The sequence below is a fragment of the Gavia stellata genome, unplaced genomic scaffold (genome assembly GCF_030936135.1).
Source record: "Gavia stellata isolate bGavSte3 unplaced genomic scaffold, bGavSte3.hap2 HAP2_SCAFFOLD_42, whole genome shotgun sequence".
NCBI classification, from domain to species: Eukaryota; Metazoa; Chordata; class Aves; order Gaviiformes; family Gaviidae; genus Gavia; species Gavia stellata.
In genome coordinates, this window is record NW_026776913.1 from 1,984,478 (window position 1) to 2,054,530 (window position 70,053).

The 70,053-nt window shown below is 51.7% G+C and overlaps 5 protein-coding genes across 5 annotated transcripts; 3 read left to right on the forward strand and 2 right to left on the reverse strand.

The window, feature by feature from the left end:
- Positions 1-2,149: 2,149 nt before the first annotated feature.
- Positions 2,150-8,456, forward strand: LOC132321489 (olfactory receptor 14C36-like; the record flags this gene model as incomplete). The annotated part of the gene is made up of 2 exons (XM_059834981.1): positions 2,150-2,614; positions 8,073-8,456. Coding segments are annotated over 2 exons (849 nt in total), but the record flags the coding sequence as incomplete, so codon positions are not given.
- Positions 8,457-11,982: 3,526 nt separating this feature from the next.
- On the reverse strand, positions 11,983-14,729 carry LOC132321490 (olfactory receptor 14A16-like). The gene is made up of 2 exons (XM_059834982.1): positions 13,724-14,729; positions 11,983-12,134 (listed from the first exon to the last, which is right to left on the reverse strand). Exons 1-2 carry the CDS (start codon positions 14,721-14,723, stop codon positions 11,983-11,985), a joined length of 1,152 nt encoding a protein of 383 aa, XP_059690965.1. The 5' UTR covers positions 14,724-14,729.
- A 13,358-nt stretch (positions 14,730-28,087) lies between these two features.
- Positions 28,088-29,032, forward strand: LOC132321497 (olfactory receptor 14C36-like). The gene has a single exon (XM_059834990.1). The coding sequence runs from the start codon at positions 28,100-28,102 to the stop codon at positions 29,030-29,032; it is 933 nt and encodes a 310-aa protein (XP_059690973.1). The 5' UTR covers positions 28,088-28,099.
- A 14,934-nt stretch (positions 29,033-43,966) lies between these two features.
- Positions 43,967-44,886, reverse strand: LOC132321491 (olfactory receptor 14J1-like; the record flags this gene model as incomplete). Its single annotated transcript, XM_059834983.1, has 2 exons — positions 43,967-44,110; positions 44,425-44,886. Coding segments are annotated over 2 exons (606 nt in total), but the record flags the coding sequence as incomplete, so codon positions are not given.
- A 16,377-nt stretch (positions 44,887-61,263) lies between these two features.
- Positions 61,264-62,199, forward strand: LOC104252013 (olfactory receptor 14A16). The gene has a single exon (XM_059834984.1). The coding sequence runs from the start codon at positions 61,264-61,266 to the stop codon at positions 62,197-62,199; it is 936 nt and encodes a 311-aa protein (XP_059690967.1).
- The last annotated feature ends 7,854 nt before the right edge of the window (positions 62,200-70,053 follow it).

Sequence of the window (70,053 nt, forward strand, 5' to 3'; positions counted from 1 at the left end):
TTTCACAGAGGTGCCACCAGCTTGGCTGATGGGCTTAGCTTTTGCCAGCAGTAGGTCTATTGCAGAGCTGGCTGGACTTGGCTGTGTCGGGCATGGGGTAACCCATTGCCTCTTCTAACATGGGCTCCTGATGCCCCTCCCCTAGGAAAAAAGCGGACACAGACACCAACAGAGAGCAAAAAACTTGGCCTTGCTAAATGACATCCCCTGCTCTTCCATCATCAAGAAATCCAAACTACGCATTGGAGGGGAAGAGAGAGAAACAGAAAAGGCCTCGACACTGTGCAAGCACTGCTCAGCAATAGCTAAAACAGTTATTAACACTGTTTTGGCCACTGATGCAAAGCACCAGATGAGCTGCTATGAGGAAGGTTAATCCCAACCCAGCGAGACCCGGTATAATCTGCACCCTTATTCCACAGAATTTCCGTCATGGTCAGGTCCCACACTGAGTGATACACCTGAGTGTATACATTCAATACATACAGAATCGCCCCATTCCTATGTTGTTGCATTTCTACACCCTACTCAAACCTTTCCATTCTCTCTTTCTCAGTCCCCAAATCCCCTCTTACCAACACTTACAACTTCTACTGCATACTTAGGAGCAGCTTTGCTTCCAACAGTCAGGTTTATACATCCTCATTTACCACTGCGCTGCTCCTTGACATCACTGATATTATCCACCCATTCCAGCTCCGCTCCCCCCACCCCCCCCAGCGAGTGTCCATATGAGAAGCCAATGACTTGGGCCCCATCTGTCAAGGTGGTCACTTAGGACAGGTGAAGTAACGTGCTGGATCCTTGTGTGCCAAGACCGGATTGGATTGGATCACCATTGCACCCACCCCCTTCCTCATGAGGATTGCCCTCTGTTGGTTTGAGTGGTTCCTGCTGCCTCGCTTCCTAGAACTTATAACTCACACCACGGATGATTTTCCGCCAAGGTCAGACCTCCTTGAGGTACATACCGGATCGCCCATCCTTCTGTATTACCCACCAAGTGCACCCAGGTCCTTGAGCAAAGACAATCTCACAAATGGGCTTGCTTTTTCCCAAGGGAGGAGCAGCCCACACTGCCTTCCCCAGCCACCTCCCTGTGTGCACTCCGGGGACATTATCTCCTCCCACAGTTATGTACAGGCTTTGTTTGGGCAGGACCAGGACAGTTAGCAGATCCCCTGGGGTTTACCAGCTGAGTGAGTTCTGCTAAACCAATGACCTGTCCAATACGACATAGAACAGCATCACTGAAAGTTTGGCCTGTTCTCTCAGCATCCTTGGATGAAGGCCCTCCCGTCTCATGAGCTGGCAAGGGCTGAGTTTGTTCAAGTGACTCCTGACTTGATCCCCACCCACTGCTGCTTGTTCTCCATGGGTTCTGCCTTAGGGTACAAGGGCCGGGGAGACCCTGCTGATGGAGACTGAGCCAAACACAACACAGTATCTCAGAACTATTTACACCTGCTCTTGCTAAATGTTGCTGTGGCCTCACATTGCTTTGTTTCTTCTTTAACTTTAACTTCCGTAGTAACAGCTCATCTTGGTGCCATTGAATTCCCTTGAGAGAGTCAACTGAATATCCCTGTGGGCCATTGCAGCGGGCTGTCCTTACAGCCCAGCTATACTGAGCTCTGCTCAGTGCTCAGTGCTGTGTTCTGTTCTCGGTAAGACCCTGTATCACTGATCCTGAGAAATCCACAGGTTGCTTAAAGAAGACATTGACCACCTCCCTGCCCTGACTGGAATTTCCTTATGTCCGACCACAAAATCCAACAGCAGCTCCATCACCCAGTTCCTCCTCCTGGCATTTGCAGACACGCGTCAGCTGCAGCTCTTGCACTTCTGCCTCTTCCTGGGCATCTACCTGGCTGCCCTCCTGGCCAATGGCCTCATCATCACCGCCATAGCCTGCGACCACCACCTCCACAGCCCCATGTACTTCTTCCTCCTCAACCTCTCCCTCCTCGACCTGGGCTCCATCTCCACCACTCTCCCCAAAGCCATGGCCAATTCCCTCTGGGACACCAGGGCCATCTCCTTTGCAGGATGTGCTGCTCAGTTCTTTCTGTTTGTCCTTTTCATGTCAGCAGAGTTTTATCTTCTCACCATCATGGCCTATGACCGCTACATTGCCATCTGCAAACCCCTGCACTATGGGACCCTCCTGGGCAGCAGAGCTTGTGTCCACATGGCAGCAGCTGCCTGGGGCAGTATTTTTTTCTATGCTGTGCTGCACACAGCCAATACATTTTCAGTACCACTCTGCCAAGGCAATGCTGTGGACCAGTTCTTTTGTGAAATTCCACAGATCCTCAAGCTCTCCTGCTCAGACTTGTACCTCAGGGAGGTTGGGTTTATTGTGGTTAGTGTTTCTTTTGCTTTTGGGTGCTTTGTTTTCATTGTTCTGTCCTATGTGCAGATCTTGAGGGCCGTGCTGAGGATCCCCTCTGAGCAGGGACGGCACAAAGCCTTTTCCACGTGCCTCCCTCACCTGGCCGTGGTCTCCCTGTTCCTCAGCACTGGCATATTTGCCTACCTGAAGCCCCCCTCCATCTCCTCCCCATCCCTGGACCTTGTGATGGCGGTTCTGTACTCGGTGATGCCTCCAGCAGTGAACCCCCTCATCTACAGCATGAGGAACCAGGAGCTGAAGGAGGCCCTAAGGAAACTGATGCAATGGACATTGCTCCATCAACAATAACCTGCCTCCCCTTCTCTGCGGAGTGCCCAGAGATTCTCTTAGCCCAGGACTGTGCTTTTTGTCCCTCTGATTATCATACCTGGCAGTAATTGCTGGGGTTCATACCACTGCTCTTGAGTCTTGGTCCTGTTGTATCTGACCCTTTCACCAATGTGTTGAACACTGTGTCACGTCTGGCCTCTCTAATAGCATCTCTGAAATAAAAGGCAATCTCCTGAGTGCAGTGCCTGACGGCTGAGCTTTCCTTGTAAAGCTCCGGCCAACAACACTCCAAAGGAATTGGACTTTTCAAAGTTTTCTCCTTCTGTTCTCACTGTGTTTGGGGCCATAATCTCAAGTCACACCTGGGACACTAAGAACTTGTCTGAAAACCACCTTCCTGGTGTCCAGAGGCAGTGGAGATGGTGCGTGAGCTCCCAGTCCCCTTCCTCCGGCTGCCAGAGGTATGACAGGGCTGATAGCAGCTGTCAGTGCCTCTGGAAAGGAATGTGGAGGGCTCAGGAGAGGACAGGCACTCTCCATGTGCCCGGGGGTGGGCTGTGAATGGAGACTCAGAAGGTGAAACCCCCTCAGAGGTGCTGGGGAGCAGGGCTGGCAGGGAGCAGAGCGGGGCACTTTTCCATGTCTGCCCACACACCCCAGCCCTGGGGAGGGGCCTTTCTTGCGTGGCCAGCTCCGTCCTCCTGCTGGGCTCAGGGTACTGGGGCATGGCCAGCTCTGCCCAGCCTCTCACCTGGGCCAGACCCCCGGATCCCACAGCAGGGCTGTCTGCTGATGGCCCCATGGGACACAACGGAGGTTGTGCAGGGGCAGGCAGTGGTGGGGGGCTGCACATAGGGGGCTGCTGGGGGAGCAGGCACAGAGGGCTGCTGTGTGGACTGTGTCGGGGGAGTGTTTCCCTGTCCTTTGATGCTCTCTGGTCCATGCAGCGCCTGCACTGTGGGGCTCTGGGACCATGTGGGGACCACTCAGCTGCAAAGGTCTCATCTTCTTGTCCCACAGTCCCCAGCTCGGTGTCAGCCGACGGGCACTGCCACGGGGCCTCTGTGCTGGGTGTAGGGTGTCTCCTCGTGCCCTGCTCTGAGCCCATGCAGGCACCTGCAGTGCATGTCTTTGCTTGTAGCTGACCACCATGGCCCGTCTGCATGCTCCCAGGACATCCTGACCAGGCTGTCCTTGGAGATGGGTTGTGATGGTGGCTGAGGTGAGCAGCTCTGGTGCAGGCATGATCTGCAGAGCAGCACTCTAGCACCATGTACAGGGGCTTTCCTGAACCAGGGACACCTCAGGGGAGTGGAGAGACCCATCAGGAGCCAGCAGCTAACGTGACAGCAGCCAACGAGTCCTGGGTAGGGCCAGGAGCAAAGGTGGCCAAGCCCCCACACGTATAAAATAAAACCCTAGGGAGTGCCACGAGCAGGGCGGACAAATGGGGTGTGGTGCATCAGAAAGGGCATGGCACGGCACTTTGCGGGGCAGTTCACGTGGAAGGGCGTGCAGGAAGGGCGCTGTAACTCCACTGGCTTGACCAGGGAGATATGGTATCTACCCAGCAGAATGCCATGGCCTCTCTAAACTCTGCATCCACTGTGACTGTCGAGTCTTTGCAGACAGAGCTCCACTGGGAACATGCTGGAAACACACCCTACCTTTCCTGGAACAAGCCTGTCAGGCAGACCGGACACATCATATGGAGGATTCCCTATCCTCTCTCCACCTGACTGAACGCGGTCACTCAAGGGATAGGGGGAAACGGTGACAGGTTCCTGCCTGGCACAACAGACGCATCTCCTCCATCACTACCCCACCTTCCCAGGTGTCCTTGCACAACAGGTACGAGAATCTGCAAGTGGAACCCAACAATGATGAGGATGATGGTTCATCTAGGTTGGAGGTGTCCCCAAGGTTAAGTCAGACTACTCCCTGCGTCAAAACCACTTCCATAAAGAGAAAAAGATGGGCCACTGTCATAGGAGACTCTCTCCTGAGGGGAACAGAAGGCCCAATGTGCAGACTGGACCCACTTCTTAGGGAAGTCTGCTGCCTCCCTAGGGTCTGCATTAAAGATATGATGAGAAAAATTCCTACCCTGGTACAGCTCTCACATTATTGTTCATTCTTTGTTTTTCATGTCAGCAGCGATGAATCACAGAATCACAGAATCACTAAGGTTGGAAAAGACCTGTAAGATGATCAGGTCCAACCACCACCCCAACACCACCATGCCCCTTAAACCATGTCCCGCAGTGCCACGTCCACAGGTTCCTTGAACCCCTCCAGTGCTGGTGACTCCATCACCTCCCTGGGCAGCCTGTTCCAATAAGTTGCAATAAGAAGCCCAAGGGCAATCAAGAGAGAATTCAGGGCCTTGGGACGACTAGTTAAGGGATCAGGAGCACAAGCAGTGCTCTCCTCTGTCCTTCCAGTTGCAGGAAATGATGAAGAAAGAAACAGGACGAGCCAGCAGATCAATACCTGGCTCTGAGCCTGGTGTCACCAGCAGAATTTGGGGATTTTTGATCATGAGTCGATCTACACAACACCAGGCCTGCTGGCAACAGATGGGGTACACCTGTCCCAGAAGAGGAAAAGAATCTTTGCCGAAGAGCTAGCAGGGCTCCTTGAAAGAGCTTTAAATTGGATTTGAAGGGGGAAAGGGATAAAACCAGGCTCACCAGAGATAAACCTGGGGGGGCACACCAATGTTGGAGGGACGCTGTGCTAGCGAGGTCCTTCAGTCTGCTCCACGATGTGCTGAGTACAATGGAGCACATTTGAAGTGTGTTTATACTAATGCGTGCAGCATGCAGAATAAACAAGAGGAACTAGAAGCTTTGGCCCAGTACAGCCGAGGGTGCCCCCAACCTTCATGTCCCTCACCAGTCACTCTTTGTTTGTCAGTACTAGGTCCAGTAGAACACCTCTCCTTGTTGGCTCCTCCACCACCTGAGTCAAAAAGTTATCATCAATACACTGGGGGAACCTCCCGGACTGTAAATGCCTGGCTGTGAAGACTTCCCAGCAGGTATCAGGGTGAGTGAAATCTCGCAGGAGAACTGAGACCTGTGATGGTGAGATGACTCTCAGCTGTCTGTAGAAGGCCTCATCATTTTCCCCACCCTGATCAGGTGGCCTGTAATCAACACCCACAACAGCATCTCTCATGTCAGCCTGCCCCTTAATCCTTACCCACAAGCTCTCAACTCGCTCCTCATCTGCCCCCAGGGAGAGCTCGATACATTCCAGTTGCACTCTCCACATAAAGAGCAACTCCACCACCTCCCCTTGCTGGCCTATCTTTCCTAAAAAGAACACAGCCATCCATGACAGCGTTCCAGTCATGTGAGCTATCCCACCATGTCTCAGTCATTGCAATGAGATCATGGCCCTGCGACCACACACAGATCTCCAATTCTTCGTGTTTATTCCCTGTGCTGCTCGTTCTGGGCGTCACCTCAAAGCACCAGGAGGAAAAGAAGGTTATCAGAAGTAGTCAACATGGATTCACCAAGAAAAGTAATGTCTGACCAATCTGATAGCCTCCTACGATGACATGTCTGGATGGATAGATGCGGGGAGGGCAGTGGATGTTGTCTGCCTTGGCTTCAGCAAGGCTTTCGACACCGTCTCCCACATCATCCTCAGAGGCAAGCTTAGGAAGTGTGATGGAATGGGCAGTGGGGTGGATTTGGAACTGGCTGATAGACAGAGCTCCGAGGGTTGTGATTAGTGGCCCAGAGTCTAGTTGGAGGTCTGTAACAAGTGGTGTTCCCCAGGGGTCAGGACTGGGTCCAGTCCTGTTCAATATATTCAGCAATGACCTGGATGAAGGGATAGAGTGTGCCCTCAGCAAGTTTGCTGATGACACAAAACTGGGAGGAGTGGTGGATACGGCGGAAGGCTGCGCTGCCATTCAGCGTGACCTGGACAGGCTGGAGAGTTGGGCAGAGAGGAACCTGATGAAATTCAGCAAAGGCAAGTGTAGGGCACTGCACCGGGGGCGGAATAACCCCCTGCATCAGCACAGGTTAGGGGCTGACCTGCTGGAGAGCAGCTCTGTGGAAAGGGACCTGGGAGTCCTGGGGGACAACAGGATGACCACGAGCCACCAATGTGCCCTTGTAGCCAAGAAGGCCAATGGCATCCTGGGCTGCATCCAGAAGAGTGTGGCTAGCAGGGCGAGGGAGGTTATCCTCCCCCTCTACTCTGCCCTGCTGAGGCCGCATCTGGAGAACTGTGTCCAGTTCTGGGCTCCCCGGTTCAAGAAGGACAGGGAGCTGCTGGAGAGGGTCCAGCAAAGGGCTACGAAGATGATTAGGGGAGTGGAACATCTTTCTTAGGAGGAAAGGCTGAGGGACTTGGGTTATTATAGTTTGGAGAAGAGAAGACTGAGGGGGATCTTATCAATGCTTAGAAATAGTTAAGGGGTGGGTGCCAGGAGGATGGGAACAGTCTTTTTTCAGTGGTGCCCAGTGACAGGACAAGAGGTAATGGGCACAAACATGGTCATAGGAAGTTCCATCTTAACATGAGGAGGAACTTCTTTCCTTTGAGGGTGTCAGAGTACTGGAACAATCTGCCCAGAGAGGTTGTGGAGTCTCCTTCTCTGGAGATATTCAAAACTAGTGTGGAAGCATTCCTGTGCAACCTGCTGTAGGTGAACCTGATCTGGTGGGGGATTGGACTAGATTATCTCTAGAGGTCCCTTCCAACCCCTCTCATTCTGTGATTCTGTGATTCTCTCGGTGGCTCCTTATCCCCTTCTGCAAGAGGGTGGGGACAACTCTAGTCAGGTCCATGTTGAAGCTGTTTCCATGTTGGATGCAATGAATGGATTTCTTTTGTCCCTGTCAAACCAATGCATTGTTGGCTGTGAGTGAGAGTGTTGCAGTGGTCAGGAGGGTATTTTCTCCCTCACAGAGATGACCGTGCCTCCCTTCCATGCAGTCCGCAACTTGCGAATCCCCAGCAGAAGGTTTCTTAAGCAGTGCTATGGCTGCTTTCTCCCAGCTCTGAGCTCCTCGGCCCCTCGGGGAGGCAGGAGGAGGTCAGGGCCTGTGGGAACCAGAGTCAGAGGCCAGTAGAGGACAGAGGCCAGCAAGAGGTCACTTCTTCCTGAGACCCCGTATGCAGTGTGGTGTTGTGTATATTTGTGCTGAGCAGTGCTGAGAAGGGGGGATAATGCCCGCTGTGCTGTGTGTGCATCTGTAATGGTGTTGGTATCTGCATGGGGGTGTGTGATGCTATGGATATCTGCAATGGGATCAGTATCTGCAATGGCCTCTGCATCTGCAATGGGAAAGAATCTGCCACGGCATCTGCAAAGGTATCTGCATCTGGAATGCTGGGTGTGCAACTGTCCTGTCAGCTACAGCTCTCCAATGCAGCCATCATTGCGGATGGAGATACCATTGTGGATAACATTGCCAATGCTGGTGCAGATGCCACTGCAGATGGAAATACACTTTCAGGTGCAATTGCTGATGGAGATGCTATTGAGGATGCAGGTGCCATTGCAGATACCATTGCAGACACAGACACCATTGGAGATGCAGGTGCCTTTGAAGATTCCTTTGAAGGTACTGGCATCGATGCCACTGGAGATGCCATGGCAGATGCAGATACCATTACAGACATCACCGGAGACACAGGTGCTGTGTCAGACACCACTGCAGCTGCAGATACCACAGCAGATGGCATTGAAGATGCAAGTCCAATTTCAGATGCAACTTACCGATGGAGACCCCCTTGAAGATGCTGATGCCATTGCAGATACTACATGGCCAGAAATTTAGCGAGCTTGCGCTTATGAGGCAAAGACACTTGCTAAAGTGGACACATCTTGTTGACTCCACACAGCTAGAGAACATATCATAGTTCACGGTGTGCACGCACAGCCTACCCTCCCTGCTTCCTAGAAAAAACCCTTTGAGACTGACCCCTTACTGAAGCCTCGACCATGGGCAGACACTCGGCTCTGCCTGGTAATCCCCTGCTGCTCCCCTGCCAGGTCCCGGGGCTTCCCCTTACTGGAGGGGTCGTGAGTAGATTCAGCTACTGCAATTGAATGATCATGCTTTTACTCATACTTTTTGTCTTTGTCTTCTTGAAAGTGGAACTGCAAACCCAGTTCCTATTTCACATAATGAAGACTTCCAATGGGATTTCGAGGAAAGGACCGATGGCAGGGAAAGGCAGGACTCAAGTTTGTTTGGGGATGAAATAGGGCTAAAAATAGCTAGTCATGATGAAGGAGGTTGCTGGTAAGTACACTTGTCCGGCCATGCCCTGCAACTGATGGCCCCAGCCTGTCTTGCCTTCTTGTTAAACTCCATTTCACTACTTCCTGGGGTGAGGGGGATCTGTGCCCTTTGTACGTGTGGAGGTGTGAGTGCCAGCCCCTGGAGGGGGGACCACAAGTCATAGGGGCTCACATGCCTGGGGGGCAGCAACTGTAGACACCCGAGTGCCTGCAAAACATGTGGATGTGCGTGTCAGTGTGTGCAACTGCTAGCCAACATCAGGCTGGAGTAGCCAGTGAGTAGGATAAGGGGCCTGGGAGCCAGGTACCAGAGAGACCTTAAGTCTGGACCGCATGTCAGAGAGCGCCGGGGCTCTGGGAGTTGACTCCTGGAGGGAGCAGGAGGTCCAAAGCATCGCCTGGAGGAACTGTGGGGTCTTGGGGCTCTGGTACTGGTAAGGCCATAGGTCTGGGCAAGGAGGTGAAGTCGTCCTTTACATGCCCCGGCAAGTACCTCAGATACAGCTCTCGAGGTGGCACTGGCTGCTTATGGTCAGACCCCGGAGCTCTGCCTGAAAACCTGGGAACTGCTCTCAATACTTTAAAAAAAAAAAAGAAAAAAAAGAAGCAGCACCTTTTTACCAGCTGAAATGTTTCAGTACTTTCAGTAAAACATCACTGTAATTCCAATCCTGCCAAAATGTGCCTTTTGAGACTGTGTATTAATTGCGGGAGAAGAAATCCTGATCTTGCCCGGTGCTTGCATTGCCACTACTCTGTCTATCATGCTGCGTATTTAATCTCCCTAACCTTCCAGGTGTTTCTGCCTGTCCTGATCAAACACCCCACGTCTGAAGTCATCTCTCCAGAAGCCGATCTGGACATACGCACTTTCCACTGTTCTCCAGAGGTTTTCCTCCTCTTACTCTTTGATCATTCAGATCCCTCTCACCTATCACCCATCTTTGAGCCCCAGGGAGGTAAAGCATCATTGTCTTTCAGTCCTCTCCCTCATAGTCCCCATAGGCAACTCTTCAACTGGGGTGGTGAACCTCGTTGGAAGCTGCTAAAAGTAACCATACAGCTGAGAAGTGTGTTTATTGTGGATTAAGCTGTCTTGTGTTTTACTTTTTCTTCTTTTTTCTTTCCCCCAATTAAAAAACCCTCTTTCCATGCAGTTCTCCATGGAGAGCAGGTAGGAATTGCTGCAAAGCAGCTGTAATATTCAGCTGCAGACTTTGGTGGAGAAGTCTGATGTAAACAAAAGTGAAGCAAGTCCCTGGTGGCCAACGGCAGGGTTGGAGAGGTGAGGAGCAAGGCTGTCCATACCGTGTCTGGCCTCAAGGGACTGCTTTTCCTACCTGTCCCCACCTCTTTAGGATACATTCTGCATCCATATCAACTGGAGAATTCTCCTATCACATCTTCAGATTGCTCATTGAAAAGGATGAGCTAGCTATGCTACTTCAGGGTAGGTACCTACCTCTCTAATTGGCTATACAAATGTTGAAGACCTGAAGAAAACTATAGAAGAGGCATAGCTCGTTAGCGCTTTCTGCATTTTAATGAGCCCCATGGTGTATGTAGTGCTGAGTCCAGGAGCCTCAGGTACTGAGAAGAGACTGAACAATCCCCTCAAGGAGACAAAGGCAGAAGACAAACCTAAACTACTCTGAAGCATTACTGGGCCCCACTGAGGGCCATTACTGACAAAGCCTCCCCAGGGACTCGTTAGAGCTGATAACTGGAGGCTGTGATTGCAGGTAGGCAAAGGCACTGTGCAGGTGGCTCTGATGCTGACAAAGCCCTTGGATTGTTACATGGAGCACAAAGGCCAAGCCCTGACCCCCGGCCCATGGGAAGGGGGATCCTGTCCCTCACACGTGGGTCAGGGCCCTTCCTGGGGCAGTGGATGTGGGGTCTGCAATGCCCAGTGCAGGACAATGGAACAACACTCCCAGCTTCCCAATGGGGTTGCAAGGAGGAAATGAGGCTCCAGTACCATGAGGACAACATGTCTTCTCACAGCCCTTGGTGGCACAGACAACTGCCATAGCCCAGAGGACAAAGACCTGGGTTCTGTTCGTGTCTTCCAGCCTGGCCAGCGCCCTTGGCAGTTTCCATCGCAGGCTGTCCCACACCTGCCCCTGTTTTCCTGCAGGCTGTAGACATCCATCTTGCTTCTCCACCTTGCTCTCCCCTGGACATTTCTCTGCCTTCACTGACGTCTCCCCACCCTCACTGGCCGTTCGTTGGAACACAAAGCCACGGTCTGATCACCAACTCTCACTGGGTGACCTCTTGCACCACAGCCCTACCCTTCGAGTGACATTTCTTCTTCCTCATGTCCAGGCTCCACTTTCCAAGCTGCACTTTGTAGCATTTTTTCTCTCTCCTGCTTTTTCCCACCTCCAAGGAAAGCTCAAAATTCTCAGAAAGCACCCTCCAAGCAGGCAAGCTAACTCATCAGCCTTCTTGTGGCCTTTCACCTGAGCTGACAAAAGTAACCTTACCGTGATCTTCTAAACCACGTGCCTTTTCCCTGGCCTTTCAGCTTCTTGGATAGGCACAAACAAGCCCTATGCCTGCTGCTGTCCCATCAGGTACTCAGGCAGAAGGCACATGCCAACCCATATCCATGGCCTCTTCCTGGATGGGGCTCCACCATGTGGGGGGATAATAAGGACATTCAAGAGTGTTGGCCCAAATGCTAATCACTGAGGGATTCTGGGAATGACTGCCTTCTAAAAAGACTTTGTACTGCTGATGACATTTGGGCCTCACCATCCAGCCAACTTCCCACCCACCCTACCATCCACTTCTTCATCCTGGAGAGCATCAATCCGGCTCTAAGGAGACTCTGGGAGATGATGTCAAAGGCCTTGCAAAAGTCCAGGTACACAACGTGCCCTCGTTTCCCCTAACCATTCTGATTCAGCAATGCCTTTCTTGTCCTTCAAGGGCCTTGAGATGGCAGCAGGACAACTTTCCCCATGTCCTCCTAGAGTCTGAGGTAGGCAGGCCACTTGCAATTCTGTCAATCCGCATCCCTGCCCTTCTTGAAGAGGGGTTTGACGTCTGCTTTTTCCAAGGACCACAGAACCTCCATGATTGCTCCGGCACTTTTGAGGTCACAATCCAGAATCACAGGCAAGGGTGACGTAGCAGTCAGGAGCACTTGCAATGAGCCTGTCCAAGGCAGCTGAGATGAATGTAGCTGTGAAAATGGAAATTTGTTCTTGGAGTCACACAGAGAAATGTCGGAGCTCTGCCAGGTGCCCATGTCTCAGCTGGTCTCTTGCAATCCTTGTACACACAAGGGTGATCAGAGAGTGGAGTCCTTGCCTTGCACGTGCAGAGGCAGTGCACTGCAGCAGTCACAGTGTCTCTCTGACCTCCTGCTGCTGCTCCCAGAGGCTGGGAGGCACCTCAGCCCTGCGGTGTATCGCCCTGCTCTGCACTCATCTGAGATGCTCCACGGCATGAGGAATGGACACGGGGACGTCCGTTCAATGAAGCACATCCCAGTGCTGCATCCAGGTGCTTTCCCAGGGGATGTTACTCTCAAAGTGAGAAGTGACCTCGAGAGACTGTCTGTCCCACAGGCCTTCATGGCACCCCCAGGAAGAGCTGATGGCATTTGTGCTCACTCGGGTTCATCTCCCCACACGCACACCATGTGCATGCTTACGTCTCGTCTGTACAATGCAAACCTGGACTTCTGACCTGGTCATTTGGTGTCCCTCTGTGGAGGGACAAGCAACCTCTCCGAGCTGGGGTGAGAGGCCATTGTGGAAATGGTGGTGGTTATTGGCTGGTGTGTGACGACTGCCCTGGGGCAGCTGCCCGGGGTGTCCAGCGAACACGGGCACAGGCCAGACCCTGCTCTGCTGGTCCTCCATGTCTCTCGCAGGAGCCCGGCTGTGCGAGGACGCTGCTGTGTGCCCCCACCCTGCCCACTCCCACACTTGAGCTGCTCACTGGAGTTCTCCTCTCCGGGGCACTTGCCATCCCAGCCATCCCAGCCCCTCTCTGAATCTTGCCACCTCCCTGCCCTCTCCCCAGCCAAGCCCAGCAGAGCAGCCCTGGTGGGACTGGTCCCACAGCAGGAAATGGAGGCCAGTGAGAATGTCCATCCAGCCGGCACCCTGAGGAGATCTCCGCTGCAGGCAGCTTGCAGCCCCAGGTGCCAAACTTGCTCCCCAGGACGGCATGAGAGAATTGGCCCAGGGGATGCTCAGGAAGGGCCTTTTGCCCCAGGGACAGGGCAGCCTGCCCCCAGCTGCCACCTTCAGCAAAAGCTTTCTCTTTCCATGTCTCCCCTGCACACACACAGTGCCCTGCTCTTCTCCTTGCACTGGCCAGCCACCCCTGCTCCCTCTCCACAGGCTCCCCACAGCCTCTGAGCTGGCGGCGTTGCTCTGAAGATCAAGCAGGCTTTGGAGCCCAGGGCCATGGGGTGACTCCACAGGGTCATGCTGGTCATGCTGGGAGGCAGACCCAGCTCCAGGTGCCTCCTGCCCCCTTCACCTCAGCACACAGTCCTGCCCCATGGCTCCAGAGAAGATCTCAGAGAAAGGATCTCAGGGAAACCACCCAGAGCAGGGTCCTTTATTTTGTTTAAACAAACAGCTCCCAATTTACACAAAGTCCCTGGGTCACAAAAGACAGGCAGATACTGAAATAGAAATAGGATGAAGAATGACTTCCTTTTTGTGGACAGCATTAATACAACCAAGAAAAGCTAAAAACCAAAGAAACCAAACCAAACAACCTACCAAAGAGAGTCTGGGCATGTAATGAGTTATGTGACAAGAGACATGCAGAAAACGATGGGCAGTTCATTGCCACTTCTGAAAAGCAACCAGTCATCAGTTTCCTTAGGGCATCCTTGAGCTCCTTATTCCTCATGCTGTAGATGAGGGGGTTCACTGCTGGAGGAACCACCGAGTACAGAACTGCCACCACAAGTTCCAGGGATGGGGAGGAGATGGAGCGGGGCTTCAGGTGGGCAAACATGATAGTGCTGATGAACAGGGAGACCACAACTAGGTGAGGGAGGCATGTGGAAAAGGCTTTGTGCCGTCCCTGCTCAGAGGGGATCCTCAGCACGGCCCTCAAGATCTGCACATAGGACAGCACAATGAAAACAAAGCAGCCAAAAGCAAAAGAAACACTAACCACAATAAGCCCAACTTCCCTGAGGTAGGCGTCTGAGCACGAGAGCTTGAGGATCTGTGGAATTTCACAGAAGAACTGGTCCACAGCATTGCCTTGGCAGAGTGGTAGTGAAAATGTATTGGCTGTGTGCAGCACAGCATAGAAAAAAATACTGCCCCAGGCAGCTGCTGCCATGTGGACACAAGCTCTGCTGCCCAGGAGGGTCCCGTAGTGCAGGGGTTTGCAGATGGCAATGTAGCGGTTGTAGGCCATGATGGTCAGAAGATAAAACTCTGCTGACATGAATAGGACAAACAGAAAGAGCTGAGCAGCACATCCTGCAAAGGAGATGGCCCTGGTGTCCCAGAGGGAATTGGCCATGGCTTTGGGGACAGTGGTGGAGATGGAGCCCAGGTCGATGAAGGAAAGGTTGAGGAGGAAGAAGTACATGGGGCTGTGGAGGTGGTGGTCGCAGACTATGGCGGTGATGATGAGGCCATTGCCCAGGAGGGCAGCCAGGTAGATGCCCAGGAAGAGGCAGAAGTGCAAGAGCTGCAGCTCCCGTGTGTCTGCGAATGCCAGGAGGAGGAACTGGGTGATGGAGCTGCTGTTGGACATTTGCTGTTTCCTGGTCTGGGGCTCTGTCCAAAGAAGGAAAAGACAGGAAAAAATTAGGACAGGTTTCTCTGAGAAACGCCACTCCATTTTTCATAGCACCCCCCCCCCCCCAGTTGGAATGCATTTCCTTTCTCCAGTTTCTGCTGGCTGAGTGTGCTGTGAGGAGCAGGAGCTCTGCCCTTCTGCTGCTGAGGAGTCAGCTTTGCTCTGCTGCAGGGGGTACACGGGAGCTGACTTGTGACATCTCCGATGTTCACAGGCTATGTCAGAAGTAATCCACCTTTCATGGAAAAGTTCAATATCTGCACTCATGACTGGGAAGGACGTGGGCTGCAGCAGGAGGCTCAGCATCTCTTTTTAATAATATTGTCTGTGTTTTTAATTTTCCACAAAGAAATCTGGTAAGTGTTCTATTTAGGAGTAGAAATCCTCATTTTTATGACTGAAAATGTGAAGAGCCTTGAGATGGGACAGGCAAAAGGGCACAGCTCTTTGTAACTTAATGCAGAGTCAGGAGAGCTGTAGTGTCCATCAGTCCTTTTCCCATCTGCCCTGTGCTTTCACTTGTGCTGCCTTGGAGATGACTTCAGACACAAATTACTCATTTAGAAAAAAACCTGGACTCTGATGAGACCAGAGGAGCTCTCATTCAAAGGGCAGCTCTGCAAACACTCCTCTCGCCCAGCCCAGAGGTGGAGGTGTGATGGAGAGGGCAGGACACGACCCCTCCCAGAGAGAAGCAACTGACTCTGCGAGGAGAGTGCCGACCCCCAAGGAAAGGCTCCGCACTCCCGAGGATCCCACAGCAGAGCTGCGCCTTTCTGGGGGGCAGCTTGCAAGCCCTGCAGGACAGGCAAAGCAGAGACTCGGGGGTCCCTCCGATGGGAGGTTCTACAGAGAGAGTCAGCTCATTGCCCCGCAGACAGTGCCCAGCAGACATCTGCAGGGAAACACAGAAAGAGAGCTGCCTGAGCGCACCCTCCCCCTGTGCTTGTTTGCAGTGTCCTCCCAACCCCGTCCCTGTCTCTGCTGCCTGCAGCTGTCCCTGCCAGGAGCTGGTTCTCTGTCCCCTGTGTCTCCTCCCTGGCAGTGCTCACAGAGCCCATCCCACCCGCTGCCTGCTCAGCTCTGCCCTGCAGAGCCCTCCCTGCAGCAGGACACTGCCCAGGGGCATCTCTGGGTGTGCAGGCTCTGAGGGGAACATCAGACCAGCCCTGGCGAGGCTGGAAAAGTGACACTGATGCTGTCTGTAACCACGGCATGGTGATTTCCAACACTCCCCGCTTTATTCACCTCTAAGAGGAACAGACTTGGAATTTCAGCGCCTCCTCCAGAAATGAGAGATTAATTTCTATGTGCCATCGCCCACCCAGACAACCCAGAGGAGAAGAGTGAAAGACCAGGATCCTTCCCTTTCAGGCAGCCCCTGCCTTGCTGTGCTTCCTGAAAAGTCTCCTGGGAAGATCCTGCAGTGATGTGGAGCTGTGAGCAGCCCTGACCCACACAGCACCCTCTCAACAGCAGAAGCACCCTGCCCTTGCACTGGTCTCTCCTTCCACCCCCAGCTTCTCCCCACAGCGCCGTGGGGAGCTCCCCGGGCAGGCTGAGTGCTGACCCTGGCAGGCGGCAGAGTCCCTGCCCCAGCACCCAGCCCCGGGGGTGCAGGGACCCTGCTCGGAAGGACAGCCCTGGGCACCCCTGGCTGCACACCCACCTTCACACCCTGCAGCCGTCCCTGGCAGAAGGCAGCCCTCATGCCCTGTCCCTCTGATGCTGCAGCAGGGAAGCCCTGCTCTGGGGCACCTCCTTCTCCTCTACACTGGAGCACCTGTGGCAGTTCTTCCTGAAAGCTCTCAGAGTTTGTTTGATGTGTCAGCATTAGGAGATCTTTCCGTTAATTATACCTATATTGCCCTGCAGCCAGAGACTTACCGTGTCAAGGGCTGTGAAGATTTCTCCTCCAGTGAGCTCGCCTCTGTCCTCCCACCCCAGACTGCCTTTAACCTCTCTCTGCCTTGATCCTCTCCCCTCGGTGCCTGCAGGCAGTGCCCTCAGCCCTGCTGCGCTCTGCAGAGGAGCTGCTCCTGGGCAGAGCTGTCTCTCCTCAGCGCTGCCCGCTTGCCCTGAGCTCCCTCCATCCCAGGAGCCCGGCACAGCTCAGCAGCAGAGGAGCAGCCCAAGGCGGCACTTTCTCTGCCCCTCGGGGCTCCCCCCAGGGGTCCCTGGGGCTCCAGGGGAACCTGCTGTGAAACAGGCTGGAGCAATCACTGAGGTTCCCTCCCGCAGCTGGGGAGAGACACTTCTTTCCAGCACTGTCATTTCCCTGCTGAGAGACAGACTCACGCCTAAATATCAACTTTTCTTGGCCCATCTTTAGACAGGACAGCCAGACAGGGACAGGCAGGGATCTCCTTTACCCCTGCTGAGGGAAGGGATGCAGCTGAGCCCGACAAGGCATCTCATCCTGGGTTTGGAGTGCTGGGGCTGGAAGGGCACTCAGCTCCCTCCCATGCACACCACAGACCCACAGCAGGTGGGATTCCTCCTGCCCCCCTTCAGGTGGACACACAATAGGCACCTGCATGTGAGCTCCTGCTCTCAGCTCCCATGGTAATTAATGGAGCTGGAGGCCAGGAGTGAGCTGTTCAGGTGCAGTTGTCTGGTGACATCTGAGGTGCCAGAGGTGGTCAAAGATGTGTGCCGGTAATAGAGACAGACTGAAGATACGTGCAGGCTGATGTAGAGACAGGCCAACATCTGGGGCATCTTCTTGGAGGCTCTTGGGAATTTCCTTTGGCCAACTGAAAGGACAGCTGCTGCCAAATTAAGGGCAACTAAACCTGTCCCTACTCATTATGTTCAGGTCAGCCTATAGAGATATTCATAGGATGGAATGGAATCTTATTCCATAGGGAGAGCTCAGTCTCTTTCTTCCTCTCCTCCAGGTGTTGGGTTTACTAGATCTTCACTGACTGTATTGGCAGCTGTCTCGTGTTCATCCCCACATTGGGGTACAGAATTCAAGGCAGCTGCTCAATGTAATGTTGAAATCCAGGCCCACAGAGCTACATGAGATGCCAGGGCTGGCAAGAAAATCACAGGACCAACAGGAAAGCAATTTCCATTCAGGGTGGGTGTGTGACAAGACACCGCAGGCGGCATTACAGACAATGCAATTTGGTGGCTGTGTGCCATTGAATGTTGCCATCACTCAGAGGCATTGGTCATCAGATGTCATAAGAGAGGCAACGTCTGTCCCTTCTCTGCCCAATAGCTGCAGGCATTGCGTGAACACAAAGCATCACACAGGGATCTGTACTCACTCCCTTGATGATACAGTCCCAGAAAAGAACAATCCTTTTCTCACTGTGCCTGCACACATCTTGTCTTCATGGACCGCATCCTCCAAGCACAGCAATGGTCCATATCAAAACTCAGTTGACACTCAAAAGGGAATTCAAGGGCACCAAGATGAGCTGTTGCTACTTCAGGAAACTTAAGGAAGAGACAGAGAGACTGTGGACCACTGCTAAGTTTAGTAAGAGTAGGTGTAGATGGATCTGAGATGCTCTGTGTCCCCTTTGCCTTAGTTTCCACCAGCAAGGTCTCCCAGGCCTTTGTGCTTTGAGGCAGGGCTCTGGAGGAGAACAACCAGCTGTGAATGGGGATGAAGCCAGGGGTTACCTGAGCAAACTGCACACCTACCAGTCCATTGGACCGTAGGGGCTGCATCCAAGTGTGCTGGGAGAGTTCTTCACCAGTAGAACCTGGACCATGATGATCCCAGTAAGGAAGGTACGCAGACACTGTGAAGTATCATTTAAAATGCAGTTAGGTCGAGGATTATAAGGAGAGAATAGTATAGGTAATCTTTGATCCAGTTAGGTGGTGGGATGCCTAGGTGGTGTAGCATCAGATGGGACTCCCAGCCATGCGCAGCACGCCATGCAGACTCCGTCCAGAGAAGACAGTCTCCCATTTTGGTCAATCAAACTCTTACTGTATACTCTTAGGAGGAAACGACTCTATTTCTCTTCTCCACAGTCAGTCAGAAATGATGTTCTCAGGAGACCTTCCTGCTGCATTGTCAGACAGAGACAAGGCCATGCAGGTGCCATGATGGCCGGTACCGAGTGGGAGCTGCCCACAGGCTGCACTGGGACAAGGAGCTGCTGAGGTTGTCCTGTGCCCAAGGGATCTCTGCAGCACAGTACAGGTGTGGAGGCCACGCTGTACACGCAGCACAGCGCAGCACAGCACTAACTCTTCGATTCACAATGGTCTTCTGGTCAGAATCAGTGATCAGGTTTGCCTGTGAGAAGTCTGCGCTCCACCCCGGTGCCACGGCTGAGGTGCTGCAGCCCAAAGGTGCATGGCCAGGGGGAGCTGGAGCACAGGCAGGAGGAGCTGAAGCCCCAGGACTTGTCACTCTACTGTGATGGTTTGGGATTAAATGAGAAGTGGTGGCACAGCTTGCTGAGCTGGGGTGCTGCAGTGCAGGGATACAGGCTCTGATGGAGAAGGTGACAGGGAGGACAAGTATTGGGGGGAAGCACGCTGTGTGAAGGAGCAGCTAGGATATATGGAGCTCCTCTATGAGATGGGCAACAGGTTGGGCCAGCTTCTGTGAGTGAGGATGAGAACAGAAATCAGTAAGGGTGACATGGTCTTGGCACTCATAACCTACATGGTCAGGGAGAGGAAACAGCAATAGTCCTCTCTCAGCAAGCCGAGGAAGTCTCCAGGTTAAGCAGCAGGTTCCTGTGGGGGACTGTAAGTGCCCTGGCATTCCCTGGCCAGGCAAAGCGACAGGATGCTGGCAGCCTGGAGGCTCCTGGGACAAGTTCCGAACAGAGCTGCCAGGTGGGACAACAAGGGGGATGCTCACCTGGAGGTGGTACTGGCAAACAAGGAAATAGTGGGGTCCCAGGTGTCAAAGGAAGGCCAGCAGCAGAGCACAGGCTGGTGGACTCCAGAGGAGAAGACTTTGATGTACGGGGGGACTGATCCAGGTGGTGCCATGGGAAGAAGCTCTGAAGGGGGAAGGAGCTCAGGAAATGTGATAGGCCTTGCAGGACAGCCTCTCCCGAGCACAAGAAGGATCTCTCTGAATACCTATGGAAAAGAAACATTCATATGTTGACCAACATTGCTATGATGGCCAACAGCATCCTGGATTGTATCAGAAACAGTGTGGCTGGCAGGACTAGGGAAGTGATTGTCCCCCTGTAGAGAGGTGGGTGGGGGTCTCATTTCCGAAGTGACAAGTGATAGAACAAGAGGAATCAGCCACAGGTTGTGCCAGGGGAAGTTTAGACTGCATATTTAGAAAAATTTCTTCACTGAAAGGGTTGTCAGAGACTGGAACAGGCTGCCCAGGGAGGTGGTTGAGTCACCATAGCTGGAGGTTTTTAAAAGACCTGTGGATGAGGAGCTGAGGGACATGGTTTAGTGGTGGACTTAGCAGGGTTAGGTTTACAGTTGGACTTGATGATCTTAAAGGTCTTTTCCAACCTAAACCATTCTATGAATCGATGATTCTATGATCCTTGTACAGAGTCCGCACATAAGTGCCACGCATCGATGCCACCATTATAGAGAAGGAGACAAGGCATTTGACCAGGTTGTTGAACCCTGGAATCGGTATGCCATGCCTCCTGAGGTTCCCTCAAGCACCTAAGCTTTTGTGCAGAGGACTGTGAGTCCTCTTTAGGTGTCCTGCCTGTCTCCCGCCCCATGCTGTGCTTTAGGCTGTGAAGAGAATCAAAACCAACTTTATGACTCAGTTAGCTTAATTTTACATGCTGAAATGCAGGGCAGATGAAGGGAGCTCTGAGCTTCCAGGCTCTCTGCCGCCCAGTTAGGGCTTCAGAGAATGGAAATGCAGGTAATCCTCTTGTGTCTGTGTACACCACATCATAATTTTGCCTTCCTTTGTACCTTTTAACTGACCTGGGATCTGCCCGTTGGCTGCCTATGATTAAAAAAGAAACTATTCTTCTCTTCCACCTCCCCCTCCTCAAAAAAGCAGCGAAAAAAGATATGGAGCATGGATTACTTAAGGACAATACTGTAATCTTTAAATTATAGGGGAGAGCAAAGGTAGTACAATGAATTCCAAAACATCCTTGAGAGCTTCCTTATTTTCACTTGTCTCCAAAGCTCAGCCTGATTAGGTCTTGAAAGGACTACTTCAAATCTCTGCAACCCAAATCCCTCCAACCTTCTCTTAGCCAAGGTCTTTTAGCCCAGGACACTTCTTCCCATCACTTCAGCACACTGTCCAATCTCTCTTTTTCAGTTGGGTGACATCAAGGTACTCCATTGCAACTCCATTCCCTACAAAAGTCTTCTCTCCACGCTGATCCCACTTGGATCATGCCATGTTATGTACAGCTCCATCTTCCTCTTGCAGAGCTCCATTGGATGGGCAGTTTTCCATTTCTTTCATGCCCATTCACCTTCACAACATTTTCTCTTGCATGCATACCACATATTGTCTGAAGCAGCACATTTACCACCCACAGCTTCACTCTTTACCCACTGCAGGCTGAGATATTTCTCCTCTTGCAGCAGACATTATGCGAAACTGCTCCATATATGGAAACCCACTTCAATGCTGCATATTCATTTGGGCTAAAAAAAAGATAATGAAAATATCCTGAGCTAGTTTCTCAAAGACACATTTTCAAAGTGGCAAAGCAGTTTCAATATGTAAATGCTGAGAGCCAAGTTACAAAGAGAGAGGGAAAAATAGGTGAAGACTCACAAATTTGTCCAGACTCACAAATTCTCTGTCAGTCAAGAGCAAGTCCCACAGCCTGGGGGATGTTTTCATTACTTGACCCTCTGGGAAGTTTTGTTTCTTGGGCCTCTTGGCTCAAGCCTGTGGCATTGACATTTCCAGGAAGAGGAAGAGTTCCGGTTCAGGTATCAAACTTTTGCCCATCCTGCCTGGAGATCCAGGAGAGTTGTGTCACACAACACCCAGTGTCATAGTGAAGACGGAGGCAGTGTGAATTGTAGTGGTTTGGACGCCAAGGAATTACATTGTTGGAGGGGAGTCAGAATATGAGAAGGAAAGAAGGGGGAAGTAATGATTTCTGTGTTAAAAAATGGGGAAACTGAGACCCAACTTGTGCATCTTTCCTCTGCGCAAGGATCTACTTTTTTTTTTTTCAGAGGGGCTGACCCTATCAGAGTAGCTTTCACAGTTGTCCTCTGCTAGGAAGCCCAGAGAACAGGAGGGATGGGATTCACCGAGTTGGATTTAGACATGTCCAGTGGAAGGGCTTGATCCAGCTGCCCACTTCTCCCTGCCAATACGGAGATGCCGGGAGGAATCCCAGACATGCAGGAATGCCACGCCTCAGCCTGGCTGGGTGACAGAAGAGAAAACAGCATGCTTAGAGTCAGTTTCCTCCCACTCCTGGGCAGGTGTGGCATTTCAACAGCTCCCACTTGCAGGATCACAGCTGGCTTTACTTTAAAGAAGGAAGAAAGCCAGGCAAGTTTTTTACACTCTTCAAGACCAGACCTATATTTCTTTATGACACAAATTCCCTTCTCCCACTTCTCATTCCACAACCAGTCCCAAGATTCTGCACTTCTAAAGATATACCTGGTACACAAAAGAGGCACTTACGAGTGGTCCCCACTTGATCAAAAGAGATCCACCACCTGTTTATTCCTGGTGGATCACAACTAGCATGAGCTCTCAATGCAGGCCACAGTTTTTCTGAGTGCATTTCCAAGAGCCCCCTCGACCTCCCTGTTCCACAGGCTGTAGAGGAGTGGATTGACCAGGGACGTGAGGATGGTGTAGAAAAAGGAGAGGACTTTATGGAGCTGCCTCAGGGAGGCTGTCCTGGTGTCATGTAGACAACGACGAGGGTGCCATAGAATACAGTCACCACGATGAGGTGAGAGGAGCGGGTGGAGAAGGCCTTCTGCCTCCCCATGGTGGTTGGGATCCTCAGGACTGCAGCTCTGATGCAGATGTAGGATACCAGTGTGAGTCCAAATGGGAAGGCTCCACACACATGGGTGTGTCCCAGTGGGTGGCTCCCCAATTTGGCACAAGTCCCTGATGATTCCCTGTCTCAAACTTCCTATCTTTACCGTGAGTTGGAGATGGCCGAGGCAGTCACCTAGACAGCCCAGAGAGCTCCTGGAATGGAGGAGCCCTTTTACTCAGTGATTCACCCCACCTACACTGGGGTGCCTTGGTCCTGAAGGTGCTTCCATGGGGAGGGTGCCTCAGATTCACTGCTCGCTCTAAATCACATCCCATGTAGATGGCTGAGAGACAACTGTGAGAGAGCTGAGGGATTGAGATGGATCCCTAAGATACGAGCAAGATGGAGAAAGAGACAGCGAGAGATTAAGAGAGTTGAGAACATAAGGGACATGTCTTGGCACCCTGGCCCCATACACTCTGCCCCAACCTCTGCCTGTCCACTGAGGTGTGTGAGTGCCCATTAGCTTATGCCCCACAGCTCTGACTGCACTGACCACCACGCTGCCTGTATCTGGGTTCAGCAGTGTCAAGGACACAGAGAGGGTATCTAAGGAAAGAGGAGCTGGAATGAGAAGACAGGCAGGACAGGACTGTACCAAGACACATGGTCTCTCTTCATAGCTGCCACTGTGCCAAGAGCCACTGGCACTAAATGGCAACACTGTGACAGGGATTAGAGAAGAGGAGAGGTTTCCTTTTAATTTTGGAGAGACTTTAAGGTACAGTTGTAACCCTCATGTCTTCAAAGGATGGCCCCGCTGAGCAAGAGTCCATCTCTTCTGCAAACGACCACGCGTTGCCCGGTATGTGGCTCAGGGCACTTGGCATTGCCTATGGGAAAACGAAGCTGCCAAGTCTATGCTAAGTACAGTTCTCCTGAAGACCACTGTAGGAGGAGATGATATCACCTTCTAGAGTGCTGATCCTTCCCCGCTATCAAAGGAGGCCAGAGAATGAACTCATCTTTTTAGACATTAAAGTTACAAAAGTCTATGTCTGAACAAGCTAATTCCACTGAATGTGCTGGATTAGCTGAAGTATTGGCTGTGGGAGCATTGTGTCAAGGACTGGACATTTCTTTCACCAAACGTGAGTGATCTGGAGACAGGTGCACTGTTACTCATAACTACATTCCTGACCAATATTCTAGATTCGGGACCAAATTCGAAGAGAGGTCATTCTCAACAGTTCAACTGGACTGAATTTCAGGCATGTTTTTGTTCTGATCAGGAGGTTAACAGAGATGTAAGTGCCACTTGGTCCAGAAAGCAAGCTGTTATTGTTCTCTTCATTGTGTTCCACCTATTTTCTGTCATTTCCTAAAGACTAAGAGTTTCAGCAAAGATCTGCCACCAAAATAATCGGGAAAACACATTTAGGAGCAAGGCGAAGTTGCATGAGAACTGGAGGAGGGTGAAGCTTGTTGAGAATTGGGTGTGCCATGGAGGGATGAAGTCCTCTGCTTGTTGCTCTCTGTCTTGGTTTGCACGCTTAGAAAATGCCACTGTGGTATTCATCAGGGTTTGTAAAGTGCTTGTAGGTCATTTGAAAGGCATTGCTATGCAGGGTTGTCTTATGATGACGTGTTGCAGAAGAGAGTCTGGTGTGATATTCGATTAAGGAGATCTTACACTACTAAGAAAGAACGGTCTCATTTCTGCAGATGCATCATAACCATGTGTTTGCCCTCCCCACCCCTCTCCCCTTTCAAAATCCACTCACAACACCTCTCCTCAGGTGGAAAAGCAGTTTCTGAAGATTATCCCACTTCTCTTGAAACCTGCCTTGAGAGCATCTTCCATCAGCTGATTCCTGAGGCTGAAAACAAAGGGACTCATCAAAGGAGTTGGCACTGTGTTGAGAAGGGCCACTGCCTTGTTTCAGGAAATGTGGTGACTTGAAGGCTGGACATAGATGAAGATGCAGCCCAGAAGGGAGTAGAAGTAGCACTGAGTTAAGCAGCCTGGGCAGGATATGGCTTTGCTGGCCATGCACAAGTTTCCTATGTCTTTGGGTATGATGGATATGGTGATGAAAACCTCCAAACAGGAGAGGTTACAGAGGGAAAAGTTATGTGGGACTGTGGAGGTCTCCTTCAGCAAGAACGAGGGGATGATCGGCAGGTTTGTCCCTAAGATCACCAGGTACGAAGCCAGGAGAGCGATTGCCATGAGGCGCTCCTGATGGTGGAGGGAGGGGAAGCCCAAGAGAAGGAACTCTGTGACAGTCGTATGGTTCAACATTTCTGCATCCGAGCTGCAGTGGTGGGGGGCGTGGGGAGAATAACCCCATACATCAGGACAGGCTGGGACGTGAGCAGCTGAGGAGAAGGACCTGGGCACTACGAGGGATGCCCTACAACCAGTAGCGTATGGTCTCTATGAACAAGGGCAGCTGCACGTGGGGCTGTGTTAGGAGGAGTGTGGGCCACCCAGACAACTTGAGTGATCATCCCCCTTGACTCAGCACTGGTGTGGCTCCACACACATGGGTATGTCCCAGAGGGCGGCTCCCCAAATTGGAGAAGTCAGGAGGAACTAGAGACTGTCGAGTGCAGGTCTGCCAAGATGGGGTACGGGACCGGGTGAATATGATCTGTGTGGGGTGGCTGAGGGACCTGGGCAGCATTGACCCAGTGACAGAGAGACTCAGAGCAGTATAGGATTAGCCTGAGACTGCTGGAAAGGTGGTTTCAGGGATGATGGAATCTTTTGTTCGTAGGGGGAAGCGGCATGAGGAAGAACTTATAGCACAAAGTGCAGCTGCAGAGGACCAGACTGGACACGAGGAAAGAGAAATGTCACTCGAAGGGCAGTGCTGTGGTGTAAGAAGTCACCCAGAGGGAGACTGGATCAACCCAAGGCTTTGTGTTGCAAGGGACAACGAGGAAGGATGGAGAGATATCAGTAAAGGAAGATGCTCAGGTGAGAGCCAGGTGGGGTAGCAGGGTGGATGTCTACAGCCTGCAGAGAAAGAGGTGCGGGTGTGGGAGACCACAGGACAGCCAATGGTGGAGATGAGAGAGGGATGGAGAAAGTCGGAAAAGCCCCCAAGAGAGATCAGCTCTTTCCCTCCTCGGCTGTGGCTGTTGTCTCTGCCACTGACACCCATGAGGAAGCACCTTGTCCTTACAGCACTCGGGGCTCATTGCCTCCCCTTCCCCAACTGGGAGCCTGGGAGGTATCCTACCGTAGTCCTGCCCTGGGCATTGCCCATCCCCACACCACACCGCCCCAGGAAGAGCCCTGAGCAATGTGTGAGGGATCAGATCTCCTTCCCAGGGGCTGGGGGTCAGAGCTTGGCCCTTTGCCTTTAGGTAACACATCCAGGGTTACTCAGAATCTCTTCCTTCACATTGCCTTTGCCTACCTGTCATCACTGCCTGGAGTTTTCTGCTCTAAGCAGCCCCTGGGGGAGGCTTTGTCAGCAATGTCCCTCCGTGGGACCCATTAACACTGCAAGAAACAGTGGAGATTGCATCAGACACTGACTTCTTGAGAGGTTTCTTCAACTCCCTCTCACTGTCTGAGGTTCATGGACTGGGCACCAAACCCACCTGAGGGGTCATTAATACACCTGGAGCTGGTCCTCTGCTGCTGAGCTGTGCCGGGCTCCTGGGACGGAGGGAGCTCATGGCAAGCGGGCAGCACTGCCGAGAGACAGCTCTGCCCAGGAGCAGCTCCTCTGCAGAGCGCAGCAGGGCTGAGGGCACTGCCTGCAGGCACCGAGGGGAGAGGATCAAGGCAGAGAGAGGTTAAAGGCAGTCTGGAGGGGGAGGATGCTGAGAGCGCATAGTAGGAGTAATCTTCACAGCCCTTGACACGGTAAGTCTCTGGGTGTGGGGAAATTTAGGTATAGTTCACAAGAAGATCTCCTAATGCTGGCACATCAAACAAACTGTGAGACCTTTCAGGAAGAACTGCCACAGGTTCTCCAGTGTAGAGGAGGAGGAGGTGCCCCAGAGCAGGGCTTCCCTGGTGCACCATCAGAGGGACAGGGCATGAGGGCTGCCTTCTGCCAGGGACGGCTGCAGGGTGTGAAGGTGGGTGTGCAGCCAGGGGTGCCCAGGGCTGTCCTTCCGAGCAGGGTCCCTGCACCCCCGGGGCTGGGTGCTGGGGCAGGGACTCTGCCGCCTGCCAGGGTCAGCACTCAGCCTCCCCGGGGAGCTCCCCACGGTGCTGTGGGGAGAAGCTGGGGGTGGAAGGAGAGACCAGTGCAATGGCAGGGTGCTTCTGCTGTTGAGAGGGTGCTGTGTGGGTCAGAGCTGCTCACAGCTCCACATCACTCTCAGGATATTTGCAGAGGTTTTTTCTGAAGAGGGACGTAAAGGCAGCGTTTACCTGAAAGGGCAGGAGTCTGTGCTTTGACATTTCTCCTCTTGGTTGTTGGGTGGGTAGTGGGTGATGAAATTTATTTCTCCCTTCTGGAGAAGTCACAAACAACCCAGTTCTTGTAAGTGCTTCTCTGAGCAGCTCTTTTCTCCACTGCACACACAGAGATGCCCCTGGGCAGTGCTTTGATGCAGGAGGTGTCTGGAGGGCAGAGCTGGGTACACAGCGGGTGGGATGGGCTCTGTGAGCACTGCCAGGGCGGAGAAAAGGGGAGAGAGACTCAGCTCCCAGAAGGGAGAGCTCCAGGCAGGGAGAGCTCCTGGCACCAGAGACATGGTCATTAAGAGACAGGGAGCTGCTACACAAAGTGCCGTATGATGAAGAATTTGAGCACCTCCCTGCCATCCCCTGCAGTTCAGAGAACTTCCCCAGAGCAAGTCCCTGGTCTCCTCTGCCACCCAGCACAGCCTCATCCCCAGGGCCACAGGGTCCAGGGCATGAATCACCTCCTCGGCAGCTGGACCTCCAGTGTAGGACCAGTGCATGTGTCCTACAGTCGATACACAAGAAATATGCTAAAAACAGTGCCCTGCAGTGTTGCTGTCTGTGAGGTAGAGAGCACGGCTGGGTAAGGGGAAGGCTTCACTGCATGCTCATCTGCCTTTCTCTCCTTACTTCAGTTTTTCAGACCACAGACATATTCTGTATTTCTCCACCTGCCTGTGGTGCTCTCGCTCTCAGGACTTGGTCTGAGGGATGTGGGTCAGCTTCTGTTCTGACTCCATCTCCGGGGACGCTGCCCCATATGTGTCTTCATGGCAGCTAGGTGCCTCAGCTGTGTTTTGAACTGTGAGGCACCATGTCGTTCAGTTGGTGGGGTTGGGGAATGAGCTGACTCAGTCCTCATTCAGCTGAGGGAGGGGGATTTCTATGGGAAATGGCATAGGTTTTTCATCAGAGAAGTCCTTCTCAACTTGTCACTGCCTTTTTCTCCTTGCACAGGTCCCCATGCCTGGAGGAAGAAAATGTCCAACAGCAGCTCTATCACCCAGTTCCTCCTCCTGGCATTCACAGACACGTGGGAGCTGCAGCTCTTGCACTTCTGCCTCTTCCTGGGCATCTACCTGGCTGCCCTCCTGGGCAATGGCCTCATCATCACCGCCATAGTCTGCGACCACCACCTCCACAGCCCCATGTACTTCTTCCTCCTCAACCTCTCCCTCCTCGACCTGGGCTCCATCTCCACCACTGTCCCCAAAGCCATGGCCAATTCCCTCTGGGACACCAGGGCCATTTCCTATGCAGCATGTGCTGCCCAAGTGTTTTTGTTTCTCTTCTTCATGTCAGCAGAGTTTTATCTTCTCACCATCATGGCGTATGACCGCTATGTTGCCATCTGCCAACCCCTGCACTACGGGACCCTCCTGGGCAGCAGAGCTTGTGTCCACATGGCAGCAGCTGCCTGGGGCAGTGGGTTGCTCAATGCTGTGCTGCAAACAGCCAATACATTTTCACTACCAATCTGCCAAGGCACTGTTCTAAAGCAGTTTTTCTGTGAAGTTCCCCAGATCCTCAAACTCTCGTGCTCAGACTCCTACCTCAGGGAAGTTGGGCTTATTGTGGTTAGCGCTTGTTTTGCTTTTGGGTGTTTTGTTTTTATTGTGCTGTCCTATGTGCAGATCTTGAGGGCCGTGCTGAGGATCCCCTCTGAGCAGGGACGGCACAAAGCCTTTTCCACGTGCCTCCCTCACCTAGCTGTGGTCTCCCTGTTCCTCAGCACCATCATGTTTTCCTACCTGAAGCCCCCCTCCATCTCCTCCCCATCCCTGGACCTGGTGATGGCAGTTCTCTACTCGGTGGTGCCTCCAGCAGTGAACCCCCTCATCTACAGCATGAGGAACCAGGAGCTCAAGGATGCCATCAAGAAATGGTTTTCATGGACATTTTTCAACAGCTGAGACCTGCTGTCTCTCTTCACACATGATTCCCAGTGCATCCCGTAGCCTGTTAGAGCCTTGTTTATTCACTCTGTTGCTGGTTTTGTTGCTGTTATTTCTCCCTATCATTTTCCTGCATGACTGTTTGGATTTGTCCCACTACACCTGAGGCAGGAACGTGCTCTCTCTCACCTGGACACCTTAGAAAAGTTTCTGTAACATTGTCTCATGACTGACTCCCTCACACTATGTCTGTAATAAAACAGGATCTCCTCTGCACGCTGCCTGCACTGTTGGCTCTTCTTCCGAAGCTGCTGTCAAGCAGAACAAAAGCCAAAAAAGGCCCATTGATCCACGGATTTGGGAGCAAAAACCTCCTTGTCACATCATGCCCTCTTAGAGACCAAGGGATGGATTTTGAACTGATCTCTGTGTGTGTCTAGTGACAGTGGGGATGGTGAGTGTCACTGAGGGACATACCCAGGGCAGAGCCATCAGGGTGAGCATCTCCTGACTCGAGCAGGAGAGACGGACAAGACAATGGTCAAGTCTCTTCCAACCTGAGTTATTCTGTCATGCAGTGAGTCTTTCCTTTGGAGACAGAATAGGCAGAGAAAGGATAAAAGACAGAGAGGCAGAAGTAGAGAGATGAAATGTGCCAATATAAAGACAGTAGTTCTTCTGAGCAATGCTTCTCCAATTGTACAAAAGATAAGAGAATTTATTTTGCTAAGGGGCTGCATAAAACCACTCACAGAGAGCAAGGGAGTGGAATCATCTTGCCAGTACCTGCCCTTGCTGCTGTTAAGAAAAAACTATGGAAAAAATCATGAAACTTCATGAAAAGCCAGCCATGCTGGAAAGGAACACTTTTCCAGCTATTACATTGAGGTCTTTTCTGCAGAGCTGTCAAGTTTCTCCTAAAAATCTACATGCGGGGCTGGATTCAGTTACCCACACAGAGGTGGTCGCTGCCCTGTGGAGCTGAAGCACCCACGTGGGAAATGCATCCCACGACGTCTGGGAGCCCTTCTGGAGCCTGAGCTGGTAGGCAGGCAGAGTACCTCGGGGTGGTGGAAGACATCGCCTGCCTTCAGCGCCGCTGGGCAGCGCTGTGACGAGGCCTCTCCAGCACAGCAGCACGTTGTGTCCCCTTGGGTGCTGGCTGTGAGGTCAGGTCTGAGCAGCCAGCAGTGGGGAGACAGATACTCTGAGGTCTCAAAAGCCATTGCAATGCTGGACCCAACAAGATGACAGATTTGGGGAGGTCAGGGGGAGCTGGGACAAGATTTGGAGGAGGGCAGAGAGGTTTGGCCAACAAAGATGAAAGGTTTTGAAGAGGAAAGATGCGTTTGGGTAATCCTGATGCCACTGTGATACTGACTCAGAAAACATTCACGTGAGGCCTTTACCCTCTTTCTAAGCAGTAACCTGAAGCCCTAACCCTACCCCAAAATGGCACCCTTCACCCTGACAGGAATCCACTGCTCTAATCCCTAACCTCAAACCTTACCTCTAAACCAAAGCCCCAAACCAGAAACTCCTCCTCCTACCCTGTTTCTCACTCCAATTCCCAGCCTTTATCCCTGCCATTAAATGCTAGCCTTGACCCTCACCCTCCCCACAGCCCTACACAAACCCTAATCCACAAAGCGAGCCCCTCCCCGGCACTAACTGGACACCCTCAGCAGAACACCAAACCCTCCCCAAAGCCCAACAGGGCCAAGGTCTTTGTCCTCTGGGCTATGGCAGTTGCCTCTGCTACTGACACCTACCAGGAGAAACCCGGAGGCTCTGGACTTTGGTTCTTCCTCGCCCCTTCTGGGGAGGTTGGGAAGTGTTGCGCTGTTTTTCTGCACTTGGCTTTGCTCATCCTCACATCCCCCTGCCCCCAGGAAGAGCCCTGAGCCACACGTGAGGGACCAGCTCTGCCTGCCCAGGGCCTGGGGCTCAGGGTTTGGCCTTTCTGCTTCATCTAACAATCCAAGGGCTTTCTCAGCATTACAGCCACCTGCACAGTGCCTTTGCCTCCCTGCAATCACAGCCTCCAGTTATCGGCTCTAACGAGTCCCTGGGGAGGCTCTGTCAGTAATGGCCCTCATTTTCTATATGTATATATATTAACGCTTCAAGGTACTTCAGCTTTTGCTTCTGCCTTTGACTTCTTGAGAGGTTTGATTCCTCTCATCATCAGAGATTCATGGACTACAGGCCCAAATACACCGTGGGGCTCATTAAAGTACAGAAAGCCCTAATGAGCTCTTTCCCTGCATGTATGTCACTTTCTTCAAGTCTTCAAGACTTGTAGAGCTAATTGGAATCATTTCATAGTGCAGTTAAAGAGGAAGATTTCAAAGTGCCCCTAATAAAAAATACATTTTTTAAAATGTTACATTTTATTCCTTTAATTTTAAAGAAGAGGTGACAGCAGCATTCTCCAGTTGATATTGACCCAGAGTGTTGGGGAGGAAAAGCAGTCCCTTGAGGCCTGACACTGCACGGACACCCTTGCTCCTCACCTCCCCAGCCCCACCATTTCTGTCCTTGGCCACCTGGGACTTGCCTCACTTTGCCTTCCGTCAGACTTCTCGGGACTCTGGGAGCTGAATGTTACAGCGCCATTGCACCACCTCCCACCTGCTTTCCGTAGAGAACTGCCTGCACACCGGCACAGAGGGAATGTTCCTCTTTGCAAGCAAAGAGAAGGAAAGCAAGGAAAAGTTTCATAAACACTAAAACGCACTCCTCAGCCACACGTAAAGTACAAGCTAGGTCTCATGAGGCTGACTTTCTACAAGGGATAATCTCATGAGAAATGCTTTAGATAGGGAGATACAAAAAAGTAAATATCAACATAATTAAAGAGTTGGCTCTTAAAGAGAGACAATAAGACTACTGAAGGACAGGCCGGCTTTTAGTCCCTGAAGCTCAAAGCAGCAGCGTAGGTGAGAGGTACCTGAATGAACAAAGAGAAAGGGAAGGAGAAAACTGGAGAATAATGGAAAGGGCCTTTGCCCAGGCATTTGTCATCTGACACAACGGCTTTAGAAATGGTCTTTGTATCAGGTCAGGGGAAAATCTATGAAAGATCAGAGAAATGAAATACAGTGTAGGACAGGCAGAAGAGTGGTCCTGAAGTTACAGGGGAAGGTCAACATTTCCTTGGAATATGCCTCTTGAAAGGTCATGGCAATGGTAGAGGTCTCTTGTGAGTGAGGAGAAAGCAATGGTGTGGAGGTTAATCTCAGAGACTTTGACGGAAATGCAAGCAGAGCGACGTGCTGCTGCTGCAGCGTTCATGGCTCCGTCTCCTGAGAAGGAAACCAGCCCTATAGGACTGTCTTGTGGTGCGCCGCCCACGGCACCCGCCAGCCAAACCCAGCTGGACAGATGTGGCCTCCGGCAGCGCGGCGGTGCCGGTGCGGGTGTGGGGCCACCATGCCAGGCGTGCAGCGCGGCGGAGGCGGGAGTCCGGCACGGGCCCCCGCACGCCCCCCGTGCCCCGGCCCTCCCCGCTGGTGCGTGGCCCCACTATCCAGGGATGCACAATCAAACCCGCAGCACATCGATCCGCTGGCGCTCGCTGAACTGAGCGCGGTGGCTCGCCGGTGACCTTGGACTTAAAAAAAAAAGAGAAGAAAAAAAAGAGGAAAAAAATGAAAAAAGAAAAAAAGAAAAGAAAAAAAGGGAAAAAAGAGAAAAAAGAAAAAAAGGAAAAAAAAGAAAAGAAAAGGGAAAAAAGAGAAAAAAGAAAAAAAAAAAAAAAGACTGTCTTTCGGTGAACCTCCAGGAATCGTTGCGCCGCAGCCCCGAGAAAAAACGGTGCCTGTAGCCCGAACAAAAGAAGAACCTGTTCCTTTAGGAGAAGCCGAAGGTTTTCCTCCTCCTCCTGCAACTGAAGGGGGAGAAGAAACTGCGGAAGAGTTACAGCAGAATCCTATGGCTGAGTTAACTCTTAACCTCCTTTACCGCCATCCCCATCGCCATCGAGTACTGAAGGTGGGGGTGGGGGGCTGAAAGATCATCAGTTTTGGGAACTAATTCAAAAGTTAGAAGTGTTGGAAGCTCGCTTAGATGCTCGATCTGTTAACCCTTCACCTGCTTATCGTCCTCCCATGCACGGGACCTCAGGAATAGATGGGCGTGGGGGAGATGAGAGGGGAGGAAACGGTTTTCAAAATAGATGGAAGGGAGTGATTAAGGAAGCAGTGGGATAAAGGGTGTTTTTAGAGGCTGCCGCCTATCCAGTTTTTACCACACCAGCGGGACAAGCAGCGTGGGAACCCTTAGATTGGAAGATATTAAAGGAGACTAAGCAAGCCGTTACCCAGTACGGGTTAACTTCTCCTTATACGAGAGCATTAATAGAACACCTGTTCACAGCAAATTTGTTAACTCCGTATGATAGCAAACAAATTGTTCAAATGTTGCTCGGTCCCTCACAAAGGCTTCAATTCTTTAGTACCTGGCAGCAATGATGTGATCAGGCAGCTGCTGAGCCTCTCCCGCAAGGAGATCCCTTGCAAGGAGTACAAGCGCAAATGTTGATGGGCTCTGGTCCTTTTGTGCGTGCGGATTTCCAGGCTACTTTCACAGTACCTGTTTTACAGTTGAGCCAACAGCTAGTGCAAAAGGCTTTATTAGGCATTCGGGAAGAAAAAATCGGCACCAGCAAGTGGCGCAAAGTGGGGAGCGGGGAGGGGGTGAATATCTGTCTGCCGCAGCCTGGGCCCGGCTGTGCCGCCGCCACCGCCGTGCGTGTGCCTGTGCTGTGTGCGCCCGGCGCCCCCGCCCCCCCGCCCCGATTCTTTGTATGTAGTGGGTACTGTTTAAATGGATTGAGCGATCTATGTTACGTGAGGTGAAAAACACAATATTATATCAGTTGTTGTTACAGATGTTGCATTTGTTAAATCAGCGAACCAATCCTTATTTTATTACGCATATTCGCAGCCATCAGTTTGACTCTGGTCTGGCCATTGGCAATAACAGAGCAGATGACTTAGTTGCTGACGCTTGGGAAAATCGCCAAACTAACCTGTTTGAGCAAGCCCGGAATTCCCATGAATTTTTTCACCAATCGGCTAAAGTTTTAGCAAGACAATTTAATCTTTCTATTTCTGATGCCCGTGGCATTGTGCAATCATGTCCGGACTGCCAAATTACAGGTCTGGGATTGGGTTTAGGAGTCAATCCTCGTGGATTGCATGCTTTACAATTGTGGCGGATGGACGTCACTCATATTCCTGAATTTGGGCGTCAAATATATGTTCATGTAAGCATTGACACATATTCTCTGGCTATGTGGGCAACGGCTCAGACAGGTGAAACAGCAAGACGTGTGATTAGACATATGTGCGCATCCATCGCTGTGTTAGGTGTACCTAATGAAATTAAAACCGATAACGGTCCTGCTTATGTTTCGCAACGCTTTGCACATTTTTGTACCCAGTACCCAGTGGGGTATCCGTAGGTCTACGGGTATTCCACGTTCCCCGACGGGACAGGCCATAGTGGAACGTGCTCACGCTGCGCTGAAATCACTTTTGCAAAAACAAAAAGGGGGAGACTCATCCCTGTGTCCAGCTGAACGGCTTGCAAAAGCGCTGTATGTGTTAAATTTTTTACGCTTAACGGGCAATCGCGAGTCCCCCCCAATAGTGATACATCATTTATCGCTGAAATCTGGCCTGCAGCCCTCGACACCTGTGCGGGTACACTTCAAGGACCCAATTTCCGGAGAATGGAAAGGTCCTGCTGAAGTTAAAATGACTGGGAGAGGTTATGCTTGTATCTTAACAGATCAGGGTCCACGGTGGGTCACAGCACAGTGGATTAGGCCATGGAAAGAACCTCCTCCTTCGATTGACCCCGTCCAGTTGAATGACAACTGAATACGTGCACTGTACCACCTGCGGACGACAAGAATTCCGTCGTCGAGGATTAGCGGGACATTGGTGTCATGACTGTTTAAAAGGACAATACCAAATCGGTTCTCAATGCTTCTCGCATCATGGTAGCAACAGGTCACGAGCCTGAGGCCAACTCTGACAGACTGCTCCAACAGACTCAGTTATGGTATACCCGGATCTGGCAGCAAGTGAATTCCGGGAACTCATCCACATAAGACTGCCCTTTTTAGAATTCTGATGAATATGTATGATTTTTCTGTATACGAACTGAGGTGTTTTGCTAACCCATTGGAGCACTCGTGGTGGACAAATCCCCAGTGCTGCCCAGCGCTGTATTAAAGAATGCCTGCTTGATAACAAACTAGTTGTTATTAAGTTATTCATCTCAGAAAACCGTCCTGATCGCAGGCTCGGTACCGACTTTGTTGTTTCAGTTTTAGATGGGGCAATCTCTGTCTGGCTGCAGGAACCTCTGAATCGGCGACTCCCTAGGCCGGCCCCGGAGATTTCTCTGGAGGGACTCACCGATTCAGCAGATCCTCGCGGGGGCAGACAAGGACCTCTGGTAAGAATAAGGCATTCTTTTTTGTTAGGGACCGGTCATTTCAAGCTGCTCATAAGTTGCGTTCGTTAGAACCCCGCCGGATGGCATACAATTGCATGTATGATTTGTATTAATCACTTGGTTACTACATTGCATGATTTGTATTGATCATTTGGTTAGTACGGTCATTTGGTTGTGAATGAATGGGAACAAACTAAATCAAAGTGTGCTGATTTGTTTGAATATAAAAGGGTAAGCGGAGGAACAGATAAATATGGAGTGGTGGTTGTTATTTATGGGCTTGTTAGCGTTACCTGGCGGAAGCCTTACTGCTTTCTCCGGTAATTCGTTTATCACCTTACTTCAAATGGCTGTAAATATCACCGGGTTGAAGGAATGTTGGGTTTGTGGTATGGCTGATCGATATGAGAACCCCCTAATTGGTATTCCGATAACAAATTGGAGTTCATACAATCCCTGTGAACTACTCAACAGTAGTGGTCAATGTGGAAACTTATCTAGCCCCTTAGAGGATCATCCCTACTCATTACAGCTACTCAATAAGTCTGTTGTTTTTATCAATTATACTTATGATAACGAGGCAGTAACCTCGAATAAAACGTCCTCACCCTATTATGGGGATTTTAATACCTCGAAGGGGAATTGGACGAGAGTGCAGTTGAAATATGGTCCATTTAACGCACTTAGACAAGGTCGACAAAACAACACGTTGGGTATAGATCTCCAACAGTGGACCGACTTTCTCTATGCTCTCACTGGGCAGAATAAAAGCCTCACGATCACGGTCATCTGTGACCTACACCCAGGCCTATGGTGGCTGTGTGGTGATTCGATAGCCAGAAAGCAGTTGCCTGGCAACTGGACTGGGCACTGTACGCTTGGAATGTTAATACCAAACCTCCAAGTGTTTAATCATTCTGACATGCATGGTATCGTACGCGGTGTTTGGACACAGTCACGATATCAGAGAAGCCGAGAGAACCCCTTAACCATTTACAATACCAGTTTTCACAGCTTTGTTAGGGCAATCTTTCCTACATTGGGTATTCAACAGTTAGAGCAAGCCCTGGCAAATATTTCCACAGAAATGGAGCTCATTGCCAATGCTACGGCCGCAGCCATCACTGCGTTGCAGATGGAAGTTCAATCCTTAAAGAGGTTGTATGGCAGAATCGCCAAGCTCTTGACCTCCTCACCGCACAGGCGGGAGGAGTCTGTACCCTTATAAACGAGTCTTGTTGCGCTTATGTAGATCAATCAGGGGCAATTTTATCCAATGTACAACAAATATGGGATCATGCAAAAATCTTACATGCTATCACCCAGGTCAACGCTTCATGGTTGGAATTATTGTTTAAATCGTGGGGTATTACAGGATGGTTAGCATCACTGGTTAAAACTGGGCTGTTTATATTGCTTGTCATTTTTGTAGCATTGCTTGTGTTGCCTTGTTTATTTCGATGTTTTCAAAAGACATTAGAAGGAATGGTGCGAAGAGTATGGTTCAACCAAGTGCCAATTCTGTCCAATGAGACTTGGAGTGTTCAAAAACAAGAAGGGGGAATTGTGGGAGATTTTCTGGTAAGAAATGGAAATCCTGTGAACACTCCAAGCACTGAAAATCTGTACTTAACTTGTATGTAGGCCTCTGGACTCAGAGGTTATGAGCAGACAATGATATGGGCTGAAAGGTTACTTTTGGGCAACATGAATGCTCTGTGAGAAAAGGGAGGAAATCATGATAAAGACAGAACTTCAGCCAGGATTTAGGCAGGAGCCACGTTCCCATGGACAGCTAGCTTTAACCAAGGGTAGAATGCTTAGAGTCATGTGCTTGCTTGCTGAAAACCAATCATAATGCCGACGGCGCATGTAATGTGATAACAGAATGTATATTAACTGCGCTATCCGCGCAATAAAGTTGGCATCAACCTGATCATATAGGTCGTCGTGTTGTTGTCCGTGACTTCTGTGTCAACACCAATGCACGCAGCATGGGCAGCAAACAGGAGGAGCTGGAAGCCATTGTGCAGCTGGACAGCTATGACGTAGTCGCCATCACAGAAACATGGTGGGACGACTCGCATGACTGGAGTGCTGCGATGGAGGGCTATAAACTCTTCAGGAGGGATAGGCAAGGAAGGAGAGGCGGTGGGGTGGCTCTGTACGTCAAGGAGTGCTTTGATTGTATAGAGCTCGATGATTGTGATGACAGGGTTGAATGCTTATGGGTAAGGATGAGGGCGAAGGCGGATATCCTGCTGGGGGTCTGTTATAGACCACCCAACCAGGGCGAAGAAGCTGATGAAGCATTCTACAAATGACTGGCAGAAGTCTCAGAGTCACAAGCCCTTGTTCTTGTGGGGGACTTCAACTTACCAGATGTCTGCTGGAAATACAACACAGCAGAGAGGAAACAGTCCTGGAGGTTTCTGGAGTGTGTGGAAGATAACTTCCTGACACAGCTGGTAAGGGAGCCTACCAGGGGAAGTGCCCTGCTTGACCTGCTGTTACAAACAGAGAGGGTCTGGTGGGAGAAGTGAAGGTCGGAGGCCGTCTTGGGCTTAGCGACCATGAAATGATAGAATTCTCAATTCTTGGCCAAGTGAGGACGGGGTTCAGCAATACCACTACGATGGACTTGCGGAGGGCAGACTTCGGCCTGTTCAGGACACTGGTTGAGAGGGTCCCTTGGGAGACGGTCCTGAAGGGCAAAGGGGCCCAGGAAGGCTGGACATTCTTCAAGAAGGAAATCTTGAAGGCGCAGGAGCAGGCAGTGCCCATGTGCCGTAAGAAGAGCCGGCGGGGAAGATGGCCGGCCTGGCTGAACAAGGAGCTTAGGCTGAGGCTCGGGGAAAAAAAGAGAACTTACCACCTCTGGAAGAAGGGGCAGGCAAGTGAAGAAGAATACAAGGACCTCGTTAGGTCATGCAGGGAGGGAATTAGGAAGGCGAAAGCCCAGCTAGAGCTCAACCTGGCCACGGTCGTGAGGGACAACAAAAAAAGCTTCTATAAATACATTAACAACAAAAAGAGAGCTAAGGAGGTTCTCCATCCTCTACTGGATGCGGCGGGGAACATTGTCACGAAGGATGAGGAAAAGGCTGAGGTACTTAATGCCTTCTTTGCCTCAGTCTTTAACAGCCACACCAGGTATCCTCAGGGTATCCGTCTCCCTGAGCTGGATGACAGGGATGGAGAGCAAAATAGGCTCCCCATGATCCAGGAGGAAGCAGTTAACGACCTGCTATGCCACCTGGACACTCATAAGTCTATGGGGCCTGATGGCATCCACCCAAGGGTGCTGAGGGAGCTGGCGGAGGAGCTTGCCAAGCCGCTCTCCATCATTTATCAACAGTCCTGGTCAACGGGGGAGGTCCCAGATGACTGGAGGCTTGCCAACGTGACGCCCATCTACAAGAAGGGTCGGAAGGAGGATCCGGGGAACTACAGGCCTGTCAGCCTGACCTCGGTGCCGGGGAAGGTTATGGAGAGGCTCATCTTGAGGGCGCTCACGGGACACGTGCAGGATAACCAAGGGATCAGGCCAAGCCAGCACGGGTTCATGAAAGGCAGGTCCTGCTTGACCAACCTGATCTCCTTCTATGACCAGGTGACCCGCCTAGTGGATGAGGGAAAGGCTGTTGATGTTGTCTACCTGGATTTCAGCAAAGCCTTTGACACTGTTCCCCACAGTATTCTCCTGGAGAAGCTGGCAGCCCGTGGTTTAGAGAGGTGCACTCTTCGCTGGGTAAAAAACTGGCTGGATGGCCGAGCCCAGAGAGTTGTAGTGAATGGGGTGAAATCCAGCTGGCGGCCGGTCACAAGCGGAGTCCCCCAGGGCTCAGTTTTGGGACCGGTCTTGTTTAATGTCTTTATTGATGATGTGGATGAGGGGATATAGTGCTCCCTCAGCAAGTTTGCAGACGACACCAAGTTGGGAGGGAGTGTTGATCTGCTTGAGGGTAGGAAGGCTCTGCAGAGGGATCTGGACAGGCTGGATCGATGGGCTGAGGCCAACTGGATGAAGTTCAATAAGGCCAAGTGCTGGGTTCTACACTTTGGCCACAATAACCCCAGGCAACGCTCCAGGCTTGGGGACGAGTGGCTGGAAAGCTCCCCCGCAGAAAAGGACCTGGGGGTGTTGATCGACAACCGGCTGAATATGAGCCAGCAGTGTGCCCAGGTGGCCAAGAAGGCCAACGGCATCCTGGCTTGTATCAGAAATGGTGTGGGCAGCAGGAGCAGGGAGGTGATCGTGCCCCTGTACTCGGCGCTGCTGAGGCCACACCTCGAATACTGTGTTCAGTTTTGGGCCCCTCACTACAAGAAAGACATTGAGGTGCTGGAGCATGTCCAGAGAAGGGCGACGAAGCTGGTGAGGGGTCTGGAACACAAGTCTGATGAGGAGCGGCTGAGGGAACGGGGGTTGTTCAGTCTGGAGAAGAGGAGGCTGAGGGGAGACCTTATCGCTCTCTACAACTACCTGAAAGGGGGTTGCAGAGAGGTGGGTGCTGGTCTCTTCTCCCAAGTGACGAGTGACAGGACAAGAGGAAATGGCCTCAAGTTGCGGGAGGGGAGGTTCAGGCTGGATATTAGGAAAAATTTCTTTACTGAGAGAGTAGTGAATCATTGGAATAGGCTGCCCAGGGAGGTGGTAGAGTCACCCTCCCTGGAGGCATTCAAGGAGCGTGTGGATGTGGCATTGTGGGATGTAGCTTGATGGACATGGTGCTGTGTGGTGTTGGGTGGGTTGTGGCTTGTTGTTGTTGTGTGGTGGGTTTTGGTTTGTGTGGTTTGTTTTTTTTTTTTTTTTTTTTTTCCCCCAGGTTGGACTTGATGATCTTACAGGTCTTTTCCAACCGTAGTGATTCTGTGATTCTGTGATTCTGTGAAAGGCTGAGGGACTTGGGTTATTATAGTTTGGAGAAGAGAAGACTGAGGGGGGATCTTATCAATGCTTAGAAATACTTAAGGGGTGGGTGCCAGGAGGATGGGGCCAGTCTTTTTTCAGTGGTGCCCAGTGACAGGACAAGAGGTAATGGGCACAAACATGGTCATAGGAAGTTCCATCTTAACATGAGGAGGAACTTCTTTCCTTTGAGGGTGTCAGAGCACTGGAACAAGCTGCCTGGAGAGGTTGCAGAGTCTCCTTCTCTGGAGATATTCAAAACTCACGTGGAAGCATTCTTGTGCAACCTGCTGTAGGTGAACCTCCTCTGGTTGGGGGGGTTGGACTAGATGATCTCCAGATGTCCCTGCCAACCCCTCTCATTCTGTGATTCTGTGGAGGGCAGCAATGACAACTCACCAAGCAATGGGACATGTGGTTAGGAAAGCCAGAGCCTGCCGGCCCTTGAATCTGGGAAGGGCTGTTAAGGGCAACAAAAAAGGATTCTACAAGTACATCAACAGCAAAAATAAGGCAAGGGAAACCATGGGGCCACTGCTGAATAGGGCAGGGGTCCTGGTTGCATGGGACATGGAAAAGGCTGAGTCAGTGGTGCCCAGTGATAGGGCAAGAAACAATGGCACAATGTGAAACAAGGGAAATTCCACCAAAACTGAAGAAAGCACTTTAATATGGTGCGGGTGGTTGACCACTGGAGCAGGCTGCCCAGAGAAGTTGTGGAGTCTCCATCCGTGGAGGTACTGAAAACCTTGCATGGCTCTGGGCAGCCTGCTCTAGCTGACCCCACTTGACCAGGGGAGGTGGACTAGAGGATCTCCAGAGGTGCCTTTCAACCTCAGCCACGCTGTGATTCAGTAATTCTGTGACAGCTGGCTGTGTTTCTGACTTCTCTGTGCTTGCCCTGTATTGGTTTGACTCCTGATGCCCATGGAGCAGTAACTCCTTTGAGGATGACCTTCAATTTGTGACCCTATGCACAGGCTTGACCAAGGGTTACAACTACCAGCAATGCTTCAACTCACAACCGTGTCTCCTGCCAGCAGCTCCAGTGTCCAGACGCTTTCTCAGTGAGGAGTTGGGTCAGAAGGCACCTCTGGACGTCTCTAGCACCATGATCTGCTCTTAGCAGGGATGACATTGCAGTTACATTAGGTTGGTCAGTATTTTCTCTGGTTGAGTTTGTAAAATCTCTGGGGCCCTGGCCCACTGCTGATCCACCAGTATCGTCGGCTTTTGGGGTTGTTTTTTTTTTTCTCCTCCAACTATTTCTTTTCCTGATTCTGCTTCATGCTTTTCTGGCCCCAGCAAGATCCTCACACGTACTCTGAGAAAGGACAATCACAACCTACTCTCCAGTGCAGATTCAGCACCATGCCCTGAGACCTTGCAAGCAGGCTGTGGTGGCCAGCTCCAAGCAGAGACCCACACTGCGTGTCCCTGCACGGGCTCAGAGCAGGGCACGAGGAGACACCCTACACCCAGCGCAGAGGGGCTCTGGCAGTGCCCATGGGCTGCAACTGGGGCAGAGCCAGGGGCCATGGGGTGAGAAGAGGAGACCTCAGGTAGCTTGTCTGCACACCTGGGCAAGAGTCGTGCACCCAGCAGTGCTTCTGAGAGAGGATGGTGGCAGAGGAGGGGGCGCAGTTGGTTGGCGCTGGTCTGTATAGAAACCTAGAGAGTCCCCAGTCCCGCGAGCAGCAGCGAGTCCCTTCCCAAACAGGTGGAGCTGCTCTGACTGCAGAGGGGCTCCTGGGAGAGCTGGGGCTGGCACTGCCCACCCTGCACCTCCCACCCCAGAGTACGTCTTTCATCCCTGCAGTTGAGACAGTGAACAGTCAGGGAGCCCTGCCTGGCTGGGGCTTGGGGGTAATTCTGGGGTCACAAGAGGGTGGGAGGTTCCTGGAGCATCATGGCTCCTGTGTGCACTCCCAGCCCTGCCCTGGCACAGCCCCATAAGGCCGCCGTGAAGGCAGGGGCGGGGAAACATCCTGCGGCACAATCTCCACACAGCACTCAATGCCCCATTCTCCTGCATCCCTCCTGCTTTGGCAGCCCCAGCTCCAAGCCATGACCTGCTCTGGCCACGTCCCATATGGGGCTTCGCAGAGAGCCCTTGTCCAGTGTCTGCCAGGGTCTGGGTCTGCTTAGAGGCCGCTCCCCCAGTACAGGCACTGAGTCCAGCAGGAGGTAGGAGCTGGTCTCATTTCAAGGATCAGCCCTCGCTGGGGTCGTGGTGAATGGCCAGGGCTGGAAATGGCTGGTGTGAGGGGCTGGGGCCTGCCCAACTCTCCCGGGCCAGGTTCTTCTGTCTGTTCATGCACCAACAAGCGGGGCTGGATCTCTGGAGTCAGGGACCCTGCCTGATGGCCTCACATGTGCATGGGGTGCTCGACAGGGCCCCAGGATCTCCTCTGCATCCTCTCTCCCCCAGTGGGGCTCCCAGAAGCCCCCAGCCCTTCAGAGGACCTAGGAGAGGTCTCATTCTCCCTGCGGTCACAGCTGGATCCCAGTCCTCCAGCTGGACTCTGGCTGAGAAGCCTTGTCTGGGGGTGACACTGGGGTGGGGGAGCCTGTCTCAAGGACTTGTGCTGGGAACAAGGACTGAGGGACAGCAGCAAACTGACATGCCTCCTGGGGCAGTCTTCCTTCAGTGCAAGCTCAGAGACAGGGTCCCAGCCTCACATTTCACACACAGGAGGAACAATGGCATTAAGGGATGGGGAATGGAGGAATCCAGTCGTTCTTCAGCCACTGCCCAGTGGCTGGGAGCCTGTGGAGCACCAGGACAGCAAGGACATCTGCCTCTGCACCATGAGTATGTGTTAGTATACCCACACATTGTCCTGGTTTAGTTAAACCCTTGCATTTTTCTCTCAAAGGAGTTCCCAGGCCATGTCAGCTCCCATCTCATCAGTCCCCATCCCACTTCTCACCTACCCAGCCATGCCCCTGCTCCCCACGGGGCTCCGAGCTGGTGGTGCTGCTCTGCAGAGGGAGCGGGCTGTGCTGTTCAAGGCAAAAGGGTGACCCTACCCTGGCTTTGCTGCTCAGGGTTGGAAGCAGATCCAGCCAGACAGGGATGGCTGCTGCTCATTGCTCCCACCTGGGGTCTGTGGAGGTGGAAGGGACTTGGAGGGACTCTGGAGCATTTCCAAGGGCATTAGGTGAGTCCTGTTGTGCCTCTAGATGCACCTGGTGATACTTCCCAAAGGGTGACATGAATTGCTCTCCAGCCTCCCTTCCTCATGCCTGCTGGTTCCCCACTGCCTCCCCTGTGATTACAGAGTCCTCATTGGCCTGTGGATACTTGCATTTTCTACCTTACCTTTGGGGGATTCCTCCTTGGGTGATCTCGAGCTTTGTGGGTCTCTATTCATCTCCCACCCAAGGCATACGCTGCCCTTGGAAATACCCTGTGCTCCCAGATTCTCTTGCTGACCGATGGCTGTCTGCCATGCCATATGTGGTACAGCCCTGGGTATGTCCCTCAGTGACACTCACCATCCCCACTGTCACTAGACACACTCAGAGATCAGTTCGAAATCCATCCCTTGGTCTTTAAAAAGTCATGAAGTGACGAGGAGCTTTTTGCTCCCAAATCCATGGATCAATGGGCCATTTTGAGTCTTGTTCTTTTTAACATCAGCTTCAGAAGACGAGCCAACCATGCAGGCAGCGTGCAGGGGAGATCCCATTTTATTATAGAGATACTGTAAGAGAGTCAGCTTCTGAGCCAGTGTTAACCATACCTTTCTATGGTTTCCAGGTGAGAGAGAGCACGTTCCTGCCTCAGATGCAGTGGGACAAATCCAAATAGTCATGTAGGAAACTGAAAGGGAGAAATAACGACAACAAAACCAGCAAAAGAGTGAATAAACAAAACTCTAACACACTACGGGATGAAATGGGAATCATGTGTGACGAGAGAGGGCAGGTCTCAGCTGTTGAAAAATGTTGAAAACCATTTCGTCATGGCATCCTTGAGCTCCTGGTTCCTCATGCTGTAGATGAGGGGGTTCACTGCTGGAGGTACCACCGAGTACAGAACTGCCACCACCAGGTCCAGGGATGGGGAGGAGATGGAGGGGGGCTTCAGGTGGGCAAACACTCCAGTGCTGAGAAACAGGGAGACCACGGCCAGGTGAGGGAGGCACGTGGAAAAGGCTTTGTGCCGTCCCTGCTCAGAGGGGATCCTCAGCACGGCCCTCAAGATCTGCACATAGGACAGCACAATGAAAACAAAACACCCGAAGACTGAACAGAAACTAACCACAAGAAGTCCAACTTCCCTGAGGTAGGTGTCTGAGCAGGAGAGCTTGAGGATCTGTGGGATTTCACAGAAGAACTGGTCCAAGGCATTGCCTTGGCAGAGTGGTAGTGAAAATGTATTGGACGTGTGCAGCACAGCATTGAGCAACCCACTGCCCCAGGCAGCTGCTGCCATGTGGACACAAGCTCTGCTGCCCAGGAGGGTCCCATAGTGCAGGGGTTTGCAGATGGCAATGTAGCGGTCATAGGCCATGATGGTCAGAAGATAAAACTCTGCTGAAATGAAAAAGACAAAAAGAAAGACCTGGGCAGCACATCCTGCATAGGAAATGGCGCTGGTGTCCCAGAGGGAATTGGCCATGGCTTTGGGGAGAGTGGTGGAGATGGAGCCCAGGTCGATGAAAGAAAGGTTGAGGAGGAAGAAGTACATGGGGCTGTGGAGGTGGTGGTCGCAGGCTATGGCGGTGATGATGAGGCCATTGCCCAGGAGGGCAGCCAGGTAGATGCCCAGGAAGAGGCAGAAGTGCAAGAGCTGCAGCTCCCGTGTGTCTGCGAATGCCAGGAGGAGGAACACGGTGATGGAGCTGTTGTTAGACATTTGCTGTTTCTTGGTCTGGGAGCTCTGTCCAAAGAAGGATAAGACAGGAAAAAAGTTAGGACAGATTTCTCTGAGAAAACCCACTCCATTTTTCATAGCAATCCCCCCCAGTTGGAATGCATTTCCTTTCTCTAGTTTGTGCTGGCTGAGTGTGCTGTGAGGAGCAGGAGCTCTGCCCTTCTGCTGCTGAGGAGTCAGCTTTGCTCTGCTGCAGTGGGTACATGGGAGCTGACTTGTGACACCTCCAATGTTCACAGGGCATGTCAGATGTAATCCAGCTTTCATGGAAAAATTCAATATCTGCACTCATGACTCAGAAGAACATGGGCTGCGGCAGAGAGTCTTAGCATGTCTTTTTAATAATTTTGTCTGTGTTTTCTCACACAGCTGCAGTGTTTATCAGTCCTTTTCCCATCTTCCCTGTGTTTTCATTTTGCTGCCTTGAAGATGCCTTCACACACAAATTACTCTTTTAAAAAAACCCTAAACCTGGACTCTGATGAGACCAGAGGAGTCCTGTTTCAAAGGACAGCTCTGCAAACTCTTCTCTAGCCCAGCCCAGAGGTGGAGGTGTGATGGAGAGGGCAGGACTCGACCCCTCCCAGAGAGAAGCAACTGACTCTGCGAGGAGAGTGCCGACCCCCAAGGAAAGGCTCCGCACTCCCGAGGATCCCACAGCAGAGCTGCGCCTTTCTGGGGGGCAGCTTGCAAGCCCTGCAGGACAGGCAAAGCAGAGACTCGGGGGTCCCTCCGATGGGAGGTTCTACAGAGAGAGTCAGCTCATTGCCCCGCAGACAGTGCCCAGCAGACATCTGCAGGGAAACACAGAAAGAGAGCTGCCTGAGCGCACCCTCCCCCTGTGCTTGTTTGCAGTGTCCTCCCAACCCCGTCCCTGTCTCTGCTGCCTGCAGCTGTCCCTGCCAGGAGCTGGTTCTCTGTCCCCTGTGTCTCCTCCCTGGCAGTGCTCACAGAGCCCATCCCACCCGCTGCCTGCTCAGCTCTGCCCTGCAGAGCCCTCCCTGCAGCAGGACACTGCCCAGGGGCATCTCTGGGTGTGCAGGCTCTGAGGGGAACATCAGACCAGCCCTGGCGAGGCTGGAAAAGTGACACTGATGCTGTCTGTGACCACGGCATGGTGATTTCCAATACTCCCCGCTTTATTCACCTCTAAGAGGAACAGACTTGGAATTTCAGTGCCTCCTCCGGAAATGAGAGATTAATTTCTATGTGCCATTGCCCACCCAGACAACCCAGAGGAGAAGAGTGAAAGACCAGGATCCTTTCCTTTCAGGCAGCCCCTGCCTTGCTGTGCTTCCTGAAAAGTCTCCTGGGAAGATCCTGCAGTGATGTGGAGCTGTGAGCAGCCCTGACCCACACAGCACCCTCTCAACAGCAGAAGCACCCTGCCCTTGCACTGGTCTCTCCTTCCACCCCCAGCTTCTCCCCACAGCGCCGTGGGGAGCTCCCCGGGCAGGCTGAGTGCTGACCCTGGCAGGCGGCAGAGTCCCTGCCCCAGCACCCAGCCCCGGGGGTGCAGGGACCCTGCTCGGAAGGACAGCCCTGGGCACCCCTGGCTGCACACCCACCTTCACACCCTGCAGCCGTCCCTGGCAGAAGGCAGCCCTCATGCCCTGTCCCTCTGATGGTGCAGCAGGGAAGCCCTGCTCTGGGGCACCTCCTCCTCCTCTACACTGGAGAACCTGTGGCAGTTCTTCCTCAAAGGTCTCATCGTTTGTGGGATGTGCCAGCATTAGGAGATCTGGCCGTGAACTGTACCTAAATCGCCCTGCAGCCAGAGACTTACCGTGTCAAGGGCTGTGAAGATTTCTCCTCCAGTGAGCTCGCCTCTGTCCTCCCACCCCAGACTGCCTTTAACCTCTCTCTGCCTTGATCCTCTCCCCTCGGTGCCTGCAGGCAGTGCCCTCAGCCCTGCTGCGCTCTGCAGAGGAGCTGCTCCTGGGCAGAGCTGTCTCTCCTCAGCGCTGCCCGCTTGCCCTGAGCTCCCTCCATCCCAGGAGCCCGGCCCAGCTCAGCAGCAGAGGAGCAGCCCAAGGCGGCACTTTCTCTGCCCCTCGGGGCTCCCCCCAGGGGTCCCTGGGGCTCCAGGGGAACCTGCTGTGAAACAGGCTGGAGCAATCACTGAGGTTCCCTCCCGCAGCTGGGGAGAGACACTTCTTCCCAGCACTGTCATTTCCCTGCTGAGAGACAGAGTCACGCCTAAATATCAACTTTTCTTGGCCCATCTTTAGACAGGACAGCCAGACAGGGACAGGCAGGGATCTCCTTTACCCCTGCTGAGGGAAGGGATGCAGCTGAGCCCGACAAGGCATCTCATCCTGGGTTTGGAGTGCTGGGGCTGGAAGGGCACTCAGCTCCCTCCCATGCACACCACAGACCCACAGCAGGTGGGATTCCTCCTGCCCCCCTTCAGGTGGACACACAATAGGTACCTGCATGTGAGCTCCTGCTCTCAGCTCCCATGGTAATTAATGGAGCTGGAGGCCAGGAGTGAGCTGTTCAGGTGCAGTTGTCTGGTGACATCTGAGGTGCCAGAGGTGGTCAAAGATATGTGCCGCTAATAGAGACAGATTGAAGGTACGTGCAGGCTGATGTAGAGACAGGCCAACATCTGGGGCATCTTCTTGGAGGCTCTTGGGAATTTCCTTTGGCCAACTGAAAGGACAGCTGCTGCCCAAATTAAGGGCAACTGAACCTGTCCCTACTCGTTATGTTCAGGTCAGCCTATAGAGATATTCATAGGATGGAATGGAGTCTTATGCCACAGGGAGAGCTCCATCTCTTTCTTCCTCTCCTCCAGGTGTTGGATTCACTAGACCTTCACTGAGTGTATTGGCAGCTGTCTCGTGTTCATCCCCACATTGTGGTACAGAATTCAAGGCAGCTGCTCAATGTAAGGTTCAAATCCAGGCACACAGAGCTACATGAGATGCCAGGGCTGGCAAGAAAATCAGAGGACCAACAGGAATGCAATTCCCATTCAGGGTGGGTGCCTGACAGACACCCCAGGTGGCATCGCAGAGAATGTGATTTGGTGCCTGTGTGCCATTGACTGTTGCCATCACTCAGAGGCATCAGTTATCAGATGTTATCAGAGAGGCAACGTCTGTCCCTTCTCTGCCCAACAGCTGCAGGCATTGCGTGAACACAAAGCACATCACACAGGGATCTTTATTCACTCCCTTGATGATACAGTCCAGGAACAGAACAATCCTTTTCTCACTGTGCCTGCACACATCTTCTCTTCAAAGACAGCATCCTCCAACCACAGCAATGGTCCATATCAAAACTCAATTGACACTCAAAAGGGAATTCAAGGGCACCAAGATGACCTGTTGCTGTTTCAGGAAGAGTTAAGGAAGAGACAGAGAGAGTGTGGAACCACTTCTAAGTTTAGTAAGAGTAGGTGTAGATAGATCTGAGATGCTCTGTGTCCCCTTTGCCTCAGTTTCCACCAGCAAGGTCTCCCAGGCCTTTGTGCTTTGAGGCAGGGCTCTGGAGGAGAACAACCAGCTGTGAATGGGGATGAAGCCAGGGGTTACCTGAGCAAACTGCACACCTACCAGTCCATTGGACTGTAGGGGCTGCATCCAAGTGTGCTGGGAGAGTTCTTCACCAGTAGATCCTGGTCCATGATGATCCCAGTAAGGAAGGTACTCAGACTCTGTGAGGTACCATTTAAAAGGCAGTTAGGTCAAGGATTATAAGGAGAGAATAGTATAGGTAATCTTTGATCCAGTTAGGTGGTGGGATGCCTAGGTGTTGTAGCATCGAATGGGACTCCCAGCCATGCGCAGCATGCCATGCAGAGCCCGTCCAGAGAAGACAGTCTCCCATTTTGGTCATTCAAAATCATACTGTATACCCTTAGGAGGAAACGACTCTATTTCTCTTCTCCACAGTCAGTCAGAAATGATGTTCTCATGAGACCTTCCTGCTGCATTGTCAGACAGAGACAAGGCCATGCAGGTGCCATGATGGCCAGTACCGAGTGGGAGCTGCCCGCAGGCTGCACTGTGACAAGGAGCTGCTGAGGTTGTCCTGTGCCCAAGGGATCTCTGCAGCACAGTACAGGTGTGGAGGCCACGCTGTACACGCAGCACAGCGCAGCACAGCACTAACTGTTCGATGCACAATGGTCTTCTGGTGAGGATCAGTGATCAGGTTTCCCTGTGAGAAGTCTGCACTCCACCCCGGTGCCACGGCTGAGGTGCTGCAGCCCAGAGGTGCATGGCCAGGAGGAGCTGGAGCACAGGCAGGAGGAGCTGAAGCCCCAGGACGTGTCACTCTACTGTGATGGTTTGGGATTAAATGAGATGTGGTGGCACAGCTTGCTGAGCTGGGGTGCTGCAGTGCAGGGATACAGGCTCTGATGGACAAGGTGACAGGGAGGACAAGAATTGGGGGGAACCACGCTGTGTGAAGGAGCAACTAGGATATATGGAGCTCCTCTATGAGATGGGCCACAGGTTGGGCCAGCTTCTGTGAGTGAGGATGAGAAGAGAAGTCATTAAGGGTGACATGGTCTTGGCACTCATAACCTACTTGGTCAGGGAGAGGAAACAGCAATAGTCCTCTCTCAGCAAGCCGAGGAAGTCTCCAGGTTAAGCAGCAGGTTCCTGTGGGGGACTGTAAGTGCCCTGGCATTCCCTGGCCAGGCAAAGCGACAGGATGCCGGCAGCCTGGAGGCTCCTGGGACAAGTTCCGAACAGAGCTGCCAGGTAGGGACAACAAGGGGGATGCTCACCTGGAGCCGGTACTGGCAAACAAGGAAATAGTGGGGTCCCAGGTGTCAAAGGAAGGCCAGCAGCAGAGCACAGGCTGGTGGACTCCAGAGACAAAGACTTTGATATACAGGGGGGACTGATCCAGGTGGTGCCGTGGGAAGCAGCTCTGAAGGGGGAAGGAGCTCAGGAAATGTGATAGGCCTTGCAGGACAGCCTCTCCCGAGCACAAGAAGGATCTCTCTGAATACCTATGGAAAAGAAACATTCATATGTTGGCCAACATTGCTATGACAGCCAACTGCATCCTGGCTTATATCAGAAACAGTGTGGCCGGCAGGACTAGGGAAGTGATTGTCCCCCTGTAGAGAGGTGGGTGGGGGTCTCTTCTCCCAAGTGACAAGTGATAGGACAAGAGGAAACAGCCACAGGTTGTGCCAGGGGAAGTTCAGACTGGATATTAGGAAAAGTCTCTTCACCGAAAGGGCTGTCAGACACTGGAACAGGCTGCCCAAGGACGTGGTTGAGTCAGCATCACTGGAGGTTTTTAAAAGACATGTGGATGAGGTGCTTAGGGACATGGTTTAGTGGTGGACTTAGCAGGGTTAGGTTTACAGTTGGACTTGATGATCTTTAAGGTTGTTTCCAACCTAAACCATTCTATGAATCGATGATTCTATGATCCTTGTACAGAGTCCGCACATGTGTGACGCATCAATGCCACCATTACAGAGAAGGAGACAAGGCATTTGACCAGGTCGTTGAACCCTGCAATAGGTATGCCATGCCTCCTGAGGTTCCCACAAGCACCTAAGCTTTTGTCCAGAGAAGTGTGAGTCCTCTTTAGGTGTCCTGCCTGTCTCCTGCCCCATGCTGTGCCTTAGGCTGTGAAGAGAATCAAAACCAACTTTATGACTCAGTTAGCTTCATTTTACATGCTGAAATACAGGGCAGATGAAGGCAGCTCTGAGCTTCCAGGCTCTCTGCCGCCCAGTTAGGACTTAGAGAATGGAAATGCAGGTAATCCTCTTGTGCCAGTGTACACCACATCATAATTTTTCCTTCCTTTGTACCTTTTAACTGACCTGGGATCTGCCCGTTGGCTGCCTTTGGTTAAAAAATAATCTATTCTTCTCTTCCACCTCCCCCTCCTCAAAAAAGCAGAGAAAAAAGATATGGAGCATGGATTACTTAAGGGCAATACTGTAATCTTTAAATGATAAGAGAGAGCAAAGATAGTACAATGAATTCCAAAACATCCTTGAGAGCTTCATTATTTGTACTTGTCTCCAAAGCTCAGCCTGATTAGATCTTGAAAGGACTACCTCAAATCTCTGCAACCCAAATCCCTCCAACCTTCTCTTAGCCAAGGTCTTTTAGCCCAGGACACTTCTGCCCATCACTACAGCACACTGTCCAATCTCTCTTTTTCAGCTGGGTGACGTCAAGGTACTCCATTGCAACTCCATTCCCTACAAATGTCTTCTCTCCATGCTGATCCCACTTGGATCATGCCATGTTACGTACGGCTCCATCCTCCTCTTGCAGAGCTCCATTGGATGGGCAGTTTTCCATTTCTTTCATGCCCATTCACCTTTGCAACTTTTTCTCTTGCATGCATACCACATATTGTCTGAAGCAGCACATTTATCCTCCACAGCTTCACTCTTTTCCCACTGCAGGCTGAGATATTTCTCCTCTTTGAGCAGACTTTGTGCAAAACTGCTCCATATATGGAAACCCACTTCAATGCTGCATATTCATTTGGGCTAAAAAAAGATAATAAATATATCCTGAGCTAGTTTCTCAAAGACACATTTTCAAAGCGGCAAAGCAGATTCAATACGTAAATGCTGAGAGCCAAGTTACAAAGAGAGAGGGAAAAATAGGTGAAGACTCACAAATTTGTCTACACTGACAAATTCTCTGTCAGTCAAGAGCAAGTCCCACAGCCTGGGGGACGTTTTCATGAATTGACCCTCTGGGAAGTTTTGTTTCTTGGGCCTCTTGGCTCGAGCCTGTGACATTGACATTTCCAGGAAGAGGAAGAGTTCCCGTTCAGGTATCAAACTTTTGCCCATCCTGCCTGGAGATCCAGGACAGTTGTGTCACACAACACCCAGTGTCATAGTGAAGACGGAGGCAGTGTGAATTGTCGTGGTTTGGACTCCAACGGAAACTCAACGCCTGAGCTGTCAGGACCACATTCCTGCAGTTCGACAGAAGTTCCCTGACACGGCTGTGAGTTCCGACCTAGTTGGCAGAGTTTTTCACAGCCCTCACTGAGAAGGGCAGGGTGTCAAGGAGCGGAGAACTCATTTCCGTTTCCCAAATCCCAGGGCAGTTCCCAAACCATCCTTCCCTTGTCCCCTGGCACCCCATTGCTTGAGATGCTAATCTGCTGGGGCTTCTCTCAGGAAACCTTCAATAATCTTTCAGGTGCTTTTGTGATTTCCCTAAGAGTATCAGTATCTAAAGAAGAAGAAGAACCAAAGCAAAAACAAACCCCAACATTAATCTGCCTAAATATAAATATCTGCAGCATAGCAGTTTGCATCTCTGGTGGCCACTCTGGGCAACACCAGATAGATCAGTATTTGCAGTGTTGGCCATTATACCTCATCCTCAAGGACAAATCTACAGCAGTTCAGAGGAAAGGTGCCCTTGAAAAGTCATCTTTTGTGTCCCCCAGGAGGCACGAGCGCTGCTCATTCCCCACTCCAGAGTGGGGTAGAGGCTGGATGCCCTTCTCAGGACAGACTCCTTGCCAGGAAGCCACAGGCATGGGGGGAGCTCACCTGGTTCTTACTGGCACTTCACTCGCATCCCTTTTGGTGTATCTCTTCCTTCTCTGTGTCTACTCTTTCCACACACAGGAATGACAGAAGAACAAACATTTCATAACAACTTGTCATAAAGTCCTTGTTAGAGACAAGAAGTCCCCCCATGAAATCTGGAGGGAGCCCAGAAGATTGCCTTAAGCACCAAGAAGAGCCAAGAAGCTCAAGGCCTCTTCTGAAGTGCAGCAAATTCTTGCAGCCAAGACCTGAGCCTGGAAGTGGGAAGGAATTTCTGTCTGTGGGTGGAGGAGGAACAAGTGTGTTGTGGGAGTATGTCAGGGCTGAAGGCCCTTGCGCAAATCAGAGATGATGGAGACATTCCCACCTTGTGCGCTTGCCTCAGCCTAGGAAATGGGGAGAGCCTGCTGCTGGGGGTGTGTGTGCTCAGTCATGCCCCATGAGATGACCTTGCTCTCTTTTGCAAGAAAGAAGAAAACAGGAGGACTCGGTTTGCAGTATCTAAGTCAGACTGTGGGACACAAATAAGTAATTACATTGTTGGATGGGAGTCAGAATATGAGAAGGAAAGAAGGAGGAAGAAATGATCTCTGTGTTAAAAAATGGGGAAACTGAGACCCAACTTGTGCATCTTTCCTCTGCGCAAGGATGTACTATTTTTTTTTTCAGAGGAGCTGACTCTATCAGAGTAGCTTTCACAGTTGTCCTCTGCTAGGAAGCCCAGAGAACAAAGGGATGGGATTCCCCTAGTTGGATTTAGACATGTCCAGTGGAAGGGCTTGATCCAGCTGCCCACTTCTCCCTGCCAATAGGGAGATGCCCTGAGGAATCCCAGACATGCAGGAATGCCACGCCTCAGCCTGGCTGGGTGACAGAAGAGAAAACAGCATGCTTAGAGTCAGTTTCCTCCCACTCCTGGGCAGGTGTGGCATTTCAACAGCTCCCACTTGCAGGATCACAACTGGCTTTACTTTAAAGAAGGAAGAAAGCCAGGCAAGTTTTTTACACTCTTCAAGACCAGACCTATATTTCTTTAAGACACAAATTCCCTTCTCCCGCTTCTCATTCCACAACCAGTCCCAAGATTCTGCACTTCTAAAGATACACCTGGTACACAAAAGAGGCACATAGGAGTGGTCCCCACTTGATCAAAAGAGATACACCACCTGTTTATTCCTGGTGGATCACAACATGTATGAGCTCTCGAGGCAGGCCACAGTTTTTCTGAGTGCATTTCCAAGAGCCCCCTTGACCTCCCTGTTCCGCAGGCTGCAGAGGAGTGGATTGACCAGGGGCGTGAGGATGGTGTAGAAAAAGGAGAGGACTTTATGGAGCTGCCTCAGGGAGGCTGTCCTGGTGTCATATAGACAAGGACGAGGGTGCCATAGAAAACAGTCACCACGATGAGGTGAGAGGAGCAGGTGGAGAAGGCCTTCTGCCTCCCCATGGTGGTTGGGATCCTCAGGACTGCAGCTCTGGTGCAGATGTAGGATACCAGTGTGAGTCCAAATGGGAAGACTACACCCAGAAAGCAGACTCTGAAAGTAACCAGCCTAAGCACCGTGGTGTCACTGCAGGCAAGCTCTAGCAATGGGGCAAAACCACAGAAGAAGTGATCAATGGCGTTGGGAGCACAGAACTGTAACCTGGAAAAGAGCCCGGTGACTATGGTAGACATGAGCAATGCTGCTAGCCAAGACCCAGCCGCCAGCTGGAGACAGAGCTTCCAGTTCATGAGGCTTGCCTAGAGCAGGGCTTGACAGATGGCCAAGTAGCGATCCTAGGACATGGTGGCCAGCAGATAGCACTCGGTACCTGCAAAACAGCCAAAGAAAAAGAGCTGTGCCATGCACCCTTGAGTAGAAATGGTTCTGTCCCTGGCTAGGAAGCTGGCCAGCAGCCTGGGCAGGATAGTGAAGGTGTAGCAGATTTCCACATTGGAGAAATTCCCCAGGAAGACGGACATGGGAGTGTGAAGATGCCCAGCTGCCAGCACCAGCACAACAATGAGGATGTTAACAAACACCTTCACCATGTAGATCTCAAGGGAGAGGAGAAAGAGAGGCGCCTGAAGCTTGGGGACATTACTCAGTCCCAGCAGGAGGAGGAACTCCACTGGTCATGTCTGCTTGTCCCATTCCTCTTTCTCCATGAAGTGCTGTAGGACCTTCTTTTCCCCACTTGGCAGGACGGGAACCTGAGGAAGGGCATGCGCTTCTGTGTTTGTTGTACAAAGGAATCGGGAAGGAGTCACTGCCAGAGACAACATGGAGGTTTTCCCTCCTCTGACTGAATTCACACTTGGCTTAGGGGCTCCATTCCTCGTGAAAGGGCAGGAAGAGGTTCTTTGAGAGGGCCAAACTGCTCTTCTTGAAAGAACCTCCTCTCATGAGAGAGATGAGTTGCCGCACTGAGGTGCCTATTTCTGTGGAATGAAAGAGAATGTTCATTTGCTCACATTACATTATGACGCATTAAGTTATTCCCCATAGCACCCAGCACAGGCGTTAGCCAAGTCCTGCTTTCAAGCAACAGAAAGAGGGGCCCGACAGAAAAGCTCCATCATGCAAAAAAAGCCTTTAGGGCAATGCATCATGCCATAGACTTTTTCTTCACTCTGAGGAAGAATTTTCTCAAACTTTATACCTTTACAGCGAGTTGGAGATGGCCGAGGCAGTCACCTAGACAGCCCAGAGAGCTCCTGGAATGGAGGAGCCCTTTTACTCAGTCATTCACCCCACCTACACTGGGGTGCCTTGGTCCTGAAGGTGCTTCCATGGGGAGGGTGCCTCAGATTCACTGCTCGCTCTAAATCACATCCCATGTAGATGGCTGAGAGACAACTGTGAGAGAGCTGAGGGATTGAGATGGATCCCTAAGATACGAGCAAGATGGAGAAAGAGACAGCGAGAGATTAAGAGAGTTGAGAACATAAGGGACATGTCTTGGCAGCCTGGCCCCATACACTCTGCCCCAACCTCTGCCTGTCCACTGAGGTGTGTGAGTGCCCATTAGCTTATGCCCCACAGCTCTGACTGCACTGACCACCACGCTGCCTGTATCTGGGTTCAGCAGTGTCAAGGATACACAGAGGGTATCTAAGGAAAGAGGAGCTGGAATGAGAAGACAGGCAGGACAGGACTGTACCAAGACACATGGTCTCACTTCATAGCTGCCACTGTGCCAAGAGCCACTGGCACTAAATGGCAACACTGTGACAGGGATTAGAGAAGAGGAGAGGTTTCCTTTTAATTTTGGAGAGACTTTAAGGTACAGTTGTAACCCTCATGTCTTCAAAGGATGGCCCCGCTGAGCAAGAGTCCATCTCTTCTGCAAATGACCACACGTTGCCCGGTATGTGGCTCAGGGCACTTGGCATTCCCTATGGGAAAACTAAGCTGCCAAGTCGATGCTAAGTACAGTTCTCCTGAAGACCACTGTAGGAGGAGATGATATCACCTTCTAGAGTGCTGATCCTTCCCCGCTATCAAAGGAGGCCAGAGAATGAACTCATCTTTTTAGACATTAAAGTTATAAAAGTCTATGTCTGAACAAGCTAATTCCACTGAATGTGCTGGATTAGCTGAAGTATTGGCTCTGGGAGCATTGTGTCAAGGACTGGACATTTATTTCACCAAACATGAGTGATCTGGAGACAGGTGCACTGTTACTCCAAACTACATTCCTGACCAATATTCTAGATTCTGGACCAAATTAGAAGAGAGGTCATTCTCAACAGTTCAACTGGACTGAATTTCAGGCATGTTTTTGTTCTGACCAGGACGTTAACGGAGATGTATTTTCCACTTGGTCGAAAAATTAAGCTGTTATTGTTCTCTTCATTGTGTTCCACCTATGTCCTGTCATTTCCTAAAGACTAAGAGGTTCAGCAAAGATCTGTCACCAAAATAATCAGGAAACCAGATTTGGAAGGAAGGCGCAGTTGCATGAGAACCGGACGAGGGCGAAGCTTGTTGAGAATTGGGTGTGCCATGGAGGGATGAAGTCCTCTGCTTGTTGCTCTCTGTCTTGGTTTGCACGCTTAGAAAATGCCACTGTGGTATTCACCAGGGTTTGTAAAGTGCTTGTAGGTCATTTGAAAGGCATTGCTATGCAGGGTCATCTTATGATGACGTGTTGCAGAAGAGAGTCTGGTGTGATATTCGATTAAGGAGATCTTACACTGCTAAGAAAGAGAGGTCTCATTTCTGCAGATGCATCATAACCATGTGTTTGCCCTCCCCACCCCTCTCCCCTTTCAAAATCCACTTACAACACCTCTCCTCAGGTGGAAAAGCAGTTTCTGAAGATTATCCCACTTCTTTTGAAACCTGCCTTGAGAGCATCTTTCATCAGCTGGTTCCTGAGGCTGAAAACAAAGGGACTCATCAAAGGAGTTGGCACTGTGTTGAGAAGGGCCACTGCCTTGTTTCAGGAAATGAGGTGACTTGAAGGCTGGACATACATGAAGATGCAGCCCAGAAGGGAGCAGAAGTAGCACTGAGTTAAGCAGCCTGGGCAGGAAATGGTTTTACTGCCCATCAGCAAGTTTCCTATGGCTTTGGGTATGATGGATATGGTGATGAAAACCTCCAAACAGGAGAGGTTACAGAGGGAAAAGTCTGTGGGACTGTGGAGGTCTCCTTCAGCAAGAATGAGGGAATGATCAGCAGGTTTGTCCCTAAGATCACCAGGTGTGAAGCCAGGAGAGCGATTGCCATGAGGGACTCCTGATGGTGGAGGGAGGGGAAGCCCAAGAGAAGGAACTCTGTGACAGTTGTATGGTTCAACATTTCTGCATCCGAGCTGCAGTGGTGGGGGGCGTGGGGAGAATAACCCCATACATCAGGACAGGCTGGGACGTGAGCAGCTGAGGAGAAGGGCCTGGGGACTACGAGGGATGCCCTACAACCAGTAGCGTACGGTCCCTATGAACAAGGGCAGCTGCACGTGGGGCTGTGTTAGGAGGAGTGTGGGCCACCCAGACAACTTGAGTGATCATCCCCCTTGACTCAGCACTGGTGTGGCTCCACACACATGGGTGTGTCCCAGTGGGCGGCTCCCCAGTTTGGAGAAGTCAGGAGGAACTAGAGAGTGTCGAGTGCAGGTCTGCCAAGATGGGGTACGGGACCGGGTGAATATGACCTGTGTGGGGCGGCTGAGGGACCTGGGCAGCATTGACCCAGTGACAGAGAGGCTCAGAGCAGTATAGGATTAGCCTGAGACTGCTGGAAAGGTGGTTTCAGGGATGATGGAATCTTTTTTTCATAGGGGGAAGCGGCATGAGGGAGAACTTATAGCACAAAGTGCAGCTGGAGAGGTCCAGACTGGACACAAGGAAAGAGAAATGTCACTCGAAGGGCAGTGCTGTGGTATAAGAAGTCACCCAGAAGGAGACTGGATCAACCCAAGGCTTTGTGTTGCAAGGGACAATGAGGAAGGATGGAGAGATATCAGTAAAGGAAGATGCTCAGGTGAGAGCCAGGTGGGGTAGCAGGGTGGATGTCTACAGCCTGCAGAGAAAGAGGTGCAGGTGTGGGAGACCGTAGGACAGCCAATGGTGGAGATGAGAGAGGGATGGAGAAAGTCGGAAAAGCCCCCAACAGAGATCAGCTCTTTCCCTCCTCGGCTGTGGCTGTTGTCTCTGCCACTGACACCTATGAGGAAGCACCTTGTTCTTACAGCACTCAGGGCTCATTGCCTCCCCTTCCCCACCTGGGAGCCTGGGAGGTATCCTACCGTAGTCCTGCCCTGGGCATTGCCCATCCCCACATCACACCGCCCCAGGAAGAGCCCTGAGCAATGTGTGAGGGACCGGATCTCACTTCCCAGGGGCTGGGGGTCAGAGCTTGGCCCTTTGCCTGTAGGTAACACATCCAGGGTTACTCAGAATCTCTTCCTTCACATTGCCTTTGCCTACCTGTCATCACTGCCTGGAGTTTTCTGCTCTAAGCAGCCCCTGGGGAGGCTTTGTCAGCAATGTCCCTCCGTGGGACCCATTAAGACTGCAAGAAACAGTGGAGATTGCATCAGACACTGACTTCTTGAGAGGTTTCTTCAACTCCCTCTCACTGTCTGAGGTTCATGGACTGGGCACCAAACCCACCTGAGGGGTCATTAAAACACCTTGAGCTGTCCTCTGCTGCGAGGCTGTGCCGGACTCCTGGGACGGAGGGAGCTCACGGCAAGCGGGCATCACTGCCGAGAGACAGCTCTGCCCAGGAGCAGCTCCTCTGCAAAGCGCAGCAGGGCTGAGGGCACTGCCTGCAGGCACCGAGGGGAGAGGAGTGAGGCAGCGAAGGCTTTAAGGCAGTCAGGAGTGGGAGCACGCTGAGAGCGCAAAGTAGGAGAAATGTTCACAGACCTTGCCACGGTAAGTCTCTGGGTGCAGGGCAATGCAGCTACAGTTCGTGGAGGGCTCTCGTAAAGCTGGCATAGCCCCCACGAATCTCACTCCTCTATAGAGGAGGTGCCCCAGAGCAGGGCTTCCCTGCTGCACCATGAGAGGGACAGGGCATGAGGGCTGCCTTCTGCCAGGGACGGCTGCAGGGTGTGAAGGTGGGTGTGCAGCCAGGGGTGCCCAGGGCTGTCCTTCCGAGCAGGGTCCCTGCACCCCCGGGGCTGGGTGCTGGGGCAGGGACTCTGCCGCCTGCCAGGGTCAGCACTCAGCCTGCCCGGGGAGCTCCCCACGGCGCTGTGGGGAGAAGCTGGGGGTGAGAGTGTCGACCCAAGGCAGGGAAGTGTCCTTCTGTTTTTGAGAGGGTGCTGCCTGGGTCAGGGCTGCTCGCAGCTCCAGATCACCCCCAGGACAGTTGCAGAGGGTCCTTGTAGAGAAGGGCATCAAAGCAGCAGTCACCTGAAAGGGAAGAAGTTTGTGCTTTGAGTTTTCTCCTCGTCGTTTGCTGGGTGGGCAGGGGGAGGTGGGAATTTTTTTCTCCATTTTGCACAAGGCATTGAGACTCCATTTGTTGTTAGGAGCTGTCTGAGCTGCTTTTTAAGTCCTGCTTACCCAGAGATGCCCCTGGGTAGTGCCCTGCTGCCAAGAGGGGTCTGCATGCAGAGCTGAGCATGCTGCAGGTGGGATGGGGTCTGTGAGCATGAAGAGGGAGGAGATGTGGGGACAGAGAAAGAGGTCCTGGCCAAGACAAGCTCCAGGCAGCAGAGCCATGGGCAGGGAGGAAGAGAGAACTGCTTCCAGAAATGCCGTTGGAGGGGGGATTCAGGCATCTCTCTGCCATCCCCTGCAGTGCAGATGCCTTCCCTGGAACAACCCCCCGGTCTCCTCACTCACACAGCAGAGCCTCTGCCCTTAACGTCATGGGATTTGGTCATCAGTTGCCTTCCCAGCAACCCGGCCACCACAGAGGAGAGATGCTCGAGTGCCCGACTGTGTCTCCCTCTTCTGCCTCCCCTGGCAGGGGCACTTTGCCATCCCCTCTTCTCCCTGCCGCCCTTGTTCATACTGTTACGCTCACTGGTGGGGGGGGCTGAGGATTGAAGTACAGCTGAGACACCAATGCTGCATGTACTGTCATGCACGTACGTCCATGGAGGAAAAGCAGCCAGCTTGCATCCTGTCAACCTTTGGGCCTCTGGGAACTGCAGTGTGTGCGGCTGGAAATGATGTGACCCTCCATTCAGAATGTAACGAATTTAAGATATGTGACTTTTTCCTTGAGAGGTCCTGCTGGGTTGCAAGCTGCCGTCCAGAAGCACATAGTTCTCCCATGACATCTCTGTGTTATCTAGCAGTCCCATGGAGAAGATGTCTCAGTGCTAAGGCCATGGAGATGCTGCTGGGCAGCTGAATGTGGGCAGCTGTAATGAGCCCTCTGTGTCCCTGGTTGGGAGGGCAGAGCGGAGGTCTTCCTCGGGAATGGTTAGATGGGGTGAGGGCTTTGGAGAGCTGCACTTGGAGAGTGGGTTCCTCTGCTCTCACTGGTGTCATAGAATCATAGACTTACAGAATGGTTTGGGTTGGAAGGGGCCTTTAAAGGCCATCTAGTGCAACCCCCTGCAATGACAGTCCCTTTGCCTCTCAGGACCCACCAGGTGTCACACGGGGTGCAGCAGAAATGCCAAGGATTTCTGCCTCAAAACCACTCTTCAGCTGTGGTGGGGCAATTAAAACAGAATAAACGAAACAAAATCCCCACAGCTCTGCTCTGCCGTCAAGTGATTTGGAAGCAACAATGCTGAAAAGGTCTTTGATATTGAAAGTGGATTTAATCTGAGATCACCCTGTGTTCCTACTGAGCTATTGCTGTAGGCCAGGGCTGACACCTACAGAGCCCACAGCAGAACCTCCTGCTCTCTGGGGCACCCTCAGCCAGCACCAAAGAGAGCTCACAAAAGGTCTTCCTGAAAAGACTGAATAGATTATACTCAGAGAAGTCTGCCCTAACTTGTCACAGTCGTGACCTTTTTGAACAGGTCCCCAGGTCCCGAGGAAGAAAATGTCCAACGGCAGCTCCATCACCCAGTTCCTCCTCCTGGCATTCACAGACATGCGTCAGCTGCAGCTCTTGCACTTCTGCCTCTTCCTGGGCATCTACCTGGCTGCCCTCCTGGGCAATGGCCTCATCATCACCGCCATAGCCTGCGACCACCACCTCCACAGCCCCATGTACTTCTTCCTCCTCAACCTCTCCCTCCTCGACCTGGGCTCCATCTCCACCACTCTCCCCAAAGCCATGGCCAATTCCCTCTGGGACACCAGGGCCATCTCCTACTCGGGATGTGCTGCCCAAGTATTCCTGCTTGTCTTTTTCATGTCAGCAGAATTGTATCTTCTCACTGTCATGTCCTATGACCGCTACATTGCCATCTGCAAACCCCTGCACTACGGGACCCTCCTGGGCAGCACAGCTTGTGTCCACATGGCAGCAGCTGCCTGGGGCAGTGGGTTGCTTTATGCTGTGCTGCACACAGCCAATACATTTTCACTACCACTCTGCAAAGGCAATACCTTGGACCAGTTCTTCTGTGAAATTCCACAGATCCTCAAGCTCTCCTGCTCAGACACCTACCTCAGGGAAGTTGGACTTCTTGTGGTTAGTTTCTGTTTAGTCTTTGGCTGTTTTGTTTTCATTGTGCTGTCCTATGTGCAGATCTTGAGGGCCGTGCTGAGGATCCCCTCTGAGCAGGGACGGCACAAAGCCTTTTCCACGTGCCTCCCTCACCTGGCCGTGGTCTCCCTGTTTCTCAGCACTGGAGTGTTTGCCCACCTGAAGCCCCCCTCCATCTCCTCCCCATCCCTGGACCTGGTGGTGGCAGTTCTGTACTCGGTGGTGCCTCCAGCAGTGAACCCCCTCATCTACAGCATGAGGAACCAGGAGCTCAAGGATGCCTTATGGAACCTGACCCCATGGATGCTGTTTCACAGAAAATAACCTGCCTCCCCTCCTCTCCACATTTCCCAGAGATTCTCTTAGGCCACAAGTCGGCATTTTCCTCTTGTGATAATTCTACTCATGAAAAATTTTCTCGGTTTATACTCCTTCTGTTGAGTCTTGGTGGTGTCATGGGTCACCCTTGCACAACACTGTGTCAGCTGTGGCCTGTCCAATGGCAGCTTTTCAATAAAAGGGGATCTCCCAGGTGCAGTGCCTGAAGGCTGGTTTCTTCCTACAGAGTTGCTCCCAAGAAAATATCCATAGAGTTGCTCTTTTAAAGTTTCTGTTCTCCTTTTGTTCTCAGTGTTTTTGGTGTTAAGCTCATGGTAAGGTTGGGTTCCAAAGCCTGGCCTCTCAGCCCAGCCCGTTCTCAGGCAGCTCCAGCTACATCAGGTGCTCATGGCCTTGTCCCGACAAATACTGAAAATCTCCATCGACTGATCACCCACCAACTGGCCTGAGTCCTTGCTCCAGTGTTTGGCTCTGAGGGATTTCTCAAAAACCCAGCTCTCAGCTTCTCCTTGTCCATCACGTGCTCCAGGCCCCAACCATCCTTCTGGCCTCTGCAGGACTCGCTCCAGCCTGCCAGGGTCCTTCTTGTGCTGGGGAGCCCCATACTAGACACAGCAGTCCTGATGTGGTCCTGTGGTGGGTTGACTTTGACCAGCAGCCAGACACCAACCCAGCTGCTCAGTCACTCCCCCTACTCAACAGGGCCAAGGGAGAAAATAAGATGGACTAGCTCATGGGTCAAAGTGAAGACAGGGACATCGCTTACTAATTCCTGTCACCGTCAAAGAAGAGCTGACTTGGGGAAGAGAAATTTAATTTATTGTCAATTAAAAGAGATTTGGATAGTGAGAAGATCTAACAGAAATATTAAAGAACATTTCCCCACCCCGCTCCAAGGCACAAAGCCTTGGGTTGATCCAGTTTCCCTCTGGGTGACTTCTTACACCACAGCACTGCCCTTCAAGTGACATTTCTCTTTCCTCGTGTCCAGTCTGGAGCTCTCCAGCTGCACTTTCTGCTATAAGTTCTTTCTCATGCCGTTTCCCACTACGAAGAAAAGATTCGTCATCTCTGAAACCACCTTTCCAGCAGTCAAAGGCTACTCCTATGCTGCCCTGAGCCTCTCTGCCACAGGGTCAATGCTGCCCAGGTCCCTCAGCCGCCCCACACAGATCATATGCACCCGGTCCCGAATCCCATCTTGGCAGACCTGCACTCGACACTCTCTTGTTCCTCCTGACTTCTCCAAACTGGGGAGCCACCCTCTGGGACACACCCATGTGTGTGGAGCCACACCAGTGCTGAGTCAAGGGGAATGATCACTCAAGTTGTCTGGGTGGCCCACACTCCTCCTAACACAGCCCCACGTGCAGCTGCCCTTGTTCATAGAGACCATACGCTACTGGTTGTAGGGCATCCCTCGTAGTGCCCAGGCCCTTCTCCTCAGCTGCTCACGTCCCAGCCTGTCCTGATGTATGGGGTTATTCTCCCCCCGCCCCCCACCACTGCAGCTCGGATGCAGAAATGTTGAACCATACGACTGTCACAGAGTTCCTTCTCTTGGGCTTCCCCTCCCTCCACCATCAGGAGTCCCTCATGGCAATCGCTCTCCTGGCTTCGTACCTGGTGATCTTAGGGACAAACCTGCCGATCATTCCCTCATTCTTGCTGAAGGAGACCTCCACAGTCCCACGTACTTTTCCCTCTGTAACCTCTCCTGTTTGGAGGTTTTCATCACCATATCCATCATACCCAAAGACGTAGGAAACTTGTGCATGGCCAGCAAAGCCATATCCTGCCCAGGCTGCTTAACTCAGTGCTACTTCTACTCCCTTCTGGGCTGCATCTTCATGTATGTCCAGCCTTCAAGTCACCTCATTTCCTGAAACAAGGCAGTGGCCCTTCTCAACACAGTGCCAACTCCTTTGATGAGTCCCTTTATTTTCAGCCTCAGGAACCAGCTGATGAAAGATGCTCTCAAGGCAGGTTTCAAGAGAAGTGGGATAACCTTCAGAAACTGCTTTTCCACCTGAGGAGAGGTGTTGTAAGTGGATTTTGAAAGGGGAGAGGGGTGGGGAGGGCAAACACATGGTTATGATGCATCTGCAGAAATGAGACCTCTCTTTCTTAGCAGTGTAAGGACTCCTTAATCGAATATCACACCAGACTCTCTTCTGCAACACGTCATCATAAGACGATCCGCCATAGCAATGCCTTTCAAATGACCTACAAGCACTTTACAAACCCTGGTGAATACCACAGTGGCATTTTCTAAGCGTGCAAACCAAGACAGAAAGCAACAAGCAGAGGACTTCATCCCTCCATGGCACACCCAATTCTCAACAAGCTTCACCCTCCTCCAGTTCTCATGCAACTTCGCCTTGCTCCTAAATGTGTTTTCCCGATTATTTTGGTGGCAGATCTTTGCTGAACCTCTTAGTCTTTAGGAAATGACAGAAAATAGGTGGAACACAATGAAGAGAACAATAACAGCTTGCTTTCTGGACCAAGTGGCACTTACATCTCTGTTAACCTCCTGGTCAGAACAAAAACATGCCTGAAATTCAGTCCAGTTGAACTGTTGAGAATGACCTCTCTTCTAATTTGGTCCAGAATCTAGAACATTGGTCAGGAATGTAGTTGGGAGTAAGAGTGCACCTGTCTCCAGATCACTCATGTTTGGTGAAACAAATGTCCATTCCTTGACACAATGCTCCCTGAGCCAATACTTCAGCTAATCCAGCACATTCAGTGGAATTAGCTTGTTCAGACATAGACTTTTATAACTTTAATGTCTAAAAAGATGAGTTCATTCTCTGGCCTCCTTTGATAGCGGGGAAGGATCAGCACTCTAGAGGGTGATATCATCTCCTCCTACAGTGGTCTTCAGGAGAACTGTACTTAGCATCGACTTGGCAGCTTCGTTTTCCCATAGGGAATGCCAAGTGCCCTGAGCCACATACTGGGCAACGCGTGCTCATTTGCACAAGGGAGGGACTCTTGCTCAGCGGGGCCATCCTTTGAAGACATGAGGGTTACAATTGTACCTTAAAGTCTCTCCAAAATTAAAAGGAAACCTCTCCTCTTCTCTAATCCCTGCCACAGTGTTGCCTGTTTGTGCCAGGGGCTCTTTGCACAGTGGCAGCTATGAAGCGAGACCACGTGTCTTGGTACAGTCCTGTCCTGCCTGTCTTCTCATTCCAGCTCCTCTTTCTTTAGATACCCTCTCTGTGTCCTGGACACTGCTGAACCCAGATACAGGCAGCGTGGTGGTCAGTGCAGTCAGAGCTGTGGGGCATAAGCTAATGGGCACTCACACACCTCAGTGGACAGGCAGAGGTTGGGGCAGAGTGTATGGGGCCAGGGTGCCAAGACATGCCCTTATGTTCTCAACTCTCTTAATCTCTCGCTGTCTCTTTCTCCATCTTGCTCGTATCTTAGGGATCCATCTCAATCCCTCAGCTCTCTCACAGTTGTCTCTCAGCCATCTACATGGGATGTGATTTAGAGCGAGCAGTGAATCTGAGGCACCCTCCCCATGGAAGCACCTTCAGGACCAAGGCACCCCAGTGTAGGTGGGGTGAATGACTGAGTAAAAGGGCTCCTCCATTCCAGGAGCTCTCTGGGCTGTCTAGGTGACTGCCTCGGCCATCTCTAACTTGCTGTAAAGATATGAAGTTTGAGACAGGGAATCATCAGGGACAGTGTTTTTTCTGACCCAAGCGTTATGAAAGCCCAAAGAGGAGGCGTGGGCAAAGTGCTCTCTCTTTCAGCCACAGACATTCCCTGGGCAGGCAATCCAACAGGTACCAGGATTTTCCTGGAAACCTGTGCTTGATCATGATCCTGCACGGCCTCAGCCCCCACTCATCCGCGGGACACCCCCCGTCACCATTTCCATGCTGAACAGGGATTCCTGAGAACTCAGATGGGAATACTGAGGTCCAGGTGCTGTGACACTGCAGGGAGGCAGCCCAAATGCATTCAGAAAGAGAAGATGAGGAGGAAAAGACGTTCAGCAAATGATCATCACCCTTGTTCCTTTCCCCTCCTCCTCAGGCAACATCACTTTTCCTCATTTGGCTTAGACAGCTCAGGTGCCTTTTCGCTGGAATTCAGTTTTCCCCGCCCTTCCCTCCCTAGTTCACATCTGCTTCTAAGTCTCCTGTCTAACAGACCCTTGGCACTGCCTTCGACTAGCAAGCTAGTAACTCCTGGCCACTCTCGGTCAGTGGAAAGAGATGGACTGTCCCAGGACAGAATTGTCTCATCAGAAAGCAAATGTTTCAGGGAGTTGAGACCACTAATCCTGTGTAGTGTCCATTCTTCCTCAGGGTGAAGATCAGTCTATGGCACGATGTGTTGCCCTAAAGGCTTTTTTGCATGATGGAGCTTTTCTGTCGGGCCCCTCTTCCTGTTGCTTGAAAGCAGAACTTGGCTAACGTCTATGCCAGGTAGTATGGGGAATAACTTCATGTGTCATAATCTAATGTGAGCAAATGGACATTCTCTCTCATTCCACAGAAATAGGCACCTCAGTGCGGCAACTCATCTCTCTCATGAGAGGAGGTTCTTCCAAGAAGAGCAGTTTGGCCCTCTCAAAGAACCTCTTCCTGCCCTTTCACGAGGAATGGAGCCCCTAAGCCAAGTGTGAATTCAGTCAGAGGAGAGAAAACCGCCATGTTGTCTCTGGCAGTGACTCCTTCACGATTACTTTGTACAACAAACACAGAAGCGCATGCCCTTCCTCAGGTTCCCTTCCTGCCAGGTGGGGAAAAGAAGGTCCTACAGCACTTCATGGAGAAAGAGGAATGGGACAAGCGGACATCACCAGTGGAGTTCCTCCTTGTGCTGATTTTGGCTGGGATGGGGTTAACTTTCTTCATAGCAGCTAGTATGGGGCTGTGTTTTGGATTTGGGCTGGAAACAGTGTTGATAAAGCAGGGATGGTTTAGTTACTGCTGAACAGGGCTCACACAGAGCCAAGGCCTTTTCTGCTCCTCACCCCACCCCACCAGTGAGTGGGCTGGGGGTGCACGGGAAGTTGGGAGGGAACACAGCCGGGACAGCTGACCCCAACTGACCAAAGGGATATTCCATACCATATGACATCATGCTCAGTATATAAAGCCGGGGGAGGAAGAAGAAAGGTGGGGACATTCGGAGTAATGGCGTTTGTCTTCCCGAGCAACCGCTACGCGTGATAGAGCCCTGCTTCCCTGCAGATAGCTGAACACATGCCTGCCGACGGGAAGTGGTGAATTAATTCCTTCTTTCGCTTTGCTTCTCCGCACAGTGTTCTTTTGCTCTACCTATTAAACTGTTTTTATCTCAGCCCACGAGTTTTCTCACTTTTACTCTTCTGGTTCTCTCCCCCACCCCACCTGGGGGGAGTGAGTGAGCGGCTGTGTGGTGCTTAGTTGCCAGCTGGGCTTAAACCACGAAAGTCCTTTTTGGCGCCCAACGTGGGGCTCGAAGGGTTTGAGATAATAACAGATTCAACAGAACTTCTATCCTTTAAAAGTTATAGGTCAACATTAGTCTGTTTAATTTGCACCATGATCTTCTTTTTGCTGTATCTGTTAAAGATTGGCCTGTGCTTTTTCAGTATGCTCTGCTCTGCAGTAATTAGTGACATTTTGCCTGGAAGATTTGTTTTTAAAATGTTGACCTTGAGCTGGGTAATCTGGTGTTTGGTCTCTGGGCTGAGGCCATTACTGTATTTTGGGTACCATCTCATGGAGATACTTCACAATTATACTCCTTCTGAGAGTTTTTTTGTGGAGGAAATACAGAACAGCACCCTTGCTTCCTTCTTCTGTGATGTTGTCTCCCTCATGACAATGACCTCTCAGTACCTTGAACATCCTTGGGCAGTTAAAATACTTCTATTGATATTCCTTAGACATATTGCTTCAGTTTTCTCTAAGGTCAACAAGCAATTTAGGAATATGACCCAGGTTCCACGAGAGTATGGTCATGGGTGGCACGGCATGTGGGAAAATATGGGCAGGTATCTAGAGAACTTCTCACCTCCAATGATCTGGACTTTCACCCCTGAACAACTACAGGATCCTGATGAAGTGGTAGAATGTTTGAAAAAAAAATGCCATGGCTACTCCAGAGAGGCACAACTTACCGTGCTGTGCTGGGCCCTCGCCAGCATCTACCAAACACTGCTTGATACTATGCAGCACCCTCAGGGAGAAGAGAGGGGAAAGAGATCAGGCACTGTATTCGTCGCCCCTATAACTAAAAAGAAACAGTGGAAGCGGAAATCAGCTCGTTTAGTAAGGGATGAAGAAGCTTCTCCTAAGAGGGAAAAAGAATCAGAAGAGGCAGCCTCTTCTGCAGCAGAGCAGCCACAAGAACAGGCGGAAGAGACTGAGATAATCAATGAGACAGAAACCACCCGCTCCCTATCCCTAAGTGAGCTGCGAGATATGCAAAAAGATTTTAGCCGTCAACCAGGTGAGCTAATTCTCAGCTGGTTGCTTCGATGCTGGGATATTGGGGCCAGTAGTCAGGAATTGGAGGGTAAGGAAGCCCGGCAGCTGGGATCCCTTGCTAAGGACAAGGCCATTGACAAAGGTATTGGAAAAAAGGCAAGAGTCCTCAGTCTTTGGCAGCGACTCCTGTCAAGTGTGAAGGACAGGTATCCCTTCAAGGAAGAACTCGCAAAATCTCGAAGGAAATGGACCAACATCGAGGGGGGCATCCAGTATCTAAGGGAATTAGCCGTGTTGGAGGTGATCTATAATGACCAGGCATGCAAAGACCCGGATGAAATCCAATGCAAACGGTCCATGTGGCAAAAGTTTGTACGAAATGCAGCAACATCTTACACCCACACCCTGGCAATAATGAACTGGACAGACATTGAGGCACCAACTATAGATGAACTGGCCAGGCAACTCCGAGAATACGAAGATAACCTTGCTCCCTCCATGTGTGATTGTGTCTCGGCTGCGGACAGACACAGACTGACTCAAAACATGTTCGAGCAAGCTGAGAAGGGTAGGTTTTCCTCATCCACTCCAACCAAAGCCTCAGCTATTCAGAGTCAGCCTTTTCCTGTTCAAGCGAAAGGGTACCGGTGGCGCACACCACGTGCAACCCTGTGGTTCTTCCTGCGTGACCAGGGGGAGGACATGAGGAAGTGGGATGGTCAACCTACCTGGAGACTAGAAGCTCGGGTGCAGGAACTACAAGGGAAAACAACAGCCAAAATGCATCCATCCAGGAAAATGACTGCTCCAGTGTCTGTTGGGCAGAGTAGAAGGGCTGACGGTACTTTTGATCCTGATGAAGGGACCTCTGTTATGCACTTACAGAAACCAAGTAATGAAGACTCAGACCAGGAGAAGAGGGGCCCTGCTTTCGGCCAGGCGGAGGAAAGGGACAATCGGCTTTACTGGACTGTGTGGATTCGATGGCCTGGCACATCAGCCCCACGGGAGTATAAAGCTCTAGTGGACACCGGTGCCCAGTGTACTTTAATTCCATCAGATTACAAGGGGGCGGAATCCATCTGTATTTCTGGAGTGACAGGGGGATCCCACGAACTGTCTGTGTTGGAGGCTGAAGTAAGCCTAACCGGGAATGAGTGGCAAAAGCACCCTATTGTGACTGGTCCAGAGGCTCCGTGCATCCTTGGCATAGACTATCTCAGGAGAGGGTACTTCAGAGACCCAAAAGGGTACCGGTGGGCTTTTGGTATAGCTGCTTTGAGTACGGAGGAAATTAAACAGCCATCTGGCTTGCCTGGTCTCTCAGAGGATCCTTCTGTGGTGGGGTTGCTGCAAGTTAAAGAACAGCAGGTGCCAATTGCTACCATGA

Excerpts from the sequence above, each read along its gene's own strand:
- LOC132321490 (XM_059834982.1), bottom strand. The coding sequence starts at position 14,723 with ATGTCCAACAGCAGCTCCATCACCCAGTTCCTCCTCCTGGCATTCGCA. Across the intron at positions 12,135-13,723 it reads ACATGCCCAGACTCTCTTTG|GCTCATTGCAAGTGCTCCTG; the intron begins GTAGGTTGTTTG and ends TGCCTTGGACAG.
- LOC132321497 (XM_059834990.1), top strand. The coding sequence starts at position 28,100 with ATGTCCAACAGCAGCTCTATCACCCAGTTCCTCCTCCTGGCATTCACA.
- LOC104252013 (XM_059834984.1), top strand. The coding sequence starts at position 61,264 with ATGTCCAACGGCAGCTCCATCACCCAGTTCCTCCTCCTGGCATTCACA.